The sequence below is a fragment of the Numida meleagris genome, chromosome 1, assembly GCF_002078875.1.
Source record: "Numida meleagris isolate 19003 breed g44 Domestic line chromosome 1, NumMel1.0, whole genome shotgun sequence".
Lineage (NCBI taxonomy): Eukaryota > Metazoa > Chordata > Aves > Galliformes > Numididae > Numida > Numida meleagris.
The window spans coordinates 69969185-70035744 of record NC_034409.1 but is presented as its reverse complement, the minus strand read 5'-3'; the positions used below and the strand labels follow the sequence as shown (position 1 = coordinate 70035744).

The following is a 66560-nucleotide window of genomic DNA, read 5'->3' as shown; positions in this document are numbered from 1 at the left end:
TGTAATCTATCTCATGGCCCGTACTAAGAAAGTGCCATCCTTGAGTCAGCGCACCCAGACTCTTGCCAGCACTGGTGTAGCAATGCTATCACACTTTCAGGTCTGTAGGGTATTTTCTTCACTGCTAGCTCAGATACTTCTGTGGAGAGTTGCACTGCAGGCCAGAGAGGTGCTCTAAACGCTTCTGTGCTCAAGTGCTTTGGAAATCTCAAAAGCATCTCAGGCAGGATTTAACTCCCTGGAAAAAGGTGCTGGTTTCCTGTCATAGTGTAAGAGGAACCAGTAGTTGTATGTGACTCCCATCCATCTCCACAAATCCCACAGTTTCCATCAGGATCCTGCTGGGGAGGGAGAGAATGGCTCAGAAGGGAATTCACAATGAGCTTACCTAGTGGGGATCTCCCCAAAGCTGTGATGTAAGAAAAACAGAATGGTATCTGAAACCCTTCAGGATTTAATTGCCTGTCAGGGCTGCTGGAAACCTATTCAGCTGCCTGCATGCACCATCATATCCTAACAACTCCAAAGAGACAGAGAGGAGCTCACACTTTTAAAAACACACCTAGGGGAGGTTGTGTTGTGCAGTTTATTTGCAGGGCACACTGCCAGGAAAACAGAGCAGGAGTCAAGCTGTTTTTCAACCTGAGTGGGCTTGAAGCCAATATTGAAAAGTCACGAGGTAGTTTTACCAGCAAGATCTTGAATAATCGTTGGACAAAATATGCACTATCATGAGGAACTCTGAATTTTTTCTCTGAATGAATACCATCAGCACTGGGCCATATATATTCAGTTTCGCTGTCTCTAACAGCTCTCCAACCACTTACATCTATTTGGGCCATGCATCTTCATTTGTTCATCATCTCACCATTTCCACAGACAGAGCAGAGAGTGTCCTCAACCCAATCCTACCTGTTGTTTTGGTGCCTCTCTTCATTCAGCTCGCAGAGAAAGAGGGAGCTGAATATGGAGATGGAGCCACATCCTACACTTCCTAAATTTAAAAGTGACTGACCACATTTTTCCCCCCATTCTCTTCTAAAAGAAAGAACCATCTCTTCTGTTTTTCGTATTCTATCCACTTGTGCTTTTGCACTATTTACTCAGAGCTTACATACAAGAAAGTACCATTTCTTAATCCATGCTTTTGGAAAACAGACACTGAGGTGCTCAGAGAGGGACAGCTCTGACCAGCTGCAGAAACTGGACAGGGACAGCCAGTTAAATAACAGGGGAGCAAGGGATTCTCAGGGCATTATTCCATGAAGAGATTTTCCAGTGCTAATCTCAATTTTGCAGGCAGAGATCAACTCCATTATAAAAATTATTTTTAGCCCTGAGCTGTCACTACAAGTCTGTTCCTGAACCTCATTTCTGTAATAGTTAGGAGTCTTTGCATTTCTACCATAAAATGATACACAGCCATTCATAATGATCTATTCTTATACTCTGCTCTTTTACTTTAGTAACTCTTCTCTTTCACTTGACAGCGCATGGAGTGTCGAGCCTCGTTCTCTGTAAGCCCTTGTCTATGACACTCAGGTATCTAGACTCCTCCAGTCCTCTGTCGTGAGACAGGTGCTGCAAATGTGCCCTGACCAGTCCTGTAACCAGTCTTTCAGACAGAGCACCACCAGAGCCTTACAGCTGCAGTCTTTACTAGGAAATCTGAACCTTTAATTATGATTAGTTATATGATCAACTAATACCTCCAGGTCCTTCCTCATCTCAGCTTAAATGTTTTGGTTTGGTGATGTTTTGTTGTTTGTTGCTGCTATTTTTGGGGTGGATATTTTTATTTTATTTTATTATTTTTTAGAAGTATTTCCCTCTTTACACAACACCAAGTTTTCTCTACATGGTACTCCTCCCTCCAGCATAAGCCTATTCTTTTACAGTACCAGTTTTTATCTCCTTTGACAGCTCTGTAACAGATCTTATAATTTCTCCACTATATCATCTCCAGCTTTGTAAACAGCTTCTCATGCAAAATATCACCATACATATTCTATGGTACATGTAGACAGAATGGATCCTATTTTCCTTGCCTGGAAAACCAGCTGTCTCATCAGAAAGGTAGATTAGTTTAACACACTGAACCTTTGGCTAATCACTTGCCTATCTCATCTCCCTTTTATCTCCAGGCCTATAAAGATAATTGTTCTTCCTCTCAAAACCTGTTCTAATCCTTTTTTTGTTCACATTAAGTTTATTCATTTAATTCCAGATACAGGTTTATCTGCTGTAAATCTTATAGCTTTTTAGGATAAAAATCCTGTAAGCTAGCTCTAAAAACGGGGCCATCTGAGAAAAATGATGCAACCTCTTCACAAGCCCTGCCAACTAACCCTACTGCAGTTGTACAATATGCAATTTCAAAATTGTCTAATTTATCTCACATATCACTACATATACTATGCTGCAATCAGTGTTGCAGGCATCCTAAATCCTTTACTGAATCCAATCTGTAGTCATTTTCCAGGAAGCACAGGGAAATCGAGTAAGGCCTCAGGCAAAGTAATAGAAATCTAGTGTAGTTTGATGGAGCACAAACTACCAGGAAACGTGCAAGCAGCTTAAACATCTGTTTACAGATGCCAACCCAGCCTAGTGCCTGACATGAATTCAACAGGCGTGCCATCTGTCCATTACGTAGCCACTGAAATCTTCTCCCTTAATCCTTTCCATTTAGCTACAATACTAATTATGATGTAGGCGTTCCATTTTCCTAAGAGGCTGACTAAATCCATTGGAAAAAAAAAAAAGTATTTCTACAGTACTTTCCACTACTTAGAAGAAAGATACCATTGAAGTACTAAGTTTACTGAAGGAATATAATTTATGGACAGAGGAACCACATAGGACAAAGAATAAACAGGAGGCAACAAAGGAGCACTACTTGACAAGTGACAAGTAATCAGGTCTGAGATCTTGAAGGGAGAAAGAGTATGAGCACTGGTCTCTTTGTTATTCCATAACTCTCATTTATGTACCCCTGAATAGGCCAATTTCTCAGAGGAATTAATTATAATCAGTAACAGATGGATTTTACAACTTATAGTCAACCTGTGTTATTCGGGCACATCCTATTACTGTTTGGGCACTACCTTCTAGACTGATGGTCAGAAGACCAAAACCTTCGCTGTTAAACATGCATGAGAAACCACAGGGCCAGGGCAAGAAAGTGTTGCTTTACAGAGGGAGGTGAGCTAAGGACAAATACTAATCATAACCTGGAAAGGAATCCCATTATATTCCTTGTGCCAAGGCTCCACATGCACAGTGCTGCTCTGCTCACTGACTTCTGCCACAAGATGTATTTCTGGGGAGCAAGGACTGAGAAGGTTACTTACCCTTTCCTGAAAGTAGCCTGTTACAGTTTTTAGTCTATTTACAGCACCACCTGAATTACTCTCTACTCTATTAGCCTTTACAGAGAAACTACACTTGGCATAAACATAATTCTTGCCAACAACTGGATTCCAGATCTTCCTAAAACAGTTGTATCGAGCAACAGACAAATAGTTTATGGCAATATTTTTCTGTTCACACAGTCCATTAAGCTTGCAGAGGTCTCAGGTTAACTGCTCAGGTTTCATTGGCAAGAGATTGAAAGTAGGTCATTTTAGTGAAAGACAATGACCTGCTTTTTCCTTGGGTCTGATCTTGCTAGTCTCTGAGAAAATGTTTAGGGTTTGGGTTAATGTTTTGGTGAATATATTCCTAAGCTATTTTAGTAAGGAGTAATAAACCTGTACAAATTTCAGCATATATTCTCAAAAATTGGTTTGTACACGCTAACAGTAGATGCTGATGGTTTTTAAGCAGTTTCAGTGCAGCTTCCAAACTTCGCTTCATAGTTCTAATGTATGCTTTGAACTAAGCTGAGAGGCCTGTTCTGGGTTTTATTTGGCAGTGGACTAACAGACACTGGTTTAGGCAATGGGAAAGCAATTATAAAGATTTATATAACAGAAGCAATACAAACATTAAAAGCAGGTAAAGCTATCTCTGGAGTTTTCTGTGGGTTTTTGTCATAATCTTTTTTAAGGAAAAAGCAAACAAACAAACAAAACCTAACAGCATGCAATTCACTTTAGAAAATAAAACAGCAATTTCACATACCTTTTGCTAGGTCCAACATTAAGTCATTCTGTAGAGATGGACTCCTGTTTTCCCAGTAATGACTGAAGCGTGAGGATAGTAGAGCCAGCTTTTGAAAATTTCATTGCAGTATCTTACACTGTATGCTTTTGGAAAATTGAGGACCAGTTTTGGAGGCTATATTCGAAGTACTTCATTTGGTTACTTTGGCTGGTAACATGAAAGCTATTTTATAGCTATTGTTGAATCTCAAAACAGATAGAAGGTCCTCTGAGCTAGGTTCGTTTAAATACACTATCAGTTGAAATGCTCCTTCTAGCACCAGCCTTCACTAAAAGTGATGTGGGAACAGAAAATGTAGTGTTTTTTTAGAATTCAATTTACAAAACATGTGCTACGTAACAAAACATTCAGCGCGTTTGCCTTTTACCAGCTTGTTTGTCAGCAGGTCTCTGTGAAGGACAGAACAGATTTTAGATGTGATGCAAGTGACACATGCTATCATGCACTCTACATCACTGTGCTGCTAGCAAGAGTCTAGTTAATCTGCAGCACGTGTAACCCACTCACCAATAATCAAGAGCTGGTTATAATCAAAGGTACAAGTTTCCACCTCACGATAAAGAAACTACAACAGTGACTGAATAAAACTCAGTAAAAATTGTCTGTATTTTCATATTTGGAGAGTGGCTGGAGCCTGCATAACTAGTTCTGATAGAAGAAACATTGAGTTTTCATATCTTGAATTCCTTGGAGTGATCTGTTTTTCATCCTCAAGGTTAAATAAATCTTGAGAGTAGCAATTTGTTTCTCCATTCTAATACCACAGCTGTTGCCTTTATTCTTCATAATTTCATAATTATTACGCAGAACAAATGGCTTAATGCTATTTCACATTAATATGGTCAAATATTAGGTCTGCTGTATTTTCACAGCATTTTTGTTTCCTAACCTTGTGGCCTGATTTGTATGTGGCAATAGTCTATTGCAAAAGACCACTTGCTGCTTTATATATCCTACATATCCTAAATGAGAAACAGCAATGGCCAGGCCCACAGCTGAGTTGCAACCTTTGCTTTTCTGATTAGTTATTTTTAATAGACTAGGAATTTTAAGATGGGAAACTAAGAAAAAATGGGTATGGCTAACAAACTCAAGGGAAATTTCAGACCTTCACTAAGAGTTAGATTGTTCAAATCTTGTCTTGCAAAGCACAAGTTCCTTTTTCTGCTTGTAATGGAGTTATTAGAATTATGTTTTCCCTCTTTAAGCTGTGTCATTTCTGCATTAACAGCATTTTTTAAAATAATAATTTTGGCTATTACTATATATGTTAACTGCTCTGTGGAAAATAATTTTGTGCCTTAGAGACCTAATATCTTGTCATAAAAAGGCCTAATAATCAACATCTTATGACAATTACTGAGACAAAGTGTCAAAGCCTCCTCTGAGGTCTTGACCTAAGAAAAGACACCAAACCTGTTATTACTCTAAAGATTAGGTACTTGTCTTCCCAACTCTGGGACCAGTAGTATTCAGGAAATTGCTCTAGAGATAGATATGTAGATAATGAATCATTTATCTAGCAGAAAACTTCCCAAGAGTTATGATACATTTCAAGATAATCCACATTAAGATTATATTATTTTATATTCACCTACTTACAGATGTTTCCATTCTGCAAAGAAAATGGCTACAGAAACAGCTGGTCCCTCACATAGCACTTAGAGATGAAAATAGAAAACTGTGGAACTAGCATTTGTAATAAGAGAAATTATTGTGTGTGTAAATAGGAACCAGTATAATTAGTAACCAGTAAGCTGCTTATCATGCATTAGCCCCTTTCTTAACATTTGAAAATGTGGTAAGAAATTCTGGAGAGAGGATTAAGGAGATGAACAGATGTGAAGATGCTGTCAGCAGAGTATGTGGGTAGGATAAACACAAACACTGTATACAAATACAGCTGTTTATTATAGTAGTCCTAGTTCCCTTGATTCTTTAAATACCAGAGATTTGAAATTTCTATATTTCTTCCTGTTGGAGAAGGGAAGAAATGGATACCAAACAGTTGTACCTTGCAAATGACTGGGTGACAGAACCATATAATGAAAGCATACTGGGAGCAGGGATTTCAGAGTGCCACAGAAGGTTACCCAAAGGAGTTTAGACAATTTTAGTCTTTCAGTGCATTAAATACTGAGCTTTTGGACAGCAATACCAACCTGAGCACTCAGTGCTGTTTGCTGTGCTCATACAAACATCTGTGCACAGTTGACTGACTGGAAGAACTACTGTGCCAAGAAATAACTGGTTCTCCTCTGGGGCGCTTCTCAACCTAAGCAATTCTGCTGCTTGACAGCTAAACCCACGGCCTCACTGTGGTCAAGCTTTCTTGGTGTTTTTGTAAGCCAGGTGACTTGGGGAAAAGAGCCATACAAGAAATTGCAGAAGGAAGGAGCATTCACTGCAGATACTGGGGGGAGGGAAGCTGAGGCTGGGAGCAGCCTAGGTGCATCTGATGTACAATGTATGCAGTGCAGTCTTTAGGAACCTTTCTGAGCAGAACAACTGCACTGTATACAAAGGGTAGGATTTTAAGTTATCCTGGTGTTGCAGCAAAGTTAGATGATCACACTGTGTGCATCATGACCTAGGTTAATACTGTAGCTTGTTAGTTTCTAGTTTTCCTACATATGAGGACAAAAAAGAAAAAGGCAATTCATAGAGTCTACCTTTTCCCAGAAGGTCTCAGAGGACCCTGAAGCAAGCTGAAGAGCTGGAATTGTGGAGCAACCAGTGGAGAATACTGCTAGAGAAAGTAGCTGAAAACATCAGACGGGGCTACAGCTTCATCTGTGGGCCAAAGAGCTGTTACAGAAGTGGTCCTAAACGACCTTCTTCAGCCTCAGCCTCTGTTTTAATCACTGAATTAGTGTAAGGAGGGTGATGGGCAAGGATCTTCATCATATAACTTTGCTTATCAGGAATAGAGAGCTTTTTCTATTTGTTTACAGAGGAAAGATGTTATTTAAACTCATTGAGAAAGGCATCTCTCATTGGCTTAAAGTAAACATCCGTCCTCACATTCTCTTATCAGTAATTTTAGGCTTTAACTGTGCTGAGCCCTGGTTATTGTAAATCCCATTTTGAAGAATTCACAATTCTTCCCATTTGCTGCATAGGAAATTTAAGCATAGCCTTAACTCAGGGCTGTGAATTTTATCCCAGGGGATCAAGCTTTTCAAGGTAGCCACTGAAACAGCTAGCACACCCCACTCCTCTTGCAGATGTAATTATTTCATTTTAATCTAGCTGACATTAGATAATATCTAATTGCTTAGCTGTTTAGTAGGCAGATGATATGCACAGCAGAAACTGAGAATTTCTGTGTTCCAGGAATCCTACAGAAGTTCACAATCAGCAAGAATTTTATTCTAGACTTCCAATGTCATTAGTTGTTTGAGTGCCATTATAAATCAATTACTTATCTGTTGTTATTACAATTTAAAAAATACCAGGTCCAAATTTTCCACTGCTGTAAATCAACATATTCTTCAAATCTACTAGTGAACTTGCATGTAGTTTTAAAAAACATCAAACGGCTCCACTGTTGTAAACATTTACTTTGAATGGGTCTTCGTTTGCTTTGATGATGCTTTTCACTGAGAAAAGTAGTATAAAATGAGTACCAGAAAGACAAAATGATGTTCTATACCCATAAAATATGACAGCAATGATTAGCTGACAGGTGACTTACCACCTACGTGGTAAGTCTGCTAGAACTCCATTTGAGGACCAGGGATAACTAGGAAAGGGTCTGCATGTAGTACATGGTTTGAGAGGAGGAGAGAGCTGTGATGCTTAGGAAACATGCCGCTCGGAGTGGTGAATGGGACAGGGTGAATGGTGACAGGGACTACCATCTCTCTTTTGTCATTAAAACATGAGAGAAAGGGGCTGTAGCTCCATCTGACCTGGAAGAGAACAGCAAAGAAGAAGAAACAAGAGTGGCAGATTGTGAGAGCAAAAATGCTTAATCACATCAGTTCTTTCCTACATGTACAAGGAGAAGTCATTCAATGTCCCCAGTCTATGATTAGTGTGCTTGGACCAGTGTAACCCCCTTATCAATTTTGAAGCAGTTCTATGAGGAGGAATTTCTCATTGTACTCAAACTCACTCTGTAATCCCATAAAAAGTCAGCGAAAGTCTTTCCTTTGACAAGCGATTCTGGAACATATCCTTTATGTACAGACATAAGGCTTTGGAAGATTAAGGCCTGGGTTTCACATTACAAGAATGTAGGATGTGAAGGTTAAGAGTTAAACAACTGATCTCTCAACAAAGCAAGCATTTGTCCAGGCTTGCCACTTCTTGCACTGTTGCGCAACAATCTTGTAAGTAACACAGCTGAACAATTTCAAGAAGGATTTCAGAGCATGTAAGATGACAACTGGAAGATGGACTTTTTCCCCCTCTAGCCATTAATACCAAGGCTGCTCCAAAAGTAATGCCTCCTATTTTATTATGTTGGCTGTATGGCAGCAGAGGTTGAACCTTCCAGCCAGTATCCCAATATATTTTGTTGCCGTGTGACAGGTGGTGACAGAGGGGCAGTCTGACAAAATGGTGTCTGATGTGGAAGTGTGGATGAAACAAAGGTGTATAGTTCCTTCACATGGAAAAAATGGCGCCCATTGACATTCATCAACACTTGCTTAATGTTTACAGATACCAAACAGAGGATGTGAGCACACGAGGTGGTGGGCGGTACATTTCAGAAGTGGCAACAGTGAGGTGAAATAAAAGGCACATTCTAGACAGCCAAACACAGCTGTTGCACCATGAAATGAAGAGCCTCTTGATCAGCTCATCTGTGCAAATTGGTGGATTATGACCAGAGAACTGTGCACAGAGCTGAACACGAGCTTCCATGTATTGGAAACAATGGTGGTATATTGCAAAGTTTGTACTGAGTGAGTCCTATGATTGCTCACACAGAAACAGAAAGAACTTCATATGCAAGTTTGTCAGGGCCTACTGAACAGCATCATTACTGTTGATGAGATGTGATGTCCCCACTACAAGCTGGAGTCAAAATTGCAGCCTATGGAGTTGCAACATGTGAATTCTGCATTGAGGAAAAAGTTCAAGATGCAGTCCTCAGCAGATAAAGTAATGTACACTCTTTTGAGATAGAAAAGGGGTGATCTTTTTGGATTTCCTGGAACCTGGACAAACCATCAACTCTGACTGCTACATCACGACTCTGTCTAAGCTGAAGGCTCAAACTTGCAGAGTCAGGCCAGAGAAGAAGAGAAGCTGTCTTGCAACACAAAAATGCCAGGCCCCATACCACTCTGAAGACCATGGAGCACATTGCCAATGTTGGCTGGACTATCCTACCACACCTGCTGTGCAGTCTGGATTTGGCACCTTCCATCTGTTCAGGCTGATAAAAGATGGAGTGCACAGGCAACATTTTCCTAGCAATAACACAATAAATCATAGCAGCTGTGAAACAGTGGGTCACTTTCGCGGGTGCAGATTTTTTACAAGCATGGCATGCAGGCTCTTGTTCATTCCTGGTGAAAATGCATAGCCAATGGTGGTGACTGTTAAAAAACAGTGTTTTGTAGCTGCGAATTTGCTCTATCAAATAGTGTGATTGTGCTCTTTTTTCTCTGTCATAGTTTCCAAGGAAGTAAATAGAAGGCATTAAACAATGGTAGCGGAGCCTGTACTATTAGAGAGACTTCTATTAGCCTACACAGGAGAACACTGAAGGCCTCATGTAACACAGTGTGGAGGCCAAAGCTTTTTAATTTACAGACCATCCTAAGACACATTTGCTAAAATACAAGCATTTCATTTCTCTGTTAAACGAATCATTTTGAAACTAATTCATGTAGCTGATCCAGGCATTTGACGTTGTATATACAGAGAATTCATTTTAGAGGTGCTTTTTTAATTAAAAAAAAGGTCAGTACTGTCTGCCACACACATTTTTGTTGCTGTTTCTTGAGAAAAAAATGTATGCACATTGCCATTGTATGGTTACTATTTTTCCACGTCCAAGTCAATCATGTTAAATTGTATGAAAAATAATATTAATATGCAACTAAAACAGGTTTAAATGAAATGTTTTACCTTACTGGAAGCAAATTGGTTATTGAAGTTAAATAAAGTAAAGGCAGTTTTGCTCTTTTCCGAATGAATATTGCTGAAATTGTCAAATTTCCATGAAGTTGAGTTGTCTTTTATTTAGTTGGAACACACATAAACTGATTATTAACATTGATACTTTAGCTGAACTTTCAAACTTTTTGATCTTCATTTGTACATGTAGATAACACCAGCAACAATTCAGCTCAGACCACATTCAGAAAGTCACAGCCTTTTTTCCTCTTCAGCTATCTTTCCCTCACAAAAAAAGTCACTGGCATCTACGGATAGCAAGTTTTTCTAACAAAAATACGTGAACGTATTCCTATGACATACCAGTGGCTGTTTATCATCACTTCTTTCTGGTAACAGTTACTTTGTCCATTCTCTCAGTCAGAATTGCACAAAGCCCCTTTTGAGTACAATGATACCCTGTGCTCTTGGACTTTCCTCACCTTTTCATCCTTATAGATTTCTTATTCTGAAGTAATTATGCAGCCTATGGTAGGTGTTCCTTTAGACCAGGAGTACTGACATCTTTCCCAGCTCTGCTCTACTAAAGACTAAGGATCCTCAACTTTCTGATACTTCCACATTTCATCCCTTTACCCCTTATCCTTCCAATCTCTGCATTCTTTCCTCATCTGCTTTCACATTCATGTGCCCAGTATCCTTACCTCCTTCTCCTGTCGCTGTTCTGACGTTTCTCTGATCCTAGGCTTACCCAGTTCAGTTAGCTAAACTCAGAACAAGAGAGAATAATGCGTTTGTTTAAAAAACTGAACCAGCTTAATAAAAACTAGATAAGCAAGTACAAGGGAAAGTCTTTTCCCTTCTTGTCAGGAGCCAGCTGTTTGCTTGGCTATGTCTAACACAACTTGTGAGGCTGTGGATGCTGATGCACATTTATCATCTTGTGATTTGTGGGCAGCCTTCCTTCCCTCCTTTCAATGTGCAAAGGAGAAGACACAACACAGTACCATTCAAAGTTGGTTAGCGGGTCATTCAGCTGTGCCTGGCATGAGAATTGACTGACATTTACCTCTTCTGCCCTCTTTCACTCCCTAAAAACACACCACTGAGACCAGACAGCTATTGTATCTACCTTCATTCTTTTAGAAGTCTCTGGCATGACAAAAAAAAGTCGAGGAAAAAAATTGGATTTTTTTTCATCTATTCCTCCCTTCCACCCACAAATCTGCTGTTTAACCCACACATGTTCAGATACATTCCTATATACTTCTGAAATGCTGCAGTAGACCACACTGTTAAAAATTTAGTGATCTTAAGTCATATACAACAGTAATTTTCACCATCTTCTCATGCCTTAAATTCCTTTCCATATATCAAGATGTCACAGTCTCTCTTCTCTCCCATAATCCATTCTTGTTGACTAATCTAGGTCACTGTGTTTCTCCTCCATCCCTCCCCAGCTGCCAAATGTCAACTTGCTGAAGGGAATTTGGCTGTGGAGTGATATGTCAGTTATGTTGTGAAATGACTGGACTCTGATCTTAATTTCCAACTGGTATATTCAGAGAAATTCCTAACTTCAACTTTACCCCATTGATAGATCTGGCCCTGACTTGACACGTGGAATACATGAAACTACTCCATAGATAGGAGTAAATATAAGGACCATCCTTCTTCTAACCAAATAATATTACAGCATGGTTTTGATAAGCCAAGAACAAGGTATTTGCTTCAGTCAATTTTAAAAGAAAAGAAAAAAGCTTAGTCTCAGAGAAATCAAGCTCTGAATAAGAAAATTCCCAATTTTTATTCCTGCTCTTCAAGAAAGTTTTCTGCCTGCAGCCTGCTGCCCAATGACTTCCCACTCAGCCCCCTAGGTGAAGTACAGTCCAAAACAACTTACATCTACAGCTGAACCATGATTCTCATTTCAACCAAAGATAACATTCAGAGTAGACATTGCAGTCGTGGTAGCTAGATTAACCTCTTCTTTGTCAGCTCTCAAAGTGGCTGTGCATCTCTGCATGCTAGGTTAAGATGATACTGATTACTCCCAAGAAACACAGCAAGGACAAAGGAAGCTTGTAAAGACAGCAACATATGCCAGGAAGAACATTCTCTCTTCTACAGCAAATTCTTACACTTTTTACCCTGCTAGCACAATAACAGCTTTTTTCCTGCCTCAGCAAAAACTCTCCATGTTCACGGAAAGCGGAAGCTAATTTTAAACTAGGTAAGAAAAAACACCATTACTTTTTCTCCCCCGAGCTATTCAGTAGTACAAGTGAAGATTAACTGGAAGACTAGGAGAAAGAAAACATACAGGTAGTTAAGCAATCTTATCTTTAGATGACCTCTGTTAACCTCATTTGTTGCCAAAATCAACATAAACACAAGTTCTGCATATTTAGACAACAAAAACACCATACCGGGTACTTTTAATCTTTATCTTGTATCAAATTTGCCAAGAAAAACTGGAAGCTTTGCATGATTTTATGGGTGCATTTCAAAGCTCAGTTAGATAATCACGCTTCATGTACAGGAAGTTTCAGTTTCTTGTCAGGATCAGCTGTTATTCTCTTTACTCAAAGAAAACTTCCACATAGCTTTGTCTATCACCATAATGCCACAAAAATTAATACATCTATAGGAGAACTAACAACATAAGTACTGGGATACATTTTTAGGACCTTCGCTGCCTCAGTTTTATAGACTGAGATGTTACTCAATCATAGATTAATTCCTTCTGAGAATTCAAATATCTATGTAAACTTTGTGTGACAAAGCTGGGATTATTAGCAGAAATGCTTTAACTATGTAGGTACATATATGCTCAGGCACATAGTAACCTTGGTGTCTGCTTACATTTTTCAGCCTTTTGAGTACTAAGAGAATGCAGTTCCACATTCCTACTATAGAAAGCCTGGCCTCAAACAGCAAGATGCAACACCTGGAAATACCAAGATTCAGTCATGATCAGCTGCCACAGAGATGAGTACAATTTGTCTCACTCCATGTCCACTGGCTGTCACTGAGCAGTTAATTCAGTTTTGGCAGACCTCTCTGACCATAGCCATACAAGCAGAAAGGAGAGCATCCTACAGCAAGTAGCATCTATTTCATGGTTGCATTTCACATAAAGCAATTACTGAGATTGAAATGTTTGGTAACATTATAAACAATGTAAGAGGGAACAGCTGAAGTTAAAGATCCCACTTCTAATTGCTATACCAGCATGAGAGGTTATTTTTAAAGAGGTACTTGACATCCAGGTGACTTTTCACAAAGAAAAGGCATACTGGTGCATATAAGAAGCCAGGAAGCTGAGATAGTGACAAGTCTAGCTAGACAAAGCTATACATGGGACAGGATGAAGGTCAGAAGGCAAGACAGAGAAGAGAAGCCTGGAAACCAATTGATCAATCTACAGGACACTGTTCTGTAGACACTCGCTGGCTTGTGAAGCACGTTGTGGTAAGCCAGGTGACACCCCATGACCTCAGATCACTGTACAAGCTGAAGCACCTGCTCAAGACTCATCAGCTGCTGTCTTACGGTGACTCATTACAGCAACTCTCAGAAGAAGGTGACACCAGCTGGACTTAACGTTACCAGGACTACCATCTTCCAGGTATTAGGACTGTTAATGTCTGTACTTCTGCTTGTCCTTGAATGGCCCCTTTTTTTAATATGTCGTAGCATGTCACTGTGCCTCTGTTGTGTGTGGTATTTTACACATCTTATATCGTTGGTAAATATTTTCCTTCACCTTTTAGACTTTGTAGTTAGAAGACTACTTGCTCTGTTGCCTTAACACCAGGCAGCACTCCAACCTTCCTCCATTATGTGCTACAATTCTGTCCCTATTAATCTGCCCAAAAGACTTTTTCAGAAAGGAAATATTAAGTATAGCACTTGCTCCTGTTGTCAGGTACAAGCAATCTCTTCTCATCTTATATCTGTTAGCAATGTGTAAGCTATGAAAGCTAGCCCTTAACCCATACTCCAAGAACTGCCCACCCCATGGAAAAAAATAATCCAAAAAAACCTTTACATTGATGCTTTCTTTAAGAGGCCTTAAGAGGTTTATTAAGTCTAGAGCTGAAAGTATTTTCATGGAGGTCACCACTGATGGGTCAACTCAGATTAGTTATAATGCTATAATTCTGACAAGGAGCATGTTAAGACAAGCCACCCTTGTGCCTTTAAATCAGGCTGGTGAGGAGATGCAGCTAGTGTGAAATGGTCTTTAGACAAGTTACCGTTCATTTCAAAAAACACAATTTCATATTATTTACGTTCCAAATGCCATGTCTCACAGAAATTGTATGCTGTTTTTTTCCCTCATAGTTTGATGGGAAAGCTCTTCTGGAAGATCTTGACTGTCCAGCTGTTAATCACTCACTGATAAAATACAAGAGGGTCCAATGCAAGAAGATCACATGTGGGAGACCTATTAAATACATCTTGCCTAGTGTACATCCCAAATTATTCAAGCAGTTTCTTCACTCTGAGCTGTAGAGAACTCTATCAGCAATCAGCCCAAGATCTTAAAAAACCTCTCAAAATCCAATCAATACCAAAAAAGTATTCCTATGGCTTCTAACCTTGTGAGCTCTTGTGATGTGTCCACTGAGGGGATGCATCTATTCCCTCCCTGATTATCTATTGTTAACTTTAGTGAACCCAGAACTTCAGTTCTATTTTTGTGCTTAATGCAACACCATTATTCTTTTTTCTTTCCTCAGGAATCAAACCAGACCCAAACTATCCTCAAAATATACCAAGTCTTCCAAATGAAACATTAACATATTCTTCATTCTGAAGAAAGTGTGCACACTTCAGATTCAGCTAAGAAACAACTAAGGAAAAGGTGAAAGAAAACTCTCCCTGGATCTTCCTGTGATTTTCAGTTGCAGCTAGGTGGCCAGTTCCTCAGATTCCATCACCTATAAAAATGCAAAAAAAACCAAATGGGTGACTACTTACCTGTTCACCAAATGAGCTTAAGAAAATCTGTTCAGTATTGCGATCACAGTCACGATGTAGTATCAACTAAATATTAGACTACAAAATCTTTTAATTTTCCCAGAGCACAAATCATGTGAGATTGCTTACACTTCTTCTAAGATTTATGTTTATTTTCTTGTACTATGGCTTGTCAGTAATGCACAGGTTTTAGGTTTTAGAAACAGTGCCCTGCAGTACCAATAGGAATTACTTCTATGGTGCGTTGTTCCTAATATTTCTGTTTTTCTTGTGAAGAAAAATCTCATGTTCCATATAAGTGATAAGTTCACTGATATTCTATCAACAAGCCTGATTTCCCAATGGAAAATAATTCTCACGGAAGCACTTACTATCAACATCCTTGCATGTTTTATTTCCTCTTCCCAGTAAACTCTGCACTTACAGAAGACTGCAGCTTACCCCCTCCAGAAGCAGATCAAAATAACACCACTGAGAAGCTGGCACAGAAACAAAAAAAAGCAAGAATGAACAGCTGAGGTTGGGTAAAGGAAGGGCATAGGGAAGTAGATGTTCAAGAGAAAGTATGGTGAAATGAATGTCTGAAAACTGCTGTTTCATATGCTAAGCTTAGTGGGATCCGGGATACGTGCTGTCATTGCTTCAGAATATGAACAGTTAAGTGTAATGCACACAAAGCAGCTGCTTTAGTTGAGTTTAAGTGACCATCCTAATTCTATTTATAGATTTTATCTTTTGCTTAAAAAATTTCCTGTGTCAACCTTAGTTTGTAGTTTCAAGGAACAGCAAAATGAGTTTGATTCTCAGAAACTGCAAAGACTGACAACGCAACCAAGTTTGTCAAATTTTCAATTCTCAAATAGAAAAGAGTGCCGTATAAAGGACTGAGTGACCTACAATTCTTAAGCAACTCTTAAAACAAAAATATCAGGAAAGAGATGATAAACAGAGAACAGTGCATTCAGGAAAACACTGCACTTCAGCAGTCATTTTCACAAGTTGAAGCATACATCAAGTGTATATGAATCTGCAAGTACAATACACATAGTAATAAAGCATTATTGCTGCAGATCATAAGATCCAGTTACATTTTCAGAATGTTTCGTTAGACTTTTAGTCCATTTTCAGAATTTCATTAGTTTGATTTCTCTTTATATGAAACAGCAGATTCAAAGCATCACAGAATGTTCTCTGTATTTTTACATGCATAGGAAATCAGTATTTTTCTCACGCTAACTGTTAGCTTCCTTTACAGAAGGGGAACAAAAAAGCAGATCTAAGACCTAACCAATCAACCACTGCTTGCAAGGCACAATGAATCATATACAGCCTTTGTTGGTACTTCTAACAAAGATTTGTTATAATCTGATGACCCATATATCACTAGAAACCGGTGCTCAAATATTTAGCTGAGCTGGAATGTCATAGACCAAAAAAGTGAATGATAGTACAGTATTGACAAGTAAATATGTAACAAACATTCCAGTAACCATCACTATCTAATTCTATAGCTTTTCCTATAACTGTTGTAATCTAGAAAGCAAGTACAGCACAGATTAATGCAGTCCTAGTCTGAAAGCTTGGTTTACAATCTCAGCAGCCAAAAGACATATATATCAACAATGGGAGTTCTGGTTTATCAAATCCAAAGATAGATCTATTATGCCAATTTTTAAATTTTTTATTCTTTTTTTCTTGTTTCATCTGCATATAACAGTGTGGAGTGTAATGCTGGTTTAGGAAAGTGAGAAAAAACAGGAGCAATAGCACTAAAAATGAATGTTGTTTGTCGCACAAGAAGGAATACTCCCTTTAAGGTCAGAATTTCAAAATCCATCAAGCTGAATTTCTTAATAAATGATTGCATGAAGATGCTCTGACAGCCCCATTTAACATGTGCCTGGCTTTTGCAAATGCAACAGTATAATTAAAGAGTAGTTTGAACAAATGTTACAAAAGTTAGGTCATGCAGTACCTAGAACTGGTGAGGAAAACAGACTATTATAGCTAAACTTCAGTTTGCTTTCTCCTTGCATTTATTACATAGGTTGAGGTATTCTTTTTAAAGATAAAGCATTGAAATCCATATTCAAATCCAAGACTGCTTCATCCCTGTGATAGGAGAGGTGAAAAGTAATGCACTTTATGCTCAGTAAGTGTACCTAGTGTTTTTAGGCATGTTAATTTTTCCTACACATTCAAAGAAATCTCCTTTACTATCCATCAAAAAGTAACAAGAAAGATTCAGTGATGGCTGAATTTGACCTGATTTCTATCTGCTTTTTAATATTTGTAGAAGAGAATCTTCTTTACTGTGAGAGTGATGGAGCACTGGAACAGGCTGCCCAGAGAGGTAGTGGAGTCGTCTTCTCTGGAGATATTTGAGACCTGTCTGGAAGCCTTCCTGTGTAACCTTTTGTAGGGAACCTGCTTTAGTAGGGGGTTGGATGTGATGATCTCTAGAGGTCCTTTTCAACCCCTACAGTTATGTGATTCTGTGTGATAGAATATCTGCAGTTACACATAGAACGTTTGAGTTGCATTCATTAGAACTCTCTTCAGTAAAATTCAAGACATTCAGTTTGAGGAACTTTCTATCATGATTTTTTAATTACAAATAGAACTAAAAAAATTAACATTGTAAGAAGCATTACCTGTGGAGCTCTAGAGCTGTGAACTAATTCCTAGCCTGCTCAGAATTAGGTCACTAAAACAGACAAGGTCCCCAGCATTCTGTTTGTCCAGTACCAAAAGAAAGAAGCCAGAGACTCCTGGGAGACACTCCTTAAGCTTTTCTTGCTCTTGGCCACAAGAATTTTCTAGTCCACAGCATCAATAGGAAGCATAGGAAGTCCCTTCATTCTTACACAGTGTATATATAACCTAATGACTGGGCTACAGTCCAAGAAGATGGATGATAGGGATTTGAATCTCTCACATAAGTTTTGCATCTTGTATACCAAGACACTCATTCAGATTCCTTTGGTGTAAACACAAAGGCTCATCTGCAAGAAAACCAGATTTGTTTCTCAGGCTTAATGTAGTAGGTTTAGATGTCATCAGAACACAGGCAGACACACTGCCTTCTGCTCCTGAAACAGCTTCCTGCACCAATCACGCAAGCTACTGGACATAACCAGAACTGCTTGCAACATGAGGCCAAACTCTCAAATTTGTCACTGCAGAACGTCTGGGCAAGAGCTTCAGGAGCCTCTTTCCCTAGCAAGTGTCTTCTCTATGGTAGTGTTTTATACAAACAAACGTCATTTTGTCTAAATCATCCTCAGAAGGCTTTAATTATAAGCTTATTGCAGCTGCCTCTCTTAAAACGAAATTTTTGCTCAGCTTTCTTAGCCATAGAAGTAGCTCCCCTGAAGCTTAATTTCTCCTTTTAATCCAATACATCCTTCCTGTCTTATGCAAACTATACTAATGTGTGGGCATCAGGTGTTCCCTGAAATGATACGTACTGTTCACTAGGTGGGCATGCATACATGTCCTGGTGGTACAGTTATGAGAATTTTAGAGGGAGGGACAAAACTAAGCTTTGCAACAAAAGACACATACAAGGAAGAAGTTACCATAGTCCTATGGAGTCTGTTGCCCTGCCATGTAGCTGAAGGTTAAACAACCATGAAGTAACATGAGTCAGTTTGTGGTAGAAAGAACATAACATTGGACACATGGTAAACACTTTTACATTTAGCTTTGAAGAGGCTGCTTTAAGTGAGGAGGCTTTGGTAAATCCGTCATAAGAACTCCTGAAACAAAGGTATTCTGTACATTTCATAAGTAGTGAAAGAAGACATGAGTGGAAAGGTTAATTAAAGCAAATCAAGGATAAGAAATTAAGAATTCTTTTTACCAGCCATGTGCTTAAACTTCAGGACAATATTAACTTTCCTGGAATATAACTTCTAAAAAGAGAAATAATACAAATCAGGTAAGTCCACATTCCTAATTCATATGATAAGTTCCACAGGAACTAGTGGAAAAAAGTCAAAAGAGGATTATGCATTTATTTATTTATTTTTTAATCTAGCACTTAGGTTTTCTTAGGACTCGGTATCTAAACAATGGTAATGAAGGTAGTTAGGAAAAATAACAGGTTGCTATATTTCAAAGTCTCCAAGTTACATTTGGCAGGTAGGCTTGCTACTGAAGATAGAATGCACAGCGTTAAAAAAACATAGGGCTGTTTGCCAGTCAAATTAATAAGTAACACCTGGACATGTGACATGCTCTTGAAACACTGTCACCTCTATCCTCATTACATTACCCCACCGGAAATGACTGCAACCATTTGCAGAAGACACATGACATCTGAACTATTCACAGGCGATTTCCTGATGCAACTGATGATACATCCAGTATCATCATGAAACCACCAACATGCCAGCCAATACTGAGCTGTAGTCCTTGTGACTGTTTGTCTGAAGATCTGTATTGCTTTCTGTAAGTACTATATCAGGATGTAGCTGAAGATGGCCTGCAACCAAATCTCTGAACTCTGCAATTGTAAACATGTGGATTTGGCAAATGAAAGATGAGCTATTTCATTTCCAAATGACGCCAGTGATTCAGACAGTGCCTCTGGAAGATATTCAGCCACGCTCTTCCACTTGTGTATCACTTCAGAATTTGCAGGGCAGAGTGGCGCTGAGCCTGTCATATAGCATGTACAGTAATAACATGGTTAATCTCCATTACAAACATCTGGCCACTACAAATTAATAGTGGTAGTGTCACAGAACCAGTCATGGCATTTATTACGCAGGGAAAGCTGTCAGTTTTGTATAGTCATTCATTGGTCCCCCATGCCTTATACAATCCACGCAGGCGCTGGTGCAGACATTGCCTACATCTTGTCCTGCTCCCTGGGGAACAGATTCCTTGTGGTAGGAAAAAAGAGAGAGCCCATCTTTTCCTTCCTGCTCCACACAAGCCTTTGGGGAGTGCACGTTGCACAAGACAACTGACAGTATTAGAGAGATGTCATAAAGTGGCTGCTGCCACTCACACAAAAAGCCTTAGCAAGGCATGGGAAAAGTCTAGCACATAATTTCTCGAGTGCTAGCAGCTGTTCCTTCTGCTGTTATTTACACAGACAAGTGTAGTTCAAACAGTTGTATGAGAAAATCTCCCTTTTTTTAGCAGTATATGCTTCCTACAGCACAAACATCTGGAATAACTGAGAGGGAGACTTACTTTGCCCTGCATTCACCAGGCAGCAAGTAACAGTCCACACTTACAACTTGTGCTCTCTAGTGTGAGCCACAGGAATGACATTTTGATACTTTGAGTAACTACCTTCCCCAAGGCATCTGTCACCACACTTCCTTCTGCATCTTCAAGTTCTTTCCAACCACTGTTTTCCTGCTGCTGAGTTTCCTGTTAGAGTTTAGTAGCCCTTTTTCCTCAGACTAGCTGCAGCAGAAGTTGGTAGGTCTCCAGTACATTTCGCTCTGTAGAGTCTGTCATCCTGGACTGCCTATAAGTAGAGGAGAGGAATGAAAAAGAGTCTTTTACAATTCCTCTACCACACATCCATGAACCAAATGAGTAACTTGGAAACAGCTGAGGAGACAAAATTTTGCCTTAGGCAACCAAATAAATAAATAAATAAATAAAGCTTCCTGTAAGGATAAGAAAGATGTAAGCTAAGTTGTATGATTAAATCATACATGTGCTACTTGGTTCTTATTCAGAATGCAAGATGAGTAGCTGAGGATAGTCTTGTATGGAAGCGCTGTTATATCTAAAGTTCACAGGTAACGTGCGTCAGGCCCAGCCTGCCCCAAAGGTCCTGATCAAAGGGAAGAAAAGAAGATTTTTCATTGATTATAGTCTGTAAAAATTACGTTCAGTTTTCTACCGCACCACAAACAGGCTGTCTACATGACAGAAGTGTGTTGTTGCTATTTAGTGTCTCATATGAAATTAGGCTATTTCTTAGCCCAGGTTTGCCTCAAAATTTAAAAACAAGAAGCAGGAACACTTCTGAGAACAATTTTAGCCAGTTGCTCAGTGTCTCAGATAAAGGTTATCATCACACTTCCTGAGGTGTGTTTTGAGGCTCAGCTGACTTAACTTACAATACCACACTGGGAATGCCTTTGAGAATTATTCTAAATTTGACAACTGACATAGTTACGTGCTCACATGCTCACAGAATATAAAGTAGAGAAATAAACCAGTAACTTGACACAGGGACTCTCAGGAATTTGACGAATAGCAATTATTAATCAATTAGCTTGACAAATCTGCTCTGAAGTAGTAAATAACTACTTAAGTACGCATGTGCCACACAGAACACTATGTCAGTTGTGTCAGTACGTCACCGCTACCAGTTTCCACTTAAGTTTTCATATTTTAATGCCTTTAAATCAATGTAATAAAGTAATGGTGCCCATGGTCATTTTAAGTGTGTAAATAGCCACATTCATGATAACAGGGATTATGTAATTCAGGTTACATACAGTTCAATGTTGGCATTTTATTGCTAGTCAACATTAGACTAATTTATCTTGAGATTACATTACTATATAAATCTTTTACCTTCCTTCAGGCCCCTTGTGTGGTCTTTCATTTTCTATGAAAGAGAATTTGTCTTATTTTTGTGACCTTTAACGCTCCTGACTGCAACAGGCAGAGTGCCATGCAATGCCTTCATCTAGACTTGAAAGCACTTGTCACATTCATTGCGGCATTCAGATCCTTCCATTTCTATCTGGTAAACACTTCTGTTCTTCCTACACACACTAACTTCATACTGTCTCTCTCTGGTCATCCTATTTCTTCCCTGTCATCTTGACATACTCACTTCAGTAGCAGAGATCTGTTTCTCTATTTTTTTATGCCCTCCCCTCAATCTAATCCATTCTGTTTGCCCTTTCCTCTCCCACAGATTCATTAATAAATGAAGCAGAAAGCTGACTCACTCCTGTGCATATCCATTTTGTTTTCTGTGTTTGTGTGGCAGTTTGTAACTAACACGTAGGGGAGATTGTTCTGTACATTTCTGCACTAACGTAAGAGACAGTGGAAGACAATGCATCTACTGCCTTCTGGGTTAAGAAGTCTAAACCATGATCAACACCTGTTCTGATGACTAAAGCAACTCTGTACACTCCTGAGAAGTCCAAGTGAGCAGCTCCCTTCTTTGCTATGACCTCCTATTGGTATCTATATCCTCACTCTGAAAATGACTGCACAGCAGGAGCAGCTAATTCCCTTTAACGCATCTTTTCAGCTTTCAAGTCTAGAGGCCAGATTTATAAAGCTCTAGTTGCTAAGACACTCATCAGGTATCTGAGTGGCTTTACCGAAGTGCCTAAAGGGTACATACAGTGCAGAGTTCCTTGTCCAATACCATCTCAAGCTTTTAAATCCGCACAATTAATTAGTTGTAAGCAGAAGGCTGAGCTGCTGTCTGGAAGCAGTGAGTCCTCCCTGTATCACTACACAAACCTGGCTATGCCACAGCCTGGCCTGTGGGGAGTCAGCTACATTATCTTTTCAGATATACGTGCACCCAGTTAACTGGGCATGACATTCTGCAGCTATTTCAACAGCAGAGAACTGATACAAAAGCACGCACTAGAAAGTCTATTCAGGAACATGTAGGGTCTCATGTGGTTTAAGTCCTGTGATTTGAAGAAAAACCATCACCACAACACTAAGACAATTTTTACATAGAAACAAATTCTAACAGACTTTTAGAAACATAAAATACTTGAAAATTTTCTCACTAATTCTCAGAGACAACTGCATCTGTCCCATTTCTAGAGCAGTTGGCTTTGAGAAATAACATCTTCAGCTAAATTCAGAAGCACTGGGAAACTGAGCCCCTAACTCAAAAACAGCCATTACCAGTTCACCTTCTATTTGGTCAGTTTCTATGGTGTTACAATTTTAAGTACTAAAATTCCCGTAGAACTGGTTTGGTTTTGCGATACTTAACCACTGGAGATGTTCAAATCAGGTCCCACAGAAGTAAACAGATATAATATGAGACAGCTATATGACCCTTACGCAGCGATAGCGAAACCTGTACACCCAAAAGCTACTCAGTTATCTGCCTCTCCTAATACACTGAGAATTAAAATTAGCTACCATACAAATGCAGTGAAAGCCACGTTAACTGCTGCCTTGAAGAGGCCTTCCACCTCCAGAGTCCTGATCTTGCTTAAGAGACCATTTAAGTTGTCCCCAACCCATTTGCCTTCAACTTTAACAACACAAACATAATTGATAGCACTGTTATATACTGATATCAAATTATACATTCTCCCACAAACAAACAACAAACTATCTGTACTCCTGTATAAGGGAGGCTGAATGAAGCTAAAGGTGCTGAAATAAGTCATCCAAGTTCACCTACGAAAGTATCAAAAGCATGGGTGTTCAACCCTTCAGCTTGCCTGGGCCACAATGAGTGACGGGGAATTGTTTGGGGCTCCATATAAAATATATATCATAGAGTTAATGTATGTAAGTAACCAAACATGTTTTTGTATACATTTTTTATTAAAACATAAAAAAAAGAGAGAGAAGCAAAAAACAAAACTAGTGGGATATTTGATGTTGTTTTTCTGAAACTAATGCATAATGTCTGATTCAATAGAAGTGGCTGCAATTCTTAGTGAGTTCTCAAGGTGTTCGTCAGAGATGTTTGACGAAATATACTCTTCCTGTGATTCATCCTTGAAAAAAATTGTTCACAAATGTGCATACTGCCAAAAAGCAATGACATGAATGAGGTATGATTGTGAAGTGCGGGGTATTTTTCTCTGTTAAGGTATGTCTTATAAAAGTCTAGTAAACAGACATGATCAAAATTTTCTTTGAATTGAATGTCTGATTGCAACTCTATAAATTCCATTTGAAAATGTGCAGGTAATGTAATTATATTAACTGAAAATGGAATTGCAACTATACGAAAAAATTGATGATTTTTTGGAAACCTTGAAACTTATTCTCAAATTCCTTTATAAAAACTGAAAGCATGCCTGAGTACTTTTTGCTGTTCACAAGCCTGTGTATAACCAACACATCGAAATGCATGAAATTATTCGCCACAACTTGAGCTTGCCATAATTTAAGTTTCATTTCAAACACTGTTATGGTTTGAAACACAGAATAAGTAATTGATTCTCACCTTGAGAACACATAGTTAACTCATTTAAATGAGCAGTCAAATCCACCAAAATGCTAAATCTGTAAGCCATTTTTCATCTTCAAGTTCTGGCACAAATTTTCCTTTTGATTCCATAAATGACTTACTTTCATATTGCAAATCATAGGATCTTTTTAGAATTTTACCCTGACTTATCCACCTTCCTTCAGAGAAGTAAACGATGTCCTTGTAATCCTCATCCATACTTCTAAGGAACTCCTGGAACTGACAATAATTCAGTCCACTGGAGTTTATGCAATTCACAGCTTTGGTAATGATTTGCATGACATTATCCATTTTACCTAAATTTTCTTGGATGTACGATGCAATGACGTTTCATCAAACGTAAGTTGCCGGTGGCAACTGCATCTTCTATTAATTTTTTAAGTTCCTCTTTTTTACCAACCACCAGTAGGGCACCATCAGTAGCTATATCAGATAACAGGACTCATTGTATCAGCCACACTTTCCAAACATTGCTTAATAAACTCACCACAGTAAATGATATTTTTTTCGCAGTCAGATTTGCTACCACTCAACTAGCTTTAATAACAGTCAGTTGGAGTTTTAACTGTCATCTTTGTTGAGATGACAGACTTTTCAGTTCCACTATTTTGTCTTCACGAAGCACTTCTCAATATGCATCAAATTTGGCAGCAAATTTTTGCAGATAATGTCTTTTCAAATTGTAATCTTTGAAAACTGACAGAGTTTCCTTACAAATTAAGCATAGTACCATATTATTTGTGTTGACAAAAAAAAAGTACTAATCTGTCAATTTTTTGTTGAACGCTCTTCCTTTGTCCAGATTTTTTCTTTTCCTGGGTTCTGTTTTCTTCTGAGATCCCGTGAGGCAGGTTGAAATATTAGTATTGGCAGTCACTGCATTGTTCTCAACAAGCAGCACAAGTGCGTGCCACGTGCAGTATGCACAGGGTTCAGCGTGACTGAATGCATGCAAACGGTGCAAGAGGAAGAGGCAGCACTGCTCTGCACCCACCCCTTCCCCTGCTTCCAGTCCAGACAGTGCTGATCGCACTGATGGTTTGACTGTTGCTGAGTGATGGGTGCGACCCGGGGCAGCACCGCTGCGATGGAGTAGGGCAGGGGGTGGGCTGCACTGTGAGGTCAAGAATTTGCAACAGAGTTTAGACAGCTTAAGTCCCAGCATTGTGCCTACGAGGCCACATGGCTTCTATGAAGGTTTCCACTGAATCCTAGAACAGATTAAGTAGAAAATTGTCTTTTCTTATGGCTCAGTCCCAGACAAAGCTGTGACTCAAGTTATCTACAATACCACTTTTTTGACTAAAAATTGTGTTAAAAATAGCACCAAGTTCAAAATTCTGGGCAGATGAAATAGAGCTGGAAATATGCTGATCAAAAAAGCAATCTACAGCCCACTAGGGAAGTACTGAGAGTGTGGCTCGTGCACATATGCATGATATTCCCATACTGTCTTACCTGGTGGAATTATCATTACATAATTTGGGGGAGAGGTGGGGATGTGGTCCACAAAACTACAATTCTGATCTTTCAGAAAAGCAAAGCCATTAATCTGCATTGTTAACTTGTTTCCTGATCATCTTCTCATGTGATTTTTGCTTTGACTCACTTAAAATATTTGCGCACCTCTTGCATTTGTACTTTTGAAGTGATACCACATTGTTTTTACTCACATGCCTTTTACGTCCCTGCCCTCATTTCAAGCTTGATGCATATGACTCATCAGCAAAGTGACCACATGCTGCCTCGCACTGATTAGGCTGACGATAAGACAGGCTTATCTTATCTACACATCTTCCTATGTGGCCTGCTGGGAAGTGTAGTGCTAGAATAAAGATTGTGCATGAAGTCTATGTGTATTCATGATCTAAGTCTGCTAAATCTGAAACTCTGCATATTACCATCTTGTAAGCACTTTATATTTGTGAAATATGGTATATTGTAAGAGCCTGCCCTCAGTGGAACACCAGGTGACTTACATTGCTTCTCAATGTAACGCTGAGTGGTCTTCTGCAACTCAGGACACTCAGCAACTAGCTCTGTCAAGTATCGCTTATGAACACCTCGGAGAAGTAGAAACCCTTGCATTCTGGCTGTATTGATCAGGATTGCATCAGAAATGTATGTTTTGTATCAATCTTGTCTCCTTGAATCTTGCACTTACATAATAAGGAGAGATATCTCTTCAGATAGCCTTGTAAACACTTCCACCATTTTAGAGGTGGGAATTGAAGAATGGGGAGACTGAGTTAACAAGTTAGCATTACATAGGAATTCAAGAAGAGATCCAGTTTCTTATTGTCCTGGCTATGCAGCCAGACCACTCAGTCCTCATACCATTATGGATACCAGAGACAAAAACCAAGACCAAATGATGATCAGCCACATTCCCTGGAATAATTAAGGTTCTGTACTGAGATCATGTGCTCAAATCCCACATCACTATCACTCATCTCTACACTGAACATTGGAACATTCCTGAAAGTTCACAGGTATTCCCTTAACAAAACATGCAGAAAGCAGTTTTGTAAACATCAATCTACTGCACAGCTTTATGGTGCATTAATACAGTATTATGTACCATTATTAATATATCACTAAATCTGCCCCTTTTAATACTTGTGATAGCATTTATAGGTTTGATGTCAAAATCTAAACTACAGCTAGCACTCCAATATGTACCAGCCTCCAGTGAACTCTTTCATTCTGAATATCCTCATCTCTCCAAATTTGATGCAGATTGCTGTTAGAAGGGTTTAATAACAGGGTAAGGCAGAACATTGTCAAATTTATCTTTTCATCAGATAGACTTTGAAAACCAAAACTATTTTTGTTTGTAACAGTACAAATACACATCTCAGGACAGGGATGTTCTTCACAATGGCTTCATCTGATAAATAGACAAATTTTGATAACCAAGAAAGGACATATCTTCCAACTCTTCAGGAACCTTAAGACTATAGGAGTACTTTCTGTAGGGACAGACCACAAAAACACAGATATATCTAAACAGCATGGGAACAGCTAGTCTGTTTCCAGGGTTAAATACTTCTTTCTAATCTTAAAACGAAAGCTTTTCCCTGAAAAAATAATAATGAAACATTTCTTAATTTTTCTAAAATCTCCTTTTCCAAATCCTATCCAAGTTTATACAGAAGGTGATCCACTGACATGCTTTCATGCATTTTGTAGCTCAGCAGTCTGAATTCCCAGCAGGTCTCATGTACCTCATATGTCAGATCTGGGTAAGCACTGGGCAGATGAGCCATACACTTGCAGTAATTCCAGCATGTTTATATCCACATACATACATCAGCTGTGCAAGTAGTGCACTGTAGGTCCAAAATGCCTATATTAGGCATCACTGTGCCTGATCTTGCCAGGTGCAGTTAATCCAGAGCACCTGGTTTCTCAGCCACTTTGGGCTCCAATTGCTCTTTCATTTGGAAACATCCACTGCTACAAAGATGCTCCAGTTATTGCTATATCCTTTCCGGTAATACCTGCCTGGCTTTTTGCTCTGCCTAAAGAGATTCTCCCCTGAGATACATTTTGACAAATTCTGTTGAAGAGAAAACAGAAAAAGACTTTTTCTATTGTCAGTAAAGCCCTTTCCATGTGATATATAGAGTGAAATGTGCACACCTGAGGCTTAAGTTAGGAGTTCCAGAAACAAAATTAAATAAATAGCAACAGAGACTAAAATTCAAGTCTTTGTCTGTTTCGTTGGGCTTTGAAATTATTAGCAATTCAACAATGCTTTTAATCATCAGAAAGCATTAATAAGTAAGTTCTGCCTTGAAGATTAGCCAGAAAATCCTACAACTCAGCTTTCTGTTGGAAATAGCAGCTTTGAACTTTTTTTTTTTTAAAGCAAGGAAAGAAAAGAAGAAATTTGACTACTTGAAACATCATAGGAAAGAGAAAAAGAGGCACCAGTTCCAGAATTCCAGCCACTTTTGAATTGAAAATATTATCATAAAATGCAGAATACCAACCACGCAGCTCCTTGGATAATAGCTCCGTTCCTGTTAAACCTCTTTCAAAAAGTACATATTTAAAAAAAAAAAAAAAACTAGAAAAGTTATTTTTGACACCTACAGAATTCTATTTTTGGTACGTTGCAGAAATAGGCTGAAAACTATACCTGGCATCACAGAGACTTGAACATATACTATCAGTTTCTAGACCAGGTCTTACAAGCCAACCACTGATTATGGGGTGAACTGCTCTCTCGAAATACATACATTTTTAAAATGCATTCAATGCTGCAAATGATTTTCACTGAATGAAACAATATTTTTGATAATAGTTTTTGATGAACTTCTCATAGCTGTTCTAACAACAGTATTAATGTCTGCAGTTTATTGTCGTTAAGAACAAATAAACTACAGTAAGAGCACTCTCTTACGCACAATGGTGGAAGAAACCGTAAAGGCTGGGATCGGTTCCTGCACTCAGCCATCTGCACAATTGTTTTCCTTCAGGATGCTCCTACACTAAGGACAGTTTGACAAGGCACATGCTTCCAGCTGGTTACTCTTCACAATTCAGCATGCTAAACTGAAGTTAGCTATTATTTGCTCTCTTGGTACTTTTTTTCCATTTCACTGTATCCTCCTCTACTACGTTTTTTTTTTTTTTTTAAACTGTATGCTTCTTATAGACACTTTGCATCTAAAGCTTTCAAAAAACATTACTGTTTAACATCATTAGGAAAACATACACAACTAAACGAAATAAAACAGACATTAGAAACCAATTTAAAGCAAATAAAACCTAAACTCTTTACTAACCTCTCTGGAATTAACAGAGGTGCTTGCTGAACTACTGGCTTTTATCCACAGCAGACCAAACAGCTGCAACACTTGTGATTTCTTTAGTATAAAGAGAGCTCAGCAAAGGCTGAGCTTTTTCTGCTCTCCTGTTAGGCATCAGGAGGCCTTACATACGCTGAGCAGCAGCACCTGAGCCGCTAGCCCACAGGCCTAGCTAGGGCTGCTATTACAGCTGCGGGGAGACCTCACCCGCCCTGTGAGGGGCTGTGAGAACGAGCACCCCACCCCGCTCCGCGCCTCGCCTCGCCACCAGCCGCCACCGTGCCTCTGCGGAGCGGACAGACGGGAGCGCCCCTGCGGCCCTCACGGGCGCCGCTGCGGTTGCCGCGCATGACATCACCGCGCGCGGAGCCCATGCGCCGCTGGGCGTGGGGGCGTGCCGGGGCCGCGGCTGCCGCGCCCGCTGCCGCCAGCCAGCCCGCCCGCCGGAGCGCCCGGGGCCGCCGCATCTCGCCCCGCCGCGGCCGGCAGGGAAGAGGATGGCGGAGAGCGAGGCCGAGACTCCCAGCACGCCCGGGGAGTTCGAGAGCAAGTATTTCGAGTACAATGGGGTGCGGCTGCCGCCCTTCTGCCGGGGGAAGATGGAGGAGATCGCCAATTTCCCGGTGAGGGACAGCGACGTCTGGATCGTCACCTACCCCAAGTCAGGTAGGCGGGCCGAGTCCCGGGCGGGCGACGAGCGGGAGCCGCCTGGGTCGGGGCCGCCCCCTGAGGGCCGGGAAGGAGCCCTGCACCCGGGGCGGCCCCGCGGGAGAGGTGGGGCCGGAGCCGCGGGGAAGGGCACCCGCCGCCGGTAAAGGCGCCGCTGGAGGCGAGGAGAGCCGCCCGACGGGAACGTGGGAATGGATACAGCGCGCGTTATTCCTGATGTGACCGACAGATGTACCTGTCGTCTGCTTCGCAGCCCCGCCGTGCCGCCTCCCTGAGGCGGCTGCGAACATGTGCCCCGGGTGCATTGTGGCTACGCCGGATGGCCAGAGATAGCCCTGCCGGACCCACCAGCGTGCGTTCCTCCACTGAGCACGTCCTGTGGCTGCTTCTCATATCGTATTTCTTTTCCTGTCCTCCCCATTTCCGTGCAAAGATGCTGAAGCTGAGTTAACGTGGGTACCGTGCTGTCTGCAGAGAGGCAGCAATATGGTAGCTCTGTAACCACCTGGTAATGCCAGCAGCAGCGAGCAGGTTCTTCACAAAGCCCGTTCCCGAGTGACTGCCTGGCAATAGGACGATCTCTTTCTAGAAAATTCAAAGTCCGCTGGAGGTGACTGATCTTAGCTCTGTAATACCCCTGTGACACGCATCGGTATCATAGGTTACTGATCAGATGTGATCATTTTGCTGTTCATTGTAAAAATGTTTTTTTTCTATTTCCCCTTGGTGTGTCACTTTGGAAAGATGCACATTTGCAAAAACGCCGCATCTGTTACATTACCATTTCTCAAGGAGTTTGAAATGTTTGTCTTCACTTTTATTTTTTGTAATTCATTACTAACGATGCTCATAAAGACTGTCTGGAGCTTGATGCATCAATAGAGCATGTGGACAATTTATAGGCTGGTGGGTGGTCCCTGAAATGTGAGGATTAGATGGGAGACAGCCACACAGTTACTGTTCTTTTAAAGACGTATATAGCATGCAGGATGGAGAAAGAACACAGTTCTTTTAGTTTTAAAATTTCTGTTTTGTGAAGCTGAGTTTTTATGCTAGTACAGCACCCAACTTGGCACACTGCTGTATATCCTCAGCTAACCTCAGTTTCCAGGCACAAAATAGCTGTGATGCAGCACCTGGCAGAAGATTAACTCTGATGGCTATGCAATTGGCTGCGGGAAGCCAGCTTGCAGAGTCAGATGTGGTTTGCTATTACTTTATGAATATAGCAGGTCTCTCAGGGCACCCCTGAAGTCAGTGACAGACACCTGCTTTCTTACAGAGCTGAAGGATGACAAGAGAGTAACTAATAGGCAGCATGAAAGTGAAGGAAAAGGAAGACTGAGAGCTGGATACCCAAGCTGGAGGTACAGTGGTGTGGGGATGAGGTAGAGGGGCAGCCTCAGAATGAAAATAGATGCCAGAGTATTTTACTCGCCAGGAAAGAAGGTATTTAGAGTGTGTCTAGAGGAATCTGGTGTTCTTGTCATGGGAATAAGCTCTCAAACACAGCCATAATGTCTGCAGTCTCCAGGAGAAAACAGTTCACCTTCAAGTGGCCTGAGTTCTTTTGGAACTCTTGGAACTTGCGTTGTCTGCTGATCCTACATGGCATACAGCTCAGTGCCTTATTTAGGGTTTCTGAGTCAACTGTGAAAGAGTCTGCTGACTACAGACAGGACTATCACCAGAAGTTAGACAGTCCTGATACCATTTCTCATTGATTTACCCAAGGTCATGCAGAAAATCTACAGCAAAGCCAGAAATTAAATCCAGAACTCCACATCCTGGGGGTATTGGTCGATGCTGTGCTGAGCATGAGCCAGCAGTGTGCCCAGGTGTCCAGGAAGGCCAATGGCATCCTGGCTTGTATCAGAAATAGTGTTGCCAGTAGGAGTAGAGAAGTAATTGTCCCTCTGTACTCAGCACTGGTGAGGCCCCACCTTGAGTACTGTGTCCAGTTTTGGGCCCCTCACTGCAAGAAAGACATTGAGGCCCTGGAGCATGTTCAGAGGAGGGCGACGAAGCTGGTGAGGGGTCTGGAGCACAGGCCTTATGAAGCTGAGAGAGCTGAGGTTGTTCAGTCTGGAGAAGAGGAGGCTCGGGGAGACCTTATTGCTCTCTATAACTACCTGAAGGGAGGTTGTAGTGAGCTGGGGGTCGGCCTCTTCTCTCTTGTAACTAGTGACAGGACGAGGGGGAATGGCTTCAAGTTGTGCCAGGGGAGATTCAGGCTGGACATTAGGAAATACTACTGTTCTCAAAGAGTGTTCAGGCGCTGGAATGGGCTGCCCAGGGATGTGGTGGAGTCACCGTCCCTGGAGGTGTTCAAGAAACATTTAGATGGTGTGTTGAGGGACATGGTTTAGTGGGGTTATTGGTGGTAGGTGGATGGTTGGACTGGATGATCTTGTAGGTCTTTTCCAACCTTGATAATTCTATGATTCCTTCTCCATTACCTTAACTGCAGCTCCATCCTTCTGTCTTTCAGAAGCATCGAGAAAGATTTTGCTGTTAACTGGAGGTGATCAGAATTTTTGTAATCAAAAAGTAGTTTTACAAAACAAACATCATGCACAAAATATAGTAATGTGGGGTGAGATGCTTTGGCATTCTTGGGGAATCTTTAAATGTAAAACATGGTTGGGACTGCTTACCTAGTTTATTAACAGAAACTACATTTGAATGTAATTTCAATAATTTTGACAACAGAATTTTAAGAAAAGAGAAATGCACCGATTTCATATCGGTTGAATGGAAGACTTTGTTATGAAAATAAATTTTCTTCATGGTTCCACCAGGTTTCTGTCTGCTCAAATTGTGGAAAGAACATGCAAACAAGCCCTTCTGCTAAATGGGAGAGGCCAGAGTTCCTACCTCTTACTGAGCCCTGTGTAGTACTCCAGTGTAGTATCAAATGGCTCTGTCAGTAGCTGTTGAATGTGTGCTGGTTTATCTGGCAAAAGGTAAAAATACACAAGTGGCTTATGGTCTGTGTTTTCAATGGACCGGAACTGCTTCTGTATTCCTAGTGACTGATGAAGAAGCATGTGTGCCATTTTGCAGACGTACTCTGAAAGACTAGATGAGTCTGCCCTAAATGAGAGATGGAAATAGCGCTTGGAAATAGTTACAGATATTGGGAAATTGGGAGTGACCCAGGAAAAAGCTGGTCCGATAATGGCAGAAAATTGAATGTTCCGGTGCCCTTTCTGGGAGTAATGTGATAAGCTTAATGGAAAATTACTCTGCTGTAATGTAATTTCCACTGATGGGGGCCTGAATAATGATACTCCTTGTAGCATTAATTAATCCTAACACCTGCATCCAATCAATGGTAACAACTTTTGGTAGCTGCTGGTCCAGGAGAAACTTGTACGTAAAATCCTGAGGCTTGTTTAAATAGACGTATGTAAATATGTCAGTGTGCACGTATGCTTTTACATACGTATATGTTAGAACAGTATTTTATGGAGAAACTTTTGTTGGTATGTAATTTAAAATCAGATGTGCATTTGCCCTGTTGAAAAGCTTAAGTTTTATATTTCATGCAACTTTCTAGTACAGAATGGGTAGAGCTGAACAGTATTCACTGAGATTTATGGTAGCTGGAAGTGTGTAGTAATAACGTTCTACATAGCACTAAATAACTGGAGCTCACATAACAGGTTGCTTCACAGGTGAGATGCAGTGTTCCAGAGGAAGTACAGTATACATCTGTAATCACCCTCTCATCCTGTGGGGTTTGTGTACCTTACTTGAAAATTAAAATTCTTCTCTATGAACTTAATAAACTACAGAATTAATGAACAAGCAGGTTATTTCGTGGTATTTCCTCAGTGACCTGTGGCCAAGAGTTAGTCCGTCTACCAGCTAAGGTCAATGATTCCAGTGGAATTAAATCCGTGCCTAAAATATAATACTGACTCTAGGTTCACTTAGGTTTTTTGCCATGTCTTATGATGCCAACTTCTGACTGTACATGATCTGTCCATTTGCTTCGCTCCTAAGTGGTATGCAGTGGCTAGCTTTCTTAATATTGTATTTGTTCTGAATCAATGTGCATTGTGCATTCTTGGGTCAAAGCCCACAGATTAATGCCTTTTGTAAAATTGGCAATTTGTTAAAGTGAGCTATTTACGTTATTAACAAAACTGTCTCTCCAATGTTGATTATGTTGCCAAATAATTTTCTGGAGCTTGTCTCTCAGCTCTAAGTCCAGTCAGTTCATGAGAGCTCTTCTGGCTCATTGTCTGGTGTGGAATGCAAGTGCTGGATGTGGTCTTCACCTATCTGGAGGTCTGTCTCTTTATAGGTAGCATTTTGAATTTTTCTTGCAGTGTTAGGTTTCTATAACTACCCATGGACTTGAGGGAATATGATGGCTGACTATAGGCCTTAGGCTTTACAAAGTGCCAACAGTGAGTTCGCAGATCAGTTCAAGGACAACTTTCCTGTGTGTATGTTCTTATCTTCCAAATTCTTGGTTAATGCTTACCTTCAGTCTTGTATGAAGTCAACCAGAAAAAGTTCATTTGAGTTGTCCATTATTTTATTTGCTTAAAATAAATCCGTATGTACAGAAGAAGGTCGTGCTTCTCATTGTATCTTGCTGATAAGTGTGTTGCACACATGACTGATTTTCTGCCTGCTCCAGTTGCTCATGCCTCTGACACTGCATGCATACCACTCTCTTGACTTCTTCTATTTCCAGTGCTCCTGAATGCAGCACCTTCTCTTGCTGGGACACTGCTGTCTCTGACTGGGAGAAGCTCAGTTTATTGTACCGTCCGTTCCCTTTCCCTGTCAAATATTGGTACTCTGTCTACATTCTTCCAGAGCCTGTTTCCCTCATACCGTAATCTCTTATTCTCTCCATGCCAGGGTCACTATGTGTTCCATGTTTGTTTGTTTGTTTCAGTTCTGGGGGAAGCTCTTTGATCCATTGACAGTTACAGTGGAGGAAGCCTCTGGGCTGTGAACCAGATATAGAGCGTTCAATGTAAGCCCCACTTTTCTCACCTGTCTGATTCTCCACATAAAATGAGCAGATTTCTGCTCATAAGCATCTAGAATATTGTCTGTATCAGACTCAGTGCTCAAGCCATTACACTTGACACAAAAGGAGGGATGTAGCTGCATATACTTTTTCTTTAGCTGTGAAATTTGTTTAGGGACTTCTTAACTCTGGTCACTTGTTTCTTCCCCTCACTTTCTTTTTAACTGTCTGTAAAACTATGTTATAAAAACAGGTTGGAAAAATGTCTCAATTTAATAGAAAGAAAATGTACCAAATGAATATACGTTCCGTGGAAATATTTGTTTTGTGCAATCCCACCCTGCTTGTTGTCCTCAGATGATACAATTTCTTGGCAGGGTTGTTAGACACTTAGCTGAACCAGAAACCAGTCTTGCTGGTTGAGTGTTACTGTACTACACAAAAACACCCTTATTCAATGTAAAGAATATTATTCCTTGACTAGGATTACATGGTTTCCCATAAAATATGCTTGCAGGTGCATCCTGCGCTTTGTGTGCATCTAACCTGTCAGCTGGTGTATCTGCAGTTACCTGCCACAGCAATCAGTGAGTAGGTGACAGATCCGCACAGAGCTGCAATGATTACATGCTATCTCAGGGAATCACAGCGTGTGTCCTCCTGCCTACCCATGAGCATACCCAGCTGTGGCCTAGTAAGCTGTACTTCTGTGAAGCCCTGGCTTACTGCCTAACTGGCAAACACGTTCCAGTTGCCGCCCCACAATGTGGCAGACTGACAAACATGAGCATGAGGAACCTGATTCTTCCCACCTACCCAGACATGTACAGGTCTAACACTGCTGACACTCAGTCCTGATATGTGCAGACATAAAGGAGAAGAAATAGGGTAAAAGGTTGCCCAAGGTTATGCCCTGTCTATGGGACTTTATGGACTGAGAGCTGTCAGCCACAGAGAAGTGAGTTAGCTGCAGTGGATTGCAGAGGTTTACCCTGACTAATGGCAGGGTTGAGAAAGCCTTACACTGTGTAGCTGAAGATCATCAGGGAACAAGGACCCTCCGTGTGGATGTTTGTGCTAAATTAGTTGATTTGCCTTAGTTTCCAGTGTTCTTATAAGGAATTCTTCCCAAGAATGTTGCTGTTATACGAGGACTGCTCCAAAAGTAATGCCTCCTGTTTTATGTTGGCCCACAGTATCAGAGGCAGATGTTGGTGATATGGTAGTAGAGGTTCGGCCTTCGTGCCATTATTCTGTTACATTTTGTTGCTGTTTGACAGATGGCAGCAGAGGGATGGTCTGACAAACTGAAGCAAAGGTTTGTCATCGAATTCCCCCTTGCAGAAAAAATGGCACCCACTGACATTCATCAGTGCTTGCTGAATGTTTATGGAGACCAAACAGTGGCTGTGAGCACAGTGAGGCGATGGGTGGTGCATTTCAACAATGGTGACAGTGACAGTGGGTCACCTTTGCTGGTGCAGATTTTGACGAACATGCAGGATCTTGTTTGCCGGGAAAAATGGATAGCTAATGGTGGTGACTACATTGAAGAATAGTGTTTTGTAGCTGAGAATTTGCTCTATCAAATAGTGTTATTGTGCTCTTTGTATCTGTTGTAGTTTCCTTGGAAATAAATAGAAGATGTTACTTTTGGAGCAGCCTACATATTTTTTAACAAGTTTATCCTCTTGCAGAATAGCCAGACTATGCTATTCTGGTTTTATAGTCCTGTTCTCTATACAGGATTTTGGTGCCTTGAGTTTAGTCAGTTTTCATCTAAAGAGTGTGTGAATTCAAATGTTACTAGCCTGGAGGAGTGCCTTGAGAAGTCACAAAATTGACTTAAAAATCAAGAGATTTTTAAGCAAAATACATTTGGGATTCTTTACCTTTGTCCTCTGGCTTGTGAGGCAATATTATGTGCGCTTACAAGTCACAGGGAAGAACTTGAAAATATACCTGGCCTCTGTTAGTTTTGTGAATGTGGATGAACGAGTTAATGTCTTGGAAATCAGAATGGTGATGCTTTTTCTCTTTTCCAGTATCATCATGGTAATTCAGTTTCTCCATCTTGGGTAATTTGTAAAGCTCAGGTATCATATACCTCTATAATGCAATGTGAAGGTGCTTCAGTTCTCATACCAATTGACAGAAAAGAATGGAATTGTGCAAACTGAAAAGTATCAGCAAAATGTGTTGAGTGATAGAGATACTTTCTGTGAGATGTCTTGTTCGAGGCTGATATATAGAGTTCACATCTGAATTTGATGTCACGGTCTTGGTTTTTGGTGACGCAAATCTTGTTCTTCTCATCTTCTGGAAGAGTAAATACTCAGCTTCTCAAATGCACTCAATTGAGGACCACTCAGGTGCAGAAAGTGAGACTTGTACACCAGTGTTTGTAGGGGTCAGGGACTTTGGATTTTTGTGCTTTGAAAGCCCTTTTGAAATGGGATTATCTTTTGTTCAATTTACGTGTAGCTCAAAATAGCATCTGCTATTGACTCAGTCCCAAATGTCACTAGGCAAAGAAATGATAAATAAAAACTTCATATAACAAGTAACTGCAGACAACTGAAAGTTTGCCACTGACGTGGTTGACTTGATTTCAGTGGGAGTGGAATTGAATAGGTTCTTAAATGCCTACAGCAGGAAATAAAGGTGGAGAGGAAAAATCTGTCATTAAGGAAAAGTTATTTTGGTAATCAAGCTATCAGTGTTTCTCTCATGAGCCATATAGCAAGACCGTGAAGATGTGTTATTGGAGACAGAACAAATGGTTCAGAAGAGGAAGAATTCTCTTGTTACCTAATAGGTATTGCTTGGTCTCCAGCAAATGTAGCATAATTGCTTCCCTATTGTGAAGCAGTGCAAAACTCAACCAATTTGCTTTGTGAAAGCTGGCTCAGGAAAAAAAAATGGAAAAAAAGATCTTACCCTGTGTTAAGTATGTATTTTGGACATAAGTGAAATCAGTGTTAATTGGATTAGATGAAAATGATCTCAAAGAGTGAAGAATTAGGAAATTACATAAATCAGTGAAACCAAACAACCAGTCATTTTCATTTTGTGTTAATATTCATCTTTCATAGTGAAGAAGTTAGTGAAAGGAAGCAAAATGCTGGAACACTGGACTGAATTGAATTAAGCACACATGACTCTTCATTCTTCTTATGCAGACTTTTATTAAATGACTTCTCTCTTATTCCTACTAATTCCACTCAAATGAACACCTTATACTGAGGTGAAGAAAGTACCCCCTGTATTGTCCCATCAGAAGTGATGCTGGGTTTGGTATATTGAACACTTGTTATGACTTCTCTAGAGATTCTGTGACTTTGCAGAAGTCATTTAATCTTTTCATTTGCATTTTCCATTTGAGGTATATGGATGTATTTCATCTCTGCCAGAATTTGATTCACGCATAGCAAGGAAAAACTATCTTGGACAAAAAGTGTCATCTACTATCTGTATTTTTATAGACAATCTAGAAAACCGTGGGCCCAAATTGGCAGTAAGCATCTAGGTAGTAAAGCTGAGAGCATAAGAATGCCAGTATGTAGGAATGTTTTGTTGTGCATTCCATTTTGTTGGTGGTGGTTTTTTTGTTTTGTTTTGTTTTTTTACTTTGATGGGAGGGGCAACAAGCAAAGCGTTAATTACGTGAAGCACACACCATGTCATCACTTTTACCCCATTCAAAATTTCTGCAACACTTGGGGGAATCCAGAGAGATGAAGCTTAAGAGCTGAAAGAATCATGGTTCTATGTATCAAAGTCTGTTACAGAATACTACAGAATAAATAGACCATTTATGCCATATACTAATCCTGAAACATATTGCACATTCAGTAGCAAGAAGAATGTGTGGCTATGTGTGTGCAGACGAGACAGCACAGCAGAAGAAACACTGTCTTTATACCATTTCAGTCAAATGAGACTGTATGCTTATGAGACTCATTGTGAGGAGAACAAGGTGTACTGAAGAACATCAGGAAAGGAAGTGTATTGGGGACTGAAAGTGTGGAAGGAAAGTTTAGCTAGCTGAGGCGATGGCTGGGATAGTAAAAGATAAAGGAAAAGCACCGGAGAACCAACTAAGCAGAGATTTTTGTTACTAGATAGCAAAACACATCTATAATTTTTAAAATGAAAGCTGATTCCATGTGCTTTTACCCACCCACCATTTATGGTGCAGGATGTGAAGGCCATCATCCAACAGAAGGCTGCAAGTTCTGTATGATGTGTAATTCCATTAGATCACCATATGAGATACAGACAGTGGTGTGGAATTAGCCCTTTGCTGTGTCCAAGTATGTGAGTAATAAATTCATCCCAGCCAACAAAATGAGGCAAGTGTGAAGCAAGTGAGATGAGACACGTTCAGAAGATAAACACTGGATGTATACGCACCAGTCAAGATTGATCAGTACATTGGCTGCTTTGCAGTGTCTTGTTGATGTAAGGCAATCATAAACTCAGGTTAACCGTGCAGGTAAAAGCCTGTTTACTGCTACTGCCAGAGTAGCACAGAACGGCTACAGTCATTGCTAAAATTGGATTTCTTTATGCACATATAGCTGAAGTGCACGTTAATAATGATTAATGTGTGTTTCTATCAGACATAGTGTGCTTTCTTCAAGGATTTTGTAGCAAGACTGAGTAAACCTGTGGTGACACAGATTGGCAGATGCCCATTTGTACTCTCAATTAGGTCTATTTCTGTTTCTGACTCTGAAGAGCAATAACAGAAATAGAATAGAAATGACTGTAGCTTGCCTAGAACTGCAGTTCTGTAATTCAGCATACAGAAGGAATGACAGTGTGTTAAATATGACTGGGGGCGTGGATACCATGCAAACAATGATTTTGTTTAGGGCAGCTCTTATGATGGGCAACTATAATTTGAGGGGGATTCTGTTTGACATCAGATGGCTGACTCCCTGATCATACACTAGCTGACTAAAGAGGCTATGTAGTCTCATGCATAGATTAAAAATGTTTATTGAAATTCCAAAAGAGCATTGTGCTTCTTTTCCATTTTTTTCATGTCTCATATCTGCAGTGCTTTCACATTATACTATTGGTGCACTCCCTTCTTGTGATTTAACCGCCTAATATGTGCAAATATAGATAAATGTGTAGGCACGTTTTGTCTAACAGTTTTCCTGGAAAGGATTGAAACCAAGGCATGGAATTGCATTTCGGTTCACTATGCAACTCTGACTGCCAACCAAGGCACTTCAGGAGGTGACAGGCATCCTCCAAAATGTGCTTATTGTCGGGGAAGGAAATAGATTCACTACAAAAGGCTACGAGAACAGCCTCAATGCAGATTTCTAGTATGGATGCCCCATTGTCTCCTGCCTTTGGATCCTCTTTCAATCGGCAGAGCTCACTGTGCTGCTCTGTATTTAGTCACAGACCATATTCCAACACTGTAGAACAGGACGAAGTGCTATAGTTGTCCTAGGAAATCAGTGACTCTAAGGACAACTAAGCAGTTCCCTGCAACTTAATGAAGTCCTTGAGGGTGAATTTTAAAAACAATGACTTGTCATTACAGCAGTGTTCTCTTCTGCAGTATCTTTTGGAACAGTGTTATCACCTGTGAAAATGAAGGGAAATTAGACCCAGTGTGGGGGACATATTGCTGGAGATTAAGTTGAGCTCCTGCTGGGGCAATGTATGGAGCGGTTTGGGCATGTTTTTCATATAGGGAATGAGACTGCTAGAGAAAGCAGCAGGGCAGGATACAGCTGAGGTAAGATTGAGGTAAGGACGTGTACCTTCTTGTGTATGCTCTAGAGAGAATGTGGGATTTGAAAATCTAGTAATACATCATTGGCACATCGCTGTGAAGAAATACCATTGCTAGTTTATGTGTCCATCATTTTCCAGATAAGTTCCTGATGTTTGAGATAGGATCTGCCCTGCAGCCCATATTAGACAATTAAAAGCACTCTTTTCTCCATTAATTACTGTCCTGGTGAACCTACCCTTTGATATGACTGCATGAGCTGACATACTCATATACTGTTATGAAATGAGTTGTGTCTCTGGATTGTGAGGATTTTCAAAGAGTGAAGCCCAGGGAAAGAGAGTAACAACTGAATGTACCAGGTTGACTTTTGACCTGGACATTAGGAAACACTACTTTTCTGAAAGAGTGGTCAGGCGCTGGAATGGGCTGCCCAGGGAGGTGGTGGAGTCACCATCCCTGGAGGTGTTCAAGACACGTTTAGATATAGCGTTGGGAGACATGGTTTAGTGGGGTTATTGGTAGTAGGTGGATGGTTGGACTAGGAGATCTTGTAGGTCTTTTCCAGCCTAGCTAATTCTATGATTCTATGATTCTATGACCTGGTCAACCTTGAGTAAGTTTGGAAAGGATAAAGAGGGATGTAATTCTGTCTTCCAGAGAGTGGTAAGGCAGGAAGGAAGAATGGAGCTTTAATTCATTTATCTTTTATTTTCATGTTCCTTTCAGAAATGTTATACTACACATTTTTTTTCTTTGTGCTGCATTATACCATGGGAGCATGTTTAATTTGTTGAACAAAAACAGAGAGGATAAATCTAAGGGTACAGATAGATGTCCTCTTTTATAACCATCTGCAGTAGCGCAAAGTTGTAGTGTCCTTAGCTTGCTGTTCATCACTTCTTAAAGCACTACCTGCAGAGCATTATGTGTGAATGCATTCTGGTTTGTCTTCAGCAAAATTAGGTTGGTGAGTTTATGCCTAAAAGATAAACTCCTTAAGCTAATTTATCTGATACAGTTTCATGTGAATTGCGGCAACTTCACAGAAACTGTTCCATTGGTGATGACATCTAGTACAGACATGATGAGCATCTACAGACAGAGAAATATTTTACCAACCTAGCAAAGGCTTGAAGAGAATGTCCACAATTTAAAATAATTCTCCCCTTCGAATATCAGCTACCAACCAGTATCAGCTGTCAGTGAAGGACCTGTAACAAAATCTGTAAGACCTAGTTATGGTGGAATCATGGATGTGGAGACAAGCTTGAGAACTCAAATCATGACTCATCAATCAGAAGGCAAACAGACAAAGCAGTGTTATTTTGTTAAAAATTTAGGGATTGAAAGCAGTCTGCGGACCTGACCCATAGTTCTTAGTGTAGTTAGCCTGCACTTACTCCTTGCTGCAGTTCCCGTGGCTGTGAGGATGTTGTGGCTGGTTGAGAGGGATAGAAGAGAACTGCTTTTTGTGCCAGCTGTCCTCAGCAAGAGGCCTTGCCCTGTGGCCTTGTGCCCGTTGGGGCAGGTTGGCCTGAGCATGGTTTGGGTGCAGTGTTTAGGGAGCATGTGACTCAAGCTATTTTTTCTGGTTTTATCAAGTCTAACACAATAATCTCCGCAGATATGGGTCCAGCCTGCCCCTCTTGTCCTTCCAGAGAACAGGCCCTGATGCATTTTAATTACTGGTGTTGCTTTAGGATCTATCCTGCTAAAAGATATCAGTGGGCCTTCTTTGAAGCTGCTTCTGCTGGTGTTGGGAATGAAGCACTCCATATCACCTGCCTTCCGCTCTGGCAGTAGTGTAGTCTTTATAGTCGGTGTCTGGTCAGAGATGCATCACATTTTGTTCTGCACTTCTCATCCTATATTCTGTTGTTAGTGTTTTAATGTAAGGGAGAATTGGGATTCAGACCATTTTTTAAAAACAGTACTAATGCATGAACTGAAAATAACATTGTTTTGTAACCAGTTTATTGAGATACTGCTTTAGGATACTGTTATATATAGTAGCAGTATTTCTAATATATGTGTATAATCAGTTCAGGGAAAGTGCATTTATTTATTTTGTTTCTTTTACCAAACAGAAAGTACAGTTTAGTTCTAAATAGAATACTATTTTTGTAGTTTGCTGTTTACAGCCTCTGGTGATACACATTCAAGAGATATCTCAGACCTAATGGACCCATTTCTGTGTTCTCTGATGTAAGCCAAATGAAAAGCAAGAGGAATATAGCATAATAGTTCTTTTTTAAAAAAGCCATTAGTTTCAAATGAAAAACAAACTGATTAATAAGTCTAACAAGTCAAAACCCTACTTACTAAATATTATTGGAAATCATTCAGTTAATATTTGCTTTAAATCCAATCTTATTTCAGCTGCTGCCATTGGTTTCAGAAGACCAGTATTCAATTTCCTTATGTTCCACAGACTCCTTTGACAGGTGACTACTGAATATAGGGTCATTTATACCACATAGAAGGGTCATTAATTTCAGAGGATGAGTTTTCAGTTACTTCTGAAAATCAAGCCTTCTAATCTGTATGGAGTAGAAGAGTAAAAAATATTGGACAAATAACATGAAAAAAAACAGCTTTTATTCTAAACCATGAGTCACATCTGGGAACGAAATGATTGGAAATTATGGTATCAAAGTGTATAAATTATTTTTATTATTAGAACACTGGTACAAATGAAAATCCATATTCCTAAGCCAGTTGGAATTCCAAGAAGTAGGAGAACTAGCACACATGGACTTCAAGAGAGGTCAAGAGAAGATAGTTTTCATGGTTTAGGATTACTTTTCCTCTAATGAAAAAATTATGTTTTTCCCTCCCCTGTTGTAGGCTGAAGATGAATCCGCCATGCTTACATTTAGATATGCACTGAAACTCAGAGTTTAGAGGGTTGTGGTTGGTGGTGCAGAGTCCAGTTGGAGGCCTGTATCTAGCAGTGTTCCCTGGGGGTCAGTACTAGGTCTGGTCTTGTTCAACACCTTCATCAGTGACCTTGATGAGGGGGATAGTGTCCACCCTCAGCAAGTTTGCTGATGATATGAAGCTGTGAGGAGTGGCTGACACACCAGAGAGCTGTGCTACCATTCAGCAAGACCTAGACAGGCTGGAGAGCTGGGCAGTGAGAAACCTGGTGAAGTTTAATAAAAGCAAGTGTAGAGTCTTTTGCACGTAGGGAGGAATAACCACATGCACCAGTACAGGTTGGGGGATGACCTGCTGGAGAGGAGCAGTGCAGAGAAGGACCTGGGTGTCCTGGTGGACAACAGGTTGGCCATGAGCCAGCAGTGTGTCCTTCTGGCCAAGAAGGCCAATGGGATGCATTAAAAGAGCATGGCCAGCAGGTCAGGGAGGTGATCCTCCCCCTCTACTCTGCCCTGGTCAGGCCTCAGCTGGAGTACTGTGTCCAGTTCTGGGCTCCCTGGTACAAAAAAGACAGAGGTCTCCTGGAGAGAGTCCAGCAGAGGACCACAAAGATGATAACGCACCTGGAGCATCTCCCTATGTGGAAAGGCTGAGTAACATGGGTCTATTCAGCCTTGAGAAAAGAAGTCTCAGAGGGGATCTTATTAATGTTTATAAATATCTTAAGTGTGGGAGACAAAGGGACATGGCCAACCTCTTTTCAGCGGTCTGTGGGGACAGGACAAGGGGAAATGGCCATAAACGGGAACATAGGAAGTTCCACAACAATGTGCAAAGGAACTTCTTCACAGTGAGGGTGGTGGAGCACTGGAACAGGCTGCCCAGAGTGCTGGTGGAGTCTCCTTCTCTGGAGATATTCAGACCCTCCTGGATGCCTACCTGTGCAGCCTGCTGTAGGGAGCCTGCTTTGCAAGGGAGTTGGACTCCATGATCTCTGGAGGTCCCTTCCAAACCCTACAATTCTGTGATTCTGTGAAGCTGATAAAAGAGGTATGAGCTTGCAGGCAATTAGAAGAACTAGGAGGAGAATTGCATTACAGCATTTTCTAGACCAATCTGTGACAGCTTTTGCAGCGCTCACTTTTAATGAGTGCTTAGATCTACTGATACTCTAAAAAAAAAAAAAAATTGAGTCATAATGGGTCTGTTGGATTGTATTAGCTGCAACTTGATCAGGCATTGGTTGGGGAAATGAGATGAAACTGATAGGGAGTGCTACAAAATTGTTAATGCTAGCATCAGTATTTCTATATTATATTTTTCCATATGACTTCCCAAACAAGGGATGAATAGAAGGACTATACCAGAGTCCTTCACACCCTTGTTGTGCGGGTTTATCCCATGTTAGGTGATGTAGAGGGGAGGAAACTGAAATGAATGACTTGAGGAACAATGGAGGAAAGGGAAATTTGACAGGAAGCATCCGTCTTTCTGCCAATTCAGTTTGACCAAATTTGTAAAGCTCATTAGCTGCATGCAAGTGTGTCAGTGGGCATAAAGTAGTGAAAAGAGTCAGAGAACAGCTGCACTACAGAGTATTTCTCCCTCCATAGAAACAAAGAAATAACGGTGAGGTGTTTCACAGTTTTGTCTGCCTTACTATACTGTCTAGTTGCTGCTGGAGCAGGTAGCCTTACTGATAAGCAGAGGCATTATGTCTATGAGCTAACTTTACTAGTGTTGCTGAGGCATTGACCATGAAAAAGAGTACAAATGATGAATTCCTATTCATTGCAGGGACTCCTGTAGGGAAGATTATAGTCTAGAACAACTCCTAAGACCCTTATTTCTGTGTATCATTAGGCAGCACTGCAAAGGTCAGTGCAGCCCAGCTAGCACGGTTTCAAACTACTTTGCCTGGGCTTCTTTTGTAGATGCTCTTACAAAGAGTAGATGTGCAGGTTTGCAGATAATTTAGAAGGCTCTCCTAAAAAACCTACCAAATCTGACAGTGGTTTATCAGTACCGTTTCCCATCCCATCTCTTCCAGATACTCTGTGATAAACTGGGACACTGTTTCTCCTGAGACATTGTATCGACATAACAGAAGAGCTTTTCAGGGAAGAGTGTTTCTCAGGCACAGTGCACTGAAGTTTCGCTGGTGCTGACTGGGTTCATTGTAGTTGAAACTGGATAGACGTAAATGACTTTGATATCTGCTTTGGCAATATGACCTTGGAGCTAACAGCGACAGTAGTCTTCCTCCAGGATTAAATGTGAATTTGCAACAGCTGCAAGAAGGAAGGGTGGAATTGCTGGGTACTTATCAGTGTTGCATCTGGTGCCTCATGCCCAAAGGCTGACAGATTAATCTGTCTGTGACTGTTAACACTTCCTGTACCATGCTTATGCATTCAGAAACAGAAGGAGAAGGTCCTTCGTGTGGTTCAAATGGCCAATTTCTGGATGCTTTACATCCAGCTGGGAAATCAGAGGCAATGCCAGAAGACTCATTCACTTTTCACAGTGACAAATTTAATAAACTTTGCTAGCCTCAGTCTAGGTCTGGGTGGCTCATCATGCTCATGTATACAGTACTCCAGTTGGTTGGCTTTCCAGGGACCTTTCCAGGTGTTCTCAGGGACTACAAAACCCTGCCCTAGGAGCTAGGGCTGGAATTTGGGCTGCCATTTGTCTGTTGCTAGGATAAGCCAACATTTCTAAGCCATAGGGGCATTCAGCTCTGTTAGTATTTGTAATTTAGATTTGAGTTATTTTTAATCCTAGTAAAGATGTGAGGAAATTAAATATATTTAATGTTTTGTAAAGGCTTTTAGCTATATTTTTTTGGTTTTAATCAAATTAATGTGTTGTGTGTTTATTTTTTTAAACACAGGAAATCAAGTTGATGATTATTTTTTACCTGATGGCTTTTGTGTGTGTGTGTGTGGTGGAGATGCATGATAATAAAGGATGACGAGTAAACCAAAAAGTCAGAATTCCCTCAAAAGTTAAATCTCTAGTTTTCATGGGCATTAAGACCCTGAAAATCCTATGCAGAAAAGGCTGAGTGTTAATGTGGAGGAAAATTGAGCAAATATATTTGGTGTCAAAAATGAAAACTAGCACAGAGTTAATGGGTGGGAGAATTCAGGATTAGTGATCCTAACGCTTGCGTGGGGAGGAGGCGTTCTAACCTGCTGGCTGACCAGATGCCAGACATCTGAGTTGTCAGTTTTCAGTCCTCTCCTTTGCAGAAGAGAGACAGCAGAAATTATTTGCTTTGTGAATGAAAGTAGGATACTGAAATATGTGCAGCATTATATACATAGCTACAGTCATTTGTGTATATATATGCAGGTATGGATGGTAATTGTTGCCACTGGGATTCATGGATTCAAAATTGTTGTAAAGAATCTGTACTTGATCAAGATTTTATTTTTCTGCCCGGTGTATCTGCTATGTGCCCAGCATTACTCTTAATGAATTGCTGTTTTTGTTGGAAACACATTTGGAAGAAAACAGTGAAAAGAGTTTTGAGCTTCCGAACATCCATTTTCTTCTGAATGAGAACTCTTCTCCATGCCTTCTACAGGCTAGAGTATGTATTATGAGACATTTAATGTCACCTCCTATCTCTGCAGTGCTCCATGGACCTAGTTCAAGGCCACAGGTCTGAGCAGAATTGGGTAAGAGCCCAGGGGCTTTGTTCCCCAGGCTTCACCTCTTAGTTGTCTGGTTGAATTGGTGGAGAGCTGGTAGGGAGCGTGCTGCACTCCTGAAGTTCCAGCAGTCCTGCCTCAGCATCTGTTCTGTATTCAGAGGCACCACAGAATAGTGTCTTTTTGTCACGGTTCAGCTGAGAAGGGGAAGATTGAGACTCAGAAAGCACTGGTGTTGGTGTTTATCCCTACACAGTTAGTCTTTTTCCTTTCATTGAAGAGGGTTGCTGTAATAGCATTTTTCTTTACAAGCAGAATTGGAAATACAGAAATAAATTATAGAGAACCAGGATGTCTCCTATCAGGATAAATATTTAATGAGAACAAGGGTTGTGCTCATTCCGAGTCACAAGGACTGATACTGAAGTACCATGCGTATGCTAATTTTAATATATAAAATGCATGCTTGGACTTAAAAATGCAGAGTGAACAGCCTCAAGGGCAAGCGTATATTAAGTCTATGACAGCTGTCCCTGTGGGTGATGGTAATGTGAAAGCTTCTTTTTTTCCAAGCCATTTTAATTTACCCAGCAATCAGTCAGGAAACATAGAAGTCTTAAAGTACTTATTCTCCCAATCAGTTATTGGAGAGGTATGTTCTTTCGCATTGCATCCAGACTGCATTCCCTCTAAACAGTACCTACAGTACATGAATTCTTTTTTTTTTCCTTACTGCTAGTTTAGATTAAAAAGTATGAATGATACTCAAATTTTTCTTTTGTTTGAACAGCATATAGGAATTCGAGCAAAATGTGTCTGTGTTGCTGTGTACAATCATACTAGCTAACATGAGTTAGCTGGTGACTGTTACAAGTTACCTGCAACTTGCAAGTTGTTTGCAAACGTAAATGGGACCAAAAGGCATGATCTAAAAATTTTCAGCTGATCTTTCCAAGGATGTGAAGTAGATAGGCTTGCATTACTCAGTACTTTAGGTAACAAAAAAAAAAAGAATAAATCTTGGGTTCTTTCCTTAGCACTCACAATTCTTAAATAATTGGTTGGTCTGTTGCAGCATCCAGGATTTTCCATGTCTATACAGCTTGTTTTTTAAACCATGGGGTCTCTTTCTTATAAGATCACTGATCTTGTCTCTTCTTGTACTTCCATCTCGTCAAAAGCCTGTGCCTTTCTCTTTTTAATATCAAATATCTCTGAACTTCTGTTTCCCTGTTTAGAGAATTTCCTGCTCTCTAGATCTACCTGCCTGAAGGTAAAATCAGTTAAAACACGTAGGCTGCTCCAAAAGTAATGCCTCCTATTTTTTTTCCCCATTGAAACTACAAACAGATACAAAAAGCACAATAATAATATTTGATAGAGCAAATTCTCGGGTACAAAACACTTTTTCAACATAGTCGCCACCATTAGCTGATTTGAGCAGATAAACTGAGAGAGATTCTCTTAATTTCATCATGTGACAGCAGTGCATGGCTGTCTGGAACATGGCTTGACTTTCATGCTGCTGTTACCACTGCTGAAACACAACACCCACCACCTCACCATCCTCACAGCCACTGTTTGGTCTCCATAAATGTTCAGCAAGCATGGATGACTGCCAATGGGTGAAATTGTTTCTGCATGAAGGAATTCAATGACAGACCTTTGCTTCATTTGCACTTCCATGCCAGACATCACTTTGTCAGACTGCCCCTCTCTTGTCATCTGTCACATGGCAACAAAATGTAACAGACTATTGACAGGCAGGTTCAACTTCTACTGCCATGCCTCTGATATTGTGGACCAAAATAACAAAATAGGAGGCATTACTTTTGGAGCAACTCTTGTGGTTTCCCTGCTCAAACTTATCTTCAGAAGACCTTTTAACTTTCCAAAGCACAGTCATTAAGGCTGTATTATGTGTTGGTTGCTTTGTAAGTGTCTTCAGACTGGAGAGTGGTACATAATGGGGGCCTCTAAAGATTGTTTCTCACTATACATTGATGTGTTCAGTGGTTTATCCAGTCTATAAAATGGAAGTATAAATAGACTCTCAAATCATTACATAACAGTAGAATTGCCTACCATTTTAGAATAGAGAACACTGGTTGTTTCCCAGCACAGCGTCTAATGCATTTTGTGAACTTGGATGACCTCTGTCTGCTTCATTTTTTTTCATTTCTAAAATTGAAATAATGAGGTTTGCCTAACTAACATTCATAGTGGAAGATTCAGTATACGTAAAATGCTTTCCAATTCACAGGTTAAAGGATTGGGATACAGAAACATTTATATTTAAGTTACTGCTAAAGAAAAATCTCAGATATTTGATATGAAAGGAGATTTTCATGTATTTAAAATAAAGAGAGTAGACATACTACGTTAGAACAGTAGCTATAGACTGAGATCAGAGCAGACAGTTGAGGAAAAAGTTATTATTTCTTTGTCTGGGTCTGCTTTCATATGCTTCTGTTTAGATAAGAACTGTAATACAATCTGTTCTCTTTCATTGTTTGGTTTATGCAGGCACAGGCTTGCTACAGGAAGTGGTTTATCTAGTGAGTCAGGGAGCTGATCCAGATGAGATTGGACTAATGAATATAGATGAACAACTTCCAGTCCTAGAGTACCCTCAACCTGGTCTGGACATCATCAAGGTACAATTTATTACAAAGAAACTCACTCAGCATTTGGATATCTGTTTGTAGGCTCCATGTTTATCACTTCATGTCATCCTGTGTCCTTGTCCTTTTCATCGCTGGACTTGTTCAGTTTGTTGGAATGATTCAGAGTATTATTAGGTTATTTTGAAGTTGGTTTTATTAATCTTGATTATACTCTAATGCTATAAAACATATTTCTCAATGTCATAAATATATTGGCAACAGCTTTCTCGAATAAAAGAGTTCCAAGCCCACCTTACTTATATAAGTGGAAGCTATCCAAAAGAGACAGATTTGCTCTGATCTCTTCCCTGAATTTGCAGAAGAACTACAAATACAGAGATCTGTGAATCTATAGACCCTCTACTCTGAATTTGCACACACAGCTCCCTAGAGACTCCGGGTCTGTGGATCTATAGACTCTGTAGTGTAGTTAGAGAAGTTTGGAGTATTCCGCATGAAATGACTTTGCCGTCGTTAAGAATTACTCAGATTAGTGGCATGGCATATTAAGTTTGTTCAGCACTTGTAATGTTTTTCACTGAATTTTAGTGGGAGCATCATTGAAAAGAAAGTTAGTTTTATGCTAACAGTCTTCAACATTGCTTGTCTTCCTGAGACATCCTACAAATGGAAGTAGTTTCAAAGCAAAAAAAGACAACAATTTCTGCACATACACACTATCTACCCTTTTGATTTAAAACAGATGAAATTCCCTTACCTAATTTCTAGTCCAGACCCCTATTAATTTAAGAAGTGAATTTCTGCATGTGACTCAGTAAAGTAAAGGACATCAGTTTAGTGTGCCAAAAACTAATACACTGTGAGAAACATTTCTTTGCTTTATTTTAGGAACTGACATCTCCTCGCCTCATAAAAAGCCACCTACCGTATCGTTTTTTGCCTTCAGACCTCCATAATGGCAATTCAAAGGTAAAAATTAATTCATGCTTGTCTAACTGAACCAGCAACAGTGGTTTATGTGCTTAGGGAAATGGAAAAACAAGGAACACAAACTTTCATTAAGTTAATTTTCCTCCCTTGTCATAGGTAATATACATGGCTCGCAACCCCAAAGACCTGGTGGTGTCTTATTACCAGTTTCACCGCTCCCTAAGGACCATGAGCTACAGAGGAACATTTCAGGAGTTCTGCAGAAGGTTTATGAATGACAAGTGTAAGGAGTGATTCTCTCTGCACATGTTGTTACACATTTATTTTCACCTCTGCAAGTGCAAAAATGAACTGGATAAAGATGCATTTATTTTGTTTATACTGCAAGGAGGTTGCTAGAGATACAGTGGTGCCTGAACTTAGATTTGTACACACAAACTGCAGTCATACCTTGTAAATGATTGTCTTACAGTATTTGACCCTGTGGGATTAATTGTGTTCTACTTCACTCAGGTAAATTCTAGTTTGCATGAGACTGGGCTCATGCAGTACATCAGGAGGAGAACATGGTAAGTTGAAGTAAGCCCCTGTAAGAAGGTAGTTGTAGGCTGAAAATACACCACTGTAATGTAACTTGTGTTACAACAGCTCATCAGCTGCTCACTCAGTAACTCCTATGAGCGAGGGCTGTTTCATGACATCCCCTCCCACTGTGTTCGCTTCAGGCTGCACTACCTTAAGTAGCTCCATTGCACTAACTTAGTAAACTTATGGGGGGTGAAGCCCAATGTTCTCGTGTAACTGGCTGTCACTGGGCTTTTTGCCAGTGGATTGCCATGCTTTGTAGCTAGCAAGATCACAAAACAAAACAATACAATTTTTTTAGTGCATTCTCTTTCTCTATAAAATCATCTCTATATACCCTAATGTGATGCTAAAAAGTCACCAGACATCTTGGTCTGCTCTGAGACCAGGGTCTCTTCTAGAACCCAATTCAGGAAACTTTATTTCAATCTGGAAATTGGAGGACTTGATGCTAAAGAAGCTGTGTAATATTAAAGGGAAGAAAAAAGTAAAAGCCTGCCAATGGAGATTAGTTAACAGGCTTTATAATCTTTGCCACTTTCTTTTGTGCACGAAGGTAAATCTCCTTCCGTTCCCAACCCACCTTCAACTTTTTCTTCTTCATTCCCTGAGAATGGGAATCTTGTCTGCAACCCGTGAGCAGGAACTTCTACATTGGAGAGATATTAAAGATATGTTCTTCTAAGATGGGGGGAAGGTTCTGCATTCTTTTTCATGTAAATATCACAGGAGTTATTTAGATCTTTATCTTACAGCAGCTATGTGATTTATCATAACCTTCCAGAGTTAGTAAAACATTGCAGCATGTTCTGTGTCCATAATTATGCAAATTGAGTGTTTTGTAATACAGTAAATATAGCACAGTTTCCATCTCATGGAAGCAATCCTGAAGCAAAAAAAAGTAAGAATTCAAAGTAGTACAAGAGGGAGAAGCACTAAATCCAAATGACACAATCCCGTTCTTTTCAGCCCTCCTTATATCTGTCCATCTGGAAACAGATTCAGTACGTGTTAGCTCTTGAACGGGGGATTAATCTTGAATATGCTAATTCTTTGGCACTAACCTCTAGAGCTTAAGAGAATTTCTTACATAAAGTGCAGGTAAACTCTGCTACCATAATGTTAACAGATTCTTGCCCTGCGCGGTTAAGAGCAACTAGGAAGAGGTTTTTTGCTCAACTGATGTGTAAACTTCATGCATGAATTTCTTTAAAATAATAAAGAATAGAAGTGATGTTTAATGCTTTTCTGAAGCTGTTTTGATGTAAAGATAAAAATGTCAAAAAATACTGAGAAAATGTGAAGAACTGCTCACGATATTTGCTTAGCTTTTTCCTTGACTAACTGAGGTACTTTGAGGGAACTTGCCACTGTGCCCTTGTGGCCAAGAAGGCCAATGGTATCCTAGGGTGCATTAAAAAGAGCATGGCCAGCGGTTTGAGGGAGGTGATCCTCTCCCTCTACCCTGTCCTGGTGAGGCCACATTTAGACTACTTTGTCCAGTTCTGGGCTCCCCAGTTCAAAAAAGACAGGGACCTCCTAGAAGGAGTCTAGCGAAGGGCCACAAAGATGGTAAAGGGCCTGGAGCATCTCCTGTATGAGGAAAGGCTGAGTGACCTGGGTCTGTTCAGCCTGAGGAAAAGAAGACTGAGAGGGGGATCTGATTAATGTTTATAGATATCTAAAGGGAAGTGGGAGGCAAATGGATGAGGCCAGGCTCATCTCGGTGGTGTGTAGCGATAGGACAAGGAGTAATGGCCTGGAACTTGAACACAGGAAGTTCCATACAAACATGTGGAAGAACTTCTTTACGGTGAGGGTGATGGAGCACTGGAGCAGGTTGCCCAGAGAGGTTATGGAGTCTGCTGTGGAGACAAATTCAAGACCCATTTGGACGCCTACCTCTACAGCCTATTGTAGGGTACCTGCTTTAGCGAGAGAGTTGGACTCAATAATCTCTTGAGGTTCCTTCCAACCTCTGCAATTCTGTGATTCTGTAATATATTTCTCCTTTGCTTTCCTTTCTGATAATGCTGGCAGCAAAAGATACTCTCTAGATAATAAATGCCAGTGTGTGTACCTCTGCTACACACATAGATTGACAAAAATCAGTCCAAATATGGACTTTATCAGAGAAGTGGAAAATAAAGCAGGAAAAATTTGAGGGGGTTGGAACTTCCAGTGACCACTGCCTCAGCAGTGCTGGGAACATGGGCCCTCCTGGTGTACCACCTTAGCTACAGTATGCCTGAGACCATGTTCTGGCATACCTACATAGGTTGCATGGAAATGCTAAGAAAGTAGCAACAGAAGAGAATAGGTCTTAGATTTTAGAGGAAGCAAAAGGTGTAATGATAAATAGAATATTCTGGCGGTACATCTTTAGTATTCTGAGAATGACAGTGAAGCATATTAATATGTGTGTTTCTTCAGTACATGTGTAATAAAGAAAGGATAATGGTTGTTAGCAGTTCTTTGTCCATCACAGCAGATGCACTGTGGAACTTTCCATTATATATAGCTTTCCACTATGTAAGCTGTATGTAGCTGTGAGTGATGGAAGGTGCAGTGTGATAATGCTAACTGCAGGAATTCGCACTGGTCAGTGCCACTGAAAATTTATCTTTTGCAAAGATACCTCTGTAATTTTTATATTGGCTCAACTTCAGTGCAGTAGTCAGGCATTACTAATACTGAGCTTCAGAGAGGCCCATAGCAAAGTATGGTTGCACTTTCAGTTGAGTATTTTTTTCTTCATGGTAGGTTAGCTCTTTTGAATATTCCAAACTAGTAGAAGTGCTCTTTTTCAATTAAGTTGGATGCCGTGCATGGCACTGGAACAAAACCGGACAATTCTCTTAGGGCTGTTAACCACCCAGTTAATTTAGTTTTCTCATATTTACATTTTTGAAGAGGAATTAATAACAACAGTATTCATTTTTCCTCATGCCATTCGTAATGTTTTCTGTATCTATAGTAGGATATGGTTCGTGGTTTGAACATGTCCAAGAGTTTTGGGAACATCACATGGATGCCAATGTTCTTTTCCTCAAGTATGAAGATATGCACAAGGTAGGTTAGATGTAGCAAAAAAGTGTTTTAAATGCTTTAAGCATCATAACATTTAAAATATATGAAGTGAAAAAATTGTTTCTTATGCCCATATTTGGGCTTTCTAATATCTGATACCATTTTTAAAGTACTGGCATTCATAGCTTCCATGGACTGTCAGCACTTTTGTAAACCTAGTGATTTACTCAGGAATCTACCCGCATGCACAGGCGGTCAACTACTTACACAAGGTGGAGAGGTGCAATTGTCAGGACTTGCTACACAACCCTCGGCTCTCATTTGAAATAAATGTCTTACTGTGTGTGCTGTATCAGTGAGAACTGAAGTCTCTCTCATCAGGGGTTTGTCTTACATAATTGACATTTATTCTGATTATTTGATTGTTCTTACTGTCTGCTGTGAATCTATCTTAAAAACAATTTGTGATGATCATGTAGCATGAGGTGAACTTCTAGGATCCTTACAGTATGCTGGCTAATAAATCCACTTTATTTTTAATCAGAAATGTAATGGAAGTACTACATTGAACATTATTTTCCATTTCCTACAGCAATAATATATTTTTGTAAATTAGTAAAAAATTTCAAAATGAGCAGAGTTCCCCAGGGGTTTGTCTTGGAACTGGTACTCTTTAACATCTTTATCAGTGACATAGATGATGGGATTGAGTGCACCCTTGGCAAGTTTGCTGATGACACCAAGCTGAGTGGTGTGATTGATACAGCCCAAGGAAGGGATGCCATCCAGAGGGAGCTTGATAAACTCAAAAGGTGGGCCCTCGTGAACCTAACGGGGTTCAACAAAGCAAAGTGCAAAGTTTTTCACTTGGGTCAAGGTAACGCAGATATGTATACAAACTGGGAGAAGAACACCTTGAGAACAGGCAAGCTGAGAAGGACTTAGGGGTCCTGGTTGATGAAAAACTAACACGAGCCAGCAGTGTGCTCTTGTCACCCAGAAGGTCCATGGTGTCCTGGATTCTATCAGAAGAGGAGTGGCCAGTGAGGCAAGGGAGGTGATTGTCCCCCTCTACTCTGCTCTCATGAGATTCTGGCTGGAGGTGGTTATGGCCAGGCTGGATGGGGCTCTGGGCAATCTGATCTAGTACTTGATCTATCGGTTGGCAACTCTGCCTGCAGCAGGGGGCTTGGAACTTGATGATCCTTGAGGTCTCTTCCAACCCAAGCCATTCTATGATTTCTATGATATTTGACTGGAAAATTAATGCAGACATAGGATGAACCCAGCTCCTATGTCTAAACCTCCAAAAAGGCAAGAGCAAGGTAGAACTAAGTAAAGCTGACTTAAACATACAATTTCAGCTTATATTTTTCTTGTACATTCTGATAGAAGATGTAGTATAAGCAGAATAATGTTAATAATTTAGTAGCAATGATTTCAAACCCATGATTTTGAATAACATTTTCATTCTTAACTGTGCTCTGAGGGATGCTGCTGAAAGCTGGTAGCATCACAGCATCTTTCTGCTTCCTGCTTGTCCTCATCTAATTACTTGGGAAGTGTGGGTTTTTTTTCAGAAACATTTTAAGACAGTTATTTTTCTGGAACTTCTGCATTGGTATTTTTCCCACTCATCATGATGTAAATAGCTTTGAAATATTTAAAATCATTTTATAAATTCACTTGAAATACTGCAAAATAAACTCATCTTTAAATGCTCTCTTACAGGACTTGGCAACAATGGTTGAGCAACTGGTGAGGTTCTTAGGAGTTTCTTATGACAAAGCACAGCTGGAATCCATGGTGGAACACTGCCATCAGCTCATTGATCAGTGCTGTAATGCAGAAGCACTTCCTGTTGGCAGGGGTACGTTTAAAACCCACAGTAAAAAATCTTAAAAGTGGAAGTTGAAAAAAGCAACTGACAGCTTAGTAACCTTCAAGATATGTTAAGGTGTTGGCAAAATGTTGATATATAAATGATGAGAGGAAACAAATTTTTGGTGTAGTTTTGGGGGTTGTTTTGTAATAAAGATAGAAATGACTGAAAAGAACAGAAACATTCAAGATCAACAATTTATGTTCAACACCATAAAAACTGCTCTGTTTAAGAAGACAAGATGTCTTTGGGTTACTTCAACTGATTAAGCTATTGATATTGAGAAGACCACTTGGCTCCTTCTGACATTTGGAATATCAAAGCACATACAATTTCTTGGTTTGTCCTGGCTTAAACCCTTGTGATTCATTGTATGAGATTCTCTGGAATAGCAGGTAATTCTAGTTTGAAGTCATCAAATGACAAGAACATGTAGTTTTTCTTTCGTGCTTTTTTCACTGTCTGCCTTGGCTGTCTAAAATGTGTTTTGCTTATACATGTTTGTTCTTGTGAGGCCTTTCTCTAGGAATCAAAAGTGCCCTTTGCTCTAACACATCTGTCCTTTGACAATGTCAGGAAATCAAGTCTTTTCTAATTCTTCTTTCTGATAGGCATAGAAGGGTAAACTCAAGAAGCCCCCCAACTTATTTAATGTAGCACTTAACAACTCTTTTTACAAATGAGGGCTAAAGAACGTGATGGAGAATTCCTGAGTCAGCTTCACAAGAGCCCTTTTCAAAGTGATTTCAAACTGAAGAAATCACTTTAGCCACTTATATAATTCAGCTTTAACTGGAATTTTCTGTTCCCCTTGTTTCTCTATCTGTTGCCACGTTACCACTTTTTGTTACAGCATCTTACGTGAAGCTTGTGCTTATCATGGCCACATAGTCTTTTTAGAGGAAGTGGTTTAAAGGTTACTGTCCCTTACTCAGGTTGCGTGACCTGAATACTTTGTTCTTAGGTTTCTGTGTAGGTGCTCTTTCCATATTACTTCTTTCAGCCAATCTTCTTGTTATCTGCAAGTTTTATTAACTGTAATTTTTATAAGTATTTTCAAATCTCTGATCTCTGATCAAATATCATCAGTCCTTCTTGACTACTTATTTTAAGTTAGCTAGTTGTTTCTTTGTTTATCATACATTTTATTTATTAATGTGGGGCTGGCTTCCAGATGTCCACCAAGCTGCTTTCTCATTTCTCTTCAGCAATACTGGAGGAGAAGAAAGAATGAGAAAGCTATTGGGTCAAGATAAAGACAGGGAGATTGCTCACCAATTAACATCATGGACAAAACTTGGGGAAGATAAATTTATTTCCAATTAAAAATTGAGTATGATAGTGTGAAACAAAACTGAAAGTACCTTTTTCTCACGCCCTTTCTTTCTAGTCTTGACTTCAGTCTTCATTTTCCTACATGTTCCCAGCTCTGAGTGGCACAGGGGGAATGGGGTTTATGACCCAGTAACAGTAGTTTCTTTCTGCTGCTGTTTCCTCTTCAAACTTTTCCCATGCTCCAGTAGGGGGGTCCTTCCCATGGGGTACAGTCTTTCACGAATTGTTCCACCATGGGTATTTTCAACAGGCTGCAGTTCTTCAAGAACCGTTCCACCATAGGCCCTCACTGTGGGGTACAGATCTTCAGGAAGAAACTGCTATAGCATGGGTGACCCATAGCAGGCTTCAGCATGGAAATCTGCTTCATCATGGTCCTCTAGGCTGCAGGGGGACAACCTGCTTCACCACAATCTTCTCCGTGGACTGCAGGAAAATATCTGCTCTGGCATGTGGAACAACACTTCCTCCCACTCCTTTTTTGCTGACTTTGTGTTGTTTCTCTCATATTTTTTTTACCTCCTCTCTTACAGCTGTTTCACAGCATTTACTCCTTAACTACGTTATCATAGTGGCACTGCCAGCTAATGGTGCTCTGCTTTGGCCAGTGGTGAGTCTGCTTTGAAGCCTTCTGGAACTGATTCTGTCCAGTATGTGGAGCAGCTCCTGAGCTTTTCTCACAGAAGCCACCTTTGCAGCCGCCTCAAACCTTCCTGTGTAAACCAAATTGAACATTATATAATGGTACTAAAAACACAAAAATCACATGCCTTAAAAAAGTCCATTGTATCTTTACAATCACCTTTAATCAGTCAGACAGTAATCATGTGAACATTCAGTCAGGTTTGTGTGAGAGGATCTGTTTCCCATGAAAGCAGGTTTACTGGTATTTTATACTACCTTTGTCTTTCTTGGCAGAGCTTTATGCCTGTTTTCATATTCCTGCCCAGACTATGGTCAGAGTAACTGACCCTCAGTAATTTGTACTGTGTGCATGTTGTCACATGCTTTTCACAACACTATAATTTAAAAAAGCCATTGCGCAGACTTCCTTGCTTTTATCTGTGAATTTGTGAACCTAGTAGGGAAAGGTTTTATTATGTACAAGCTGTACACTCCAGTTGTTACAGTACGATCTGGAAACTGGATTTCTGTGGGCAGTTCTATAACTGTGATATAGTACCTCTTGTGCTGCAGTTCAGTTATGTTGTGGTAAATGATGAGTTCTTGAAATAACTATCTCAAGATTGCTACTTTGAGTTAAAATTCTGGTGAGGACGAAGGACTGGAGTTTTACTGAAAGACCTTTAGTTTTCAGTAGAGTCTCCACTGTGTACCATGCTTTTCTGCTGTTAGATCTCTTAACTTTCATTCTACTTTGCCCCTGATTCTTCAAACTGAAAATTCAACATGTAACACAACTTGCATCTAGTGTGAAAACCATAGACCATCTCATTTACAGTAGAATTTTACAGCAGGTTACCTGTCTGATTACCAGCCTACTCTTGACTGTGAAGACAAGATCAAAAAATGAGTCTTGTAAGGCATCCTGAGCACCTCAGAGTTTCATGCAAGATTTTGCAAACAGAGCCATATCCTCCTCTGTTCAATTGTGAAGTAACACAGAAACCTAGGTTTGTACCTAGCCTTTGCTGTCTTAGAGACCTATGGAGCAGCACCACAGTTACTTGCTGTGCACAGCCAAAATCCCTCCTTCTTGTCCAGAGAAAGCCAGAAAGGCAGTTGTGAAAGATGAGACTGTAATATCAGAAAAACCAGAGAAAAGAGAATAGCTGCTGTGGCCTTAAACAAGCAGAAAGGTCAGCTACTGTCCCCACTGCCCAGTTCATCCAGACAAACAGGGCAGTGCCTGCTTTTGCTGTATGCACACTTCCATACGTGGTGTTAGTGTTCACTGTTTGTAGTAGAGCCTGCAAACCCCCAAAGATCTGAGCCTCTTACTCCTACCTTCTACAAATCTTTCAGAAAGATCCCTCTGTTTTGTAATATAGGAGGAAGGCAGCTACAACAGCAAATTTAATATTTTGTCATTTGCTCTCTGTGTGCTTTTTATTAAAATATTCTTATTTTTAATTTCTTTTGTTCACTGTCTTTGGCTCTTACAATATTTTGTTACTTCAGAATGTAGCTTCATTAACAGAGCTTTGTTCTTCTGTTCATTTCTGTGACAAAGAATTTTGCCAATAACATGACAGCTTATTGTAATTTGTTTCAAATATTTTTAATTTGTCATTAGTTACGTTTACTTTATTTTGCTTTATTTTAGTTCTTCATTTTTTTTTTCTTTTAGCACATTGATCTTTACTCTGAAGATAACCCTGAGCTTCTGTGAAAGCAGAAAAATGATTAGATATATTACTTATATTTGCCTCATATCACATCATAGTTTACACAGTTGCATGATTCAAATCATAAACCAGGTGGGTGACTTTTTTTGACAACCTATCCATTCATACAGTAACAAAAAACATGTTACAAATAATGTACTGCATATGCCCTTTATAAAACCTGTGATTTGCTTATATGTGTTGTTAGGGAGATTGAGAAATTAAAAACTTATCTTTCCCAAGCAGAGGAAGAAAATGTTTTATTAGCGTTATTGAAATGGAATACGGGCCTTTATGCAATTATAGTTGTCAGGATAAAACTAATTTTCCTTATCAGATATTTATGGTTGCAGGAAATGTCTTAACTGTCTGTTTGATGAAGGACGAATTTTGCAAAAGAAATATATATGATATATTTTCTGTAACTTTCATGTTCTTTTGACCTTTGGATCCTGAAGGCAAACTGCAACACTATCATACCTTTGGGAGTTGTAGGGCAATCCTGATTTCATAAAATGGTCCTTGCCACACATACTACATCATCATGTAAATGTGTCATTTATTGAGGTTTCAAACAATTTTGTCTTCAGGCTCAATTATAGAGTTGCTGCGTAAAAGCAATGATAATTAAATTAAATGGGTATTCTTTGTATGGATCAAATGCGTAATTAAGTTCCCTGCATGTAGTTTTGCTCTTGCTATTATGATTAAACTCTGTGGTAGCACAGTCTCAGTTTTCCTTTCATTTATTCCAGCTGAACAAGCCTGGATTTTGTCTTTATTTATACCCAATATTGGTGAGACACCAACAAATAACCCTGACTATGATGTAAATAAAATCTATTGCAAAGAATCAGCAACTAAGGGAGCTGTAACCTTTGACTGGCGACTTCAGCAGCGTCATCAAGTTATATTACTAGCTGGCTTCAGTAGACAAGAATACTCCATACACTGAAAAAGTGTTCAATGTCCATAGTGCATCTACTGAAAGCTTTCTGTTCTGTGTGTACAAAATTAAATTTTTATGGCACAAACTGGGTGTATGGCACACATTCTTTTCAATGGATATAATCTAAGTACTTGTATTTAACAAATTGTCGCTCTCGATTTTATAAAATATGAAGTCATCTGTTTAATTAATCTTTAAATGTAAAATAATAGAAATCTGTTACGCTAAAATGTCATCAATATTCAATACTCTGTTTAATACTCTGTATTCCGTGCACCTTTTGGATAGTTTTCCGACCCATATGTGGTAAAGGCACAGTCATTTTGAAATGTATTGTTAGGTGATCCGATTATTAAACATCCATGCTTTGCACTGACACCAGAAATCAATTTCTAAGTTAACATAGAAAACAAAATCTGTATTTAATGCTCATTAAGGCTAGAGCAAAATCATGTAATCTTGATTTTTTCCTACGTAATACTCTCTGAATCCAGATGACAAGGTATAGGGTACTCACTTTAAGGTTTTGCAGGAGGCAAATGGGGAAGATACTAAGTAGCCTCAGGTCTTACTGGGGTTTCAGCAAAAGCCAATCTTGATCAGCTTCTCACAAATAATACTTAATGCCCTGCATAATTAGACTGTAGAAATTTGGTATCCTGTCTGCTCTCTGACTTGTGTTCCCTCTCTGTGTTTCAGGTCGAGTTGGGCTATGGAAAGACATCTTCACTGTTTCAATGAATGAGAAATTTGATTTAGTATATAAACAGAAGATGGGAAAATGTGACCTCACATTTGATTTTTATTTATAAAAAAATGCATGCATATGATATCCAGATATAGCTAGAAGTGCTTTATGCATTCATTTATTAACTGCTGGACAAAATACTGTAGCTATTATGTGTAATAAGATTTAAAGAAAGAAAGTCAATCTAAGTCAACCATAGCAGATATAATTATCTTTGATCCTAAACAGCTGTTTATTTTCTGGTATTTTAATTCTTCATCCACACATAAGAACTTCCTAGACAATACTAGAATATTCAGCTGTTACGGAATGTATTATATAAGTATAAGGTATGTATCATATATGCAACTAGAATGTACACCTTTTCAGCCCCACATTGATTATTTAATGTTTTATAAAAGCTTTTCACTAGAACCTAAATAACTATCCATAAACCAAATAAATTATTTCAGAGGGAATCAAGTAACAGGCCAAAACGGTATGCTAGAATGATCTCAGGGGTTAATCATCATATTTATTTTTATAGCTGGTAAATCAAGTATAAATAAATCCCATTCCAAAATAGTAGCTGATCAAAGTGGGGTTCACACTAAGTTCTGCACACCCTTATCTGTGTAATTTCTGAGTAGGTTCTGTGTACTGGCATACTCTGAAAGACAGGCCTTGTTATGAAATGCAGCTGTGTTTGTCACTCTAATCCCAAAACCCACCCATGTTTCAGATGGATGTCATCTTCCTGATGGATGAAGTTCAGCTTCATGCAGAAGGCCAGAAAACAGAAGCTTTTTAAGCCCCCCAACTCTTGCTCAGTCACTCAAAACTGGGCTTAGAAGCATGACATCTGATGCAGAGGTCTTTCTTCAGGAATCAGTCTAACTATTGTTGGTTTCCTGTGTAGATCTGAATTTCACCTGCTAGATACAGGAAGAGAAGATAAGGTGCTGGATATCCTCCAGTTCCATCAAAAGTTAAAAGCACTCAGTACCATTCTTTGTGCTGCTGGACTCACACCTAACTTAATTCTGGGTGTATGTGACACAGTAAGTAGGCAGAGGAAACAGCAGCACTGAAGGAAGAGAGTTTAAAAATACACCACCAGATGGGAGTACTGTATGCATGATAGTTTGAGTAATTGTTAGCTATGACTGGTCTGGATTATAATCAGGATTCAAGTTTATTACTTTATCTTTTTTATTTTCTATGACAGGTATGCAAACAGCCTGAAGCAGGCTACTATCACTATAAAGCTCTCCAGAATTATTTTATTCTGTTAGGTAATGACATCAATGCCTTTTAGGTTCTCAGCTGCGGGAGGCCCATTTTTGCTAGTCAAATACTCAGTCTCACCTAAAGCTGTGAGGCAGGACTAGCAGATTTTTGGTGTTTCAGTTCTGTTGGGAAACAAACTGTCAGTTCATCTGGCAAGTGGTGTAGCATGATGTGGCTTGACAGCACTTTTCCTTGTATATTTGTGAGTGAAAATGCTTTCTGTGAAATTTTATTTCTATTTTTATATTTTTAGTACTGTATGAATATTAAGCACTACACGTTATACTTCTGTGCTTGCTTGCTTATTGAATAAAAGATGTGTTCCATGCGCTGTGGTTTGCTCATTTTGTAGACCTCCTATTCAAGCCATGACATCTTGGGACACAGATCCTCTTCACTACCAACACCTCCAAACTTAAGACAGAACTACAGAAACACAGCATCAAATCAGACCACTGTCTGACCCTGTGAGCTGTTTCTGACACAGATAGTAACAAATGCCTATGCAATGTAGCAGAGAGCACAGGATTTTGTGAGTATCTTTGTATTTATAAGCTCTTTTTGGAGTTTTTCTTCCCCCATGCTGGAACTGACAGCATCCTGTGGCAATAGTCTCCACACACACTGCAGAAAAAGGACTTCCTTTGTTTGCTTAGAGACTGCCATCAAGTAGTGTAATTTGATGTTCCTTTGTTCTTGAATTGTAAAGGCTGATACAGTCAGTGTTCCATCCACTCAGGATTTTACACTTCTATCTTAGAGCTCTCAGGCAGCTCTATGCTGAGGGGTCCTAGTCTGTCATACAGAAGGCCAAAACCCACAAATTGTGGTAAGCCTGCAAGAAGACAGGAGCAGAAGGAATAATTGTCTCCTGTGTCTTGCTACAGAGAAATTTCCCCACACTAAAAAAATTTGAGTCAGAAGAAAGATTTCATTAGCATCAAAAATCCGCTGAAGTTCCTTTATCCTAAGGACATACAAGTAATTTATCCTTACCAGTTGCCTAAAAGGCTTCTTGTATGTCTAAAGACACTAGTGGATCGTATTCCCATTCCGAAGCACAGCCTATCTCCTTTCCTACAGAAGAAAACCGCCCTCAGGTTTCACCCCAAACAGAAGCTGGTGGCTTCTAAGCCCACTTTTTTTAACACTTATGTGTATACATGTACTAATGCCAAATTTAATACATGCAGAGTCACCAGCTAACAAGCTAGAGGTGGAACAGCTAGTGCAATCCAAAAAAACTTAACGTACTACAGACAGCGAGAGCCTCTGTGACAATCCATTGTGTATCTACAACTAGGCTGGGGTTCCATATATCAGACAACAAAATTGCTGTGTGTTAAGAATCTGCTTTCCAGAAGGACTCTCCTCAGCCAGAGTTAATCTCTCTAGTCCCTTGACCTCACTGCCCTGAGCTATTATGTGAAATTCATCCAAGCCAGAAGCCTGCTCAAAGCCTGTTCCCATAGAAGCCACGCTGAAGTTTTACCTTTGGATATCTGTCCCTTCCAAGCATTTCAATCTATTAAAATCGATAGGTGGTGAACTCCTTCATATTTTGACAATTTGAACCTTCAGGGCGCAGCCAAATTTCAACATGACTCTCTCTACAAGTCCCTTGACCAAGTGCCCCAAGAGGTATCTGTAGAGAATGCCTTACTGATATAAACTTAGTGCAAATGAAAAACACCAGAAAATTAACAATTATTTTTGTCCCCTCAACATTCAAATTTGCTAATTTTCTTCTGCTAGCTGCTACAAAGTTAGAAGTCACTGTTAGTGCGATTTATCATAGTTATGTAGCTGGTAACCCATTTAGTGGTACAAATCAGCAAGATACAGGGGGGAGGTTTGGATGGTTTCACTGTAATGGTACTTCAAATGGCCAACAGTTGACCTATAAAGCACTGATTAATCTTTAATATTAATTAGTTCAAACCGGCCTTCATTGGTCATGTGCTTTCATGGACACACCCAATACACCACCTCCCAGGCTCAGTCCTTCACTTAGCAGGTACACATTTAGCAGCACTCAAAAGGGCTTAGCCAAAATTCTCAAGCTGTTAATTTTTAAAGAGATGGAAAAAAATACATAGGTCCAAAGCCTCAAACCTATTCTCTGTCAACACTGGGAACAATGAGAAAGCCTACGGGCTGTTAGCTCCTGGCTACCTATGCATGCAGCTTCAGCCAGGGGTGCCTAAAATGCTGGCAGCATTAAGCGGTTTGCCTAAGTTCTGGCATGGAGGAACTGATCTAGATAAAAAATGTTTGTACAGTTTGGAATATAAAAGGTTTAAGTGTCTTTAGCAGTGAAGTTGGGCAGTAAAGACAAAGCTAATGAGTGATCGTTAAAGATTCTCAGCACTTGTGTATAAACATGGCATTGATAGTTCTGACAATAACTATAAAGATTCGTAGGCCTGAATCACCATTATCATAACCCATTCAGACTTGCTTGGATTATAAATAATTCCACTTAGTAGTTAAAAGCAAAGGTTTAGAGGAGGTCACAACATTTGCCTCTCCCATCAAAAGACAAAGGCAAAATAGATTCAAATAGCTTAAATCAAATAATACTAACAAAAATATCACACACCCAATGACCCACAGAAAGACATAGTACAGAAACAATTACGTGTAATCTCACTGCATCCCTCTCAGCTATTCATGTGCTCATTTACTAATCCATTCCCTTTTGCCACAGGATCTGCAGACTGCTGTCCTCTAGTGTCTGAATCATAAAACATATGCAGATGTGTATTTCTGCTACTTGTGATGCTGTATATTACACAGATAACACAGAAGTAATTGCAACCAGCCATCTACTTTATTCTGAAATGGAAAGGGAGTCTGCAAAATGAACACCTTCATTTAAAAACAAAACTAATACAGATTTCAGCATAATGAGGTTTAGACCTCAAATGCTGAGTCACACTTTAATGAAAATTGCTGTTCTGTCTTCAAGGAGCAGGAAAGAAATCAGCAACAGCAATTCCACTCCATCTTGGGCTCACTCTTTATAAATAATCCCTCACAAAGTTGGCTGAGCAAACCAAAACAAAACCTCTTTCCAGATCTCAGGCTTAACTCATACACAGCTGCATGTAACATCCAGCGTCTTGAAAACATCTGAGCTGTGTGGACTTGCAAGAATGCATGAATGCAAGAAAAGTTTACAAAAATGCAGGGTAATTTTATTTTCTTTATGACTCTGTGTGAGAATTATTCTCTGTTATCACTGTAGGACTCCTTACCATGAGCTAATTTTATAAACAATGAAGCTGTTAATACCAAAAGAGACAAGGAGAAGCCTTTGCGCTCCCTGCTAATGCAGGGACCTAACTGAGGTTCCTGCAACAAACTGCCAATATAATTTTTCTGGATTTGGCAACTTCGTCTGTGAGTAAATCATAATGCCATGCAACAACTTTTGCTGGAGTTGTCTCTGTGCACAGATGACAAGCTCTGGCAATACATGCTAGAGCAGTTTTAGAAGCCATCACCTGCAGCTGTCCTCTCTGCCTCACTGCCAGAAAAGGCCACTGTAGACGAGAGACAGCAGATGCAAATGTGAGCTGGCTCCTCAGCTGCTATACTCCACATGCTGACATATTAACAGAAACTGATATGGGTGGT

The 66560-nt window shown here is 39.9% G+C and overlaps 1 protein-coding gene and 2 long non-coding RNA genes across 4 annotated transcripts; 2 read left to right on the top strand and 1 right to left on the bottom strand.

The window, feature by feature from the left end:
- On the top strand, positions 10169-19110 carry LOC110396862. Its single transcript, XR_002437320.1, has 3 exons — positions 10169-13719; positions 13816-13876; positions 14994-19110. It is a non-coding gene; the product is annotated as an uncharacterized LOC110396862 (long non-coding RNA).
- On the bottom strand, positions 19241-29604 carry LOC110396857. The gene is made up of 2 exons (XR_002437316.1): positions 29215-29604; positions 19241-20725 (listed from the first exon to the last, which is right to left on the bottom strand). It is a non-coding gene; the product is annotated as an uncharacterized LOC110396857 (long non-coding RNA).
- On the top strand, positions 29649-63246 carry SULT4A1 (sulfotransferase family 4A member 1). Of its 2 annotated transcripts, XR_002437293.1 has the most exons (8): positions 29649-29904; positions 49742-49872; positions 50731-50811; positions 50929-51055; positions 54335-54429; positions 56119-56257; positions 59916-60045; positions 61601-63246. XR_002437293.1 is itself a non-coding variant. In XM_021392693.1 (7 exons), exons 1-7 carry the CDS (start codon positions 29736-29738, stop codon positions 61711-61713), a joined length of 855 nt encoding a protein of 284 aa, XP_021248368.1. In that variant the 5' UTR covers positions 29649-29735; the 3' UTR covers positions 61714-63246. The 2 variants fall into 2 exon arrangements, 1 of the variants encoding a protein (XP_021248368.1); XM_021392693.1 differs by lacking the exon at positions 59916-60045.

Coding starts and splice junctions, on each gene's coding strand:
- SULT4A1 (XM_021392693.1), top strand. CDS start 29,736: ATGGCGGAGAGCGAGGCCGAGACTCCCAGCACGCCCGGGGAGTTCGAG. Junction 29,905..49,741: donor CGTCACCTACCCCAAGTCAG/GTAGGCGGGCCG, acceptor TGGTTTATGCAG/GCACAGGCTTGCTACAGGAA. Junction 49,873..50,730: donor CTGGTCTGGACATCATCAAG/GTACAATTTATT, acceptor GCTTTATTTTAG/GAACTGACATCTCCTCGCCT.